Source organism: Boleophthalmus pectinirostris, unplaced genomic scaffold (genome assembly GCF_026225935.1).
Source record: "Boleophthalmus pectinirostris isolate CB_2022bp ecotype Guang Dong unplaced genomic scaffold, ASM2622593v1 HiC_scaffold_17, whole genome shotgun sequence".
NCBI classification, from domain to species: Eukaryota; Metazoa; Chordata; class Actinopteri; order Gobiiformes; family Gobiidae; genus Boleophthalmus; species Boleophthalmus pectinirostris.
The window spans coordinates 35,775,371-35,847,459 of NW_026571115.1; the positions used below are offsets into that span (position 1 = coordinate 35,775,371).

Below are 72,089 nucleotides of genomic sequence, written 5' to 3' on the forward strand. Positions count from 1 at the left end.
AAAACACTCACTGAAACAGTAACTGTAACTGAATACAGTTACTCATAATTTGTACTCTGATTACGTAACTCCGGTACATGTAATCTGTTACTCCCCAACACTGTTAATTAACTAAAATTGTAATAATTCCCATTGTAAATGTATAATTATGTATACTACTGTATTTTCCGCGCTCTTAAGCCTCCAACCCCATCAAAAAACAACAGCGCCGACGTCAGATTTTCAGTATTGCACTGGAGATTTAAAGTAAGTCTTAAGTAAGCACCTTTTCACAGATAACAAAATCAAAAAGTGCTTTTACAGAGCAATAAACAACATAAACGAGAAGAGAGGAATTAGACACAGTCAACCCAAAGCCTGTTTAAAGAGCAGAGTCTTGAGCTGCTTTTTAAAAGAGTATAGAACCTGTCACATAGGGTTAGGGGCAGGGGCATTCTATAATTTGGGAGCCACAGCCTGAAAACACATGTGACCCAGAGTTTTAAATCGGGTCTTTGGGATCATCAAGAGGCCCTGACCTGAAAACCGAGCCGTTTTCCGGGCTATTAGACGCGCTCTTAAGCCCCCAATTCCATCAAAAAACACCCCACAATCCAGAGCCCTATACACGAATCCACTCAGGTGTCCCAGCACGACTTCAGTAAACTACAAAGCCGCACCACCCGCAGAACACACAAACACACACGGAGCAGTGTCAGAATAATTTTATTATCCCATATTTGCTAAATACTTGTGTGATATTCTAGGCCTATGAGTTAACCATTTATGTACTACAATTCTTTGATTTATAATGTACCAATCACTTGTATGAAAATGAATAACCTCTGTGTGTTTGACAACTGTGTGCAGTGTCCTGTCGCTCTAGTGAACCTCGAGATGATTCCTCACATGAAGCCAACTCCCACTGTCACACATGCAAGAGTTATGATGGTGTCTGACCTAAGGCACCTCCTGATTGTTAATCATGTTTTATGTGTTTGTACTATGCATAGCTGCACCAGTTTCTTATTATGTCTTGGCTGTTTCCCCTTCCCCCTTGAGAATTCTCATATACTCATTCTGTAACTAGTTCCTCCTAATGAAATAAAAAGAGGAGAACGGCCTTGAGTCATCAGAACGTGTGGAGACTGTTGGTTTTGATGCCCACTCTCTGCCCGTTCTCCTCGCGAGTAAAACTGAATTAATCTCTTGTCTTTCTTCTTGTTTACAATGTTTAGATAAACCTAACAATCAGAAACACTCATCACTCCACGCCGACGAGGAACGGAACGGAGGAACGAACCGAAAAAGCGAGCGCAACGTGCCGCTTCTAGACACGACTGAACAACTGAGTCACCGCCAACACGCCGACAATCCGTTGGTCCCAGACACACCCTCCCTACACACCACAAGTGAACAAAGCCCAGAGTCACCGTGAACGAACAAACAAACAAAACCACTCACCCATCACACTGTTGTTTCCTTTAAAGTCCCACGCGGTTTATTTGTGGGAAAAAGTTCGAAAATAGACCATTTAATGACAGTGTGTTTTATAATCCAGAGCGACTAATAGCCCAGAAAATACGGTAATAAATAATGGTTTAGAGGCGTCTAACTGTATCCCATGTAAAGCTTGCCCTAAATTTCTTGCAAACACTGAATTTAGTAGCTCTCTGGTATTTTTGTTTGGTAAAAGTTGCTCACTGGAGGAAAAAGGCTGGAGACCCCTGGTATAGACACAACTATGCAATTTTATATTTCATGGTTTCTTGAAGTACATCGTGAGCCCTTGAACTGCTTGGATAATTTAATTACTCTTTACATATCTGAAATTTTGTCAAGTGTGTAGGTTTGAATGTTTTATGAAGTTTATCTATGTTATAAACAGGACATTGAATTATCCAAATTGAGATCTAATATATACGGTTTTATTTAGTGGTTTACTTTTATTCTAGTTAACCTTCCAGTCCCTGTTCCAATTTTAAGACCCGTTTTTGTGTTGAGTGAAGTTTCTCTAACTATAAGCTGCCAAATATAATCTGCGTATCATTTGTTTTTCAATATAAAACCAATCATAAGAAAATGAAAACACTTTTCTTCATTATTTGTCTGTATTTTAAGTTTCCAAATGATAATGAAAGCTGTAACCAAATGCAATCTGCAATCAAATAATTTTTCAATATAAAAAAAAACAACAATGAATAAGAAAATGAAAACACACTTTTCTTCATTATTTGTCTCCAAAACCAAAATGACAAAACTGATAATGATTCGTTTTTTTCAGTTTTCGATTTTGTGTCTAAATGAAAAATGGAAAAAAACAGATACTGACCGTTTCCCATTTACGTGACTTCTGTGACTGTGATGCTGAACTTTTGCGCCGCATACAGACTGAACCAGGACCGGACTGGGACTGGGATCAGAACTGAGACCGAGACCAGACCGGAGGCTCAGAGCCCACAGCAGAGCTCGAAGCTGAGGCTCGAACCCTGCGGAGGCTCGGAGTTAAAGCTCGGAGTCTGCCCTGGTCTCGGTCTGGTCCCGGCCTGGTCCTGGTCTGGTCTCAGTCTCAGTCCCGCTCTGGTCCCGGTCTCAGTCCTGATCTGATCCCGGTCCTGGATCAGTCCTGGTTCAGTCTGTATGCGGTGCAAAAGTCCAGCATCACAGTCACGGACGTCACGTAAACGGGAAACGTCTTATCTGTTTTTTCCATTTTTCATTTAAACACAAAATCGAAAACTGAAAAAAACGAATCGTTATCCGTTTTTTTTTCCATTTTGGTTTTGGAGACAAATAATGAAGAAAATAGTTTTTTCATTTTCTTATTTTTGGTTTTATATTGAAAAACAAATAAATGAATGACACACGGATTAAATATGAACGGTAACTGTTGATCTTGAATTCTCTGTGCACAATGAGGTTCTACAAAGTGATGTCACCTTCAGTTCATTACGGAGTCCGTCAGCTGCAGCGTGTTGGTGTTTTTTGATGTTCTGCGTGACGTCATGGTCTCAGATGGAACAGGAGCTGATGTTTCTATTAATTATATGACGCTGAAAGAAATATTATTAGGTAAATTATTAAGTAACCTACAGTTCTACGAAAACTGATCTTTCTTGCATTTCACAAACGTGTTTTTGTTTAGTTTTTTCACATTGAGATCTGATGTGTTTTCAAAGTGTTTTTTTTTTGTTTAGCAGTGTATTTCCAAAGTAGTGATGGAAGAAATTAAGAGTAAAAAAGAGCTTTTTTTAACGTCGGATTTATCATATGAAGAAGAATACTATAAATAAAGCACAACGGTATTTTGGTCTTTTCAAACGAAGCTGAATCGGATCAGAAGGATTTGCAAGAAACGCAAATGTTCAAATCATTTCGTCTTGTCACGTACAATTTTTGTCACTCGCAGACGTCCGCACCGTGTGAAGAGGAAGCACGACTTTTACTCAAGAGTTACGGCAATAAAAATAAAAGAAGTAAGTAGAAGTAAATGTTTGCTTGTAGAAAAGTAGAACTACTGTGGGAAGAACAGAAGTTGCTGAGTGTCGTATAACCACATCTGTTCATATTAGTGCACTTTAATGACACACTGTAAACTGTAAGCAAACGAACTACAATTTACTTTAATTTATTAAAATGTATTGAAATATATACAATATTTTAAATACAATTAATAAACTGTAAATAAATAAACAGATACTTTATTGATCCTGAGGGAAATTCGCGTTTTGCTGCAACGTTTCCACAGCGCGTCTCGGTGTGTTTTGTGTCTCGGTGTGTTTTGTGTCTCGGTGTGTTTTGTGCCTCGGCGGAAGGTCTCGGGTGAGTTTAACAGGACTGGTCAGGTGGGGGCAGCAGATTCTGTGTCGGGGCAGTTTGAGGAGAGGAAGAGTCAAAAGTGTCCCTCCTCTGTGTCCTGCAGCGACACAGCAGCCTCCAGGGGGCGCCAGGTGAACACGACAGGAAAAGGCCTCGCTCTCACTCCGCTCCGGTGTTTCAGTTGGAGATGAAATGGTTCGTTCCCTCAAAGTGTTTCTTCTGGAAGATGATCTGCCACATTTGTTTCCACATATGGTGTAGCATCTCAAATCCTTAAAGGTTGTATGGAGGATTTTTTTTTGTTTCAAATTGTCAATGAAAGTTGAAAATACCGTTACAGAGACACAGCAGCCTTGTAATTATGATGACCAAAAAAAAAAAAAAAAAAAGAATGAAAATCGATCAACTGTGGACGTAGTGAGGCCAGATAAACATCAGCCAATAGAAAACGAGGCTACCTCATTTTCTATTGGCTGTTAGGTCGTCAATCAAACTCCCTACGTTTCTAGTGTAACTGACTCGGGGATTACGTGGTTTATGCAGCGGTCTTAGAGGCTTTTCAAAACTGTCGCTTCCTCGAATTCGCACAAAGTTTTTTGAGATGATGGAGGAGAATCCACGACCGGTTCGCCGCAAAAGAAAATCAGTTTTTTGAGGTCGCTGAAAGAAGAAGAGAAGGGGAAAAGGAGCGAAGCCAAACTGAGGTGATTCTTGGAGATTCCTTCCAGCGATGGCGCGACTGAAGCAGACGAAGGGTCTAAAAACACCGGTCACTAAATTATTTCTAGACAGGTCACTTCAACAGTAATTCTGAACGCGCACTGGATGTAAACAAGCGTGATTCTGGAGTAAGGAGGCGGGAGGAGATGTTTCTACTACGGTGTCGCGCATGCACAACATTTGAAAAAGGACTGTCACTGTATTTCACTTCCCTAAAAATCCTCTGTACAACCTTTAATACTTATCTAGCCTCTTGCACGCCTGCCTCCATGGATACGAGAAAAACAAACAGATAATTTCACGCAAAAACACGATGACGTCACGATCGGGGTTGGCAGCCATTTTGGTAGGCAAAAAGCTTCCGTATCTACAGTCAACATCAACATCGTCAACAGTTATCGGCGAGTTTTAACTTTTCAAAGTAACGTTCTTGATCCTCGACATTCAGTGACTTGGTGTAAGATGATGAAGTCACGTCAAAACGATTAAAAGCAAAACCTACTTCAAAATAAGATGAGTTTTCTCATGACAAACAAACGCAACACAACTGTCGACACAAACGAGCGGCCCCACTGGCTTTTTGCCGACCAGCCACTGAGCACGTGCGGGAAGGACGGACGTAAACAAAAACGTTTTCTTGTAACAGTCGCTTGTGTTCATTCCTTTATAATTTTCATGCTGAAGATCTTCTGCCACATTTGCTGCCACATGGGTAAAAAAAAAAAAAAAAACCTGTAGCATCGCAAAAGCATGGATCTTTTATAGTTCTATGCTCCTTATCTAGCCTCTTGCACATTGTCTCCATGGATACGGGAAAAACAAACTGCTCTTTTCATAAAATGCAACGGTCCTTTATTTGTTTTTGAACTGCAGATGCTGCACTTTTTTTAAATTTATTTCAGATATACAGTGTAATATACAATGGTATAAACAAAAACATGGCTGGAGGTTTAAAGGTTCATATGTTCACAGGGCTCAACATGCATTACAATGAAAATAGACAAATACACATGTACAGATGTAGAAAAATAAATAAATACATGCATATTTAAAATTCCATACGACGTGCTTTTGTCTTCAAGGTTTTGGGATTTGTGCAATAATTTAGAGAATTTATATAAGAGAGGGACTGAAATACAACAAATTTGGGTTTCTGACTATAAAATTTACAGCAGTGGATATGAAACTTTGATAGGATTAGAATTAAGTTCAACACATATATTTTTTTGATGGGAATATCTTTCTCAAACACACCAAAAAGAACATGTTTCATATTAAATTGTAGGATGAGCATTTCCAAAACACATGGGTGATGCTGCACTTCTTAGTCCAGGATCCGGCCCTCCAAGATTTTTAATCTGGCCCTCGGTTGATTTTCTACTAAAATGTTTTAATTATATTTTCTATTAAAATCTTGTTAATTTTCTGTGGTGTTTATCACAGCAGCGTCTCCATCTTTCCTAACGCTCTTAAAGGACGATCGTTTTGACTGTTGACCGTGACACCCTCATCAGAAAAATGTCCAACATGAGAAAAGTGGAGCCAAGTGCAGGATTTTACAACAAAAATTTGACTTATTCCTGTTTACAAACAAGTTCATGTTAAAACTTTGTGTTGAAATTGTATTTTTCTTAAAGTTTCAGGTTGTTCATAATATAATATTTTGTTAAAGAAAGAGTTCATCAATTAAAAAAAAATCTGTAATAGATTTGTGTTTCTCTGCACAAATATTTGAACTTATTGTTATTTTTGGGGTTTATATGACATGAGTTTTCTGATCCGGACACTTTGGGATCGAAGTTGGTTGGATACGGCCCCCGAACCAAAATTAGTTTGACACCCCAAACACTATAAGGCTTATAGTGTTTATGCTGAAGATCTTTTGCCACATTTACTGCCACGTGTAAAAAAAAAAAAAAAAACCTTTAGCAACTCAAAGCTAGCCTCTTGCACGGTCTCCATGGACACGGGAAAAACAAACAGCTTATTTCATCAAATGCAATTGTCCTTTATTTGTTTTTGAACTGCAGATGCTGCACTTCTTAGTTGGTTAAATCCCATGATATGATGTTAAAAACTGAGCTCAAAAACTAAAAGTTTCAAAATGTGCTCAGTGTGTGAGCCAGACAGGCACAAGAGCAGCCAACCGCTCTGTTGCCATGACACACGGGGACAAAAACAAACAATTTATTTCATTCTGTCCTGTTGTTGTTGTTTTTTTTTTTAGAGACGTGTTTTATTTTGAAATCTTTCCCTGGACTCTCTGTGTGTTTTATTGTGAAGGTCTCTCCGGAAGCCCGTGTTTGTTGTTTCGTGTGCGGCTCTTGATCGCTGAAGCTCGGGCTGAAGTTGCGTTGTGTTGTCGCTCTGTCTCACGTCTGATCCGGGAGTAAAACCGTGACAGCTCCTGCCCCGCGCCCCGGGACCCCGACCGAACCCTCCCCCCGCCGGGACATGCCCGTTTCCCCGCCGCCGCGCTACTTTCCGAGGCCCGGGCCACACTGTTGAGCTAAAACCGCAAACGGCTGCCATGTCGCGGGGAGAAATTCCGTGTTGCGCGGCCTCGCCTGAGCTCCTCGCGTCTACGCACTGAATTTTTGGGGACGAGAACCGAGACGAGGCGCCTCTTTCCCGGCTGTCCATGCGCTAACCGCCCCCCGGGGGAACCGCAGCGTACACCGAGCCCTGCCTGCCGCTAGCCCCGACTCATGGCGGACAGCTTCGGAGAAGAGTCCAGCGGCGGTGCCCTTGGCTTAGGCGTCACCGGGCAAGGCAACGGGGCCCCTGCGCTGCCCGCTCTCACCAGCTCCGGACACCTCCTCTCCCCCGGCGGCGGCGGCGGTGCTCCCTCCGGCTCCGGGCCCGTGTCCCCCGCTCACAGTGGCCTGACCGCGGTGGTGACTCCCCTGGCGCCCGTCACCGGCTCCCTGAGCCCCGGGTCGACGCCGCCGGTGGTGGCCGTGTCTCCCGTGGTGCACACCCCGTCGCCGCTGGCCGGGGTCGGACTCGGGGTCGGCGGGGTGGCGGGGGTCGCGGGGGCCGGGCTCCTGTCCCAGATCCACGCCACGTCCTGGGACCCGACCATGAGCACGGACTGGGACAACGAGAAGGCGTCCCAGCAGTGCATACTCAGGATAAAGAGGTGGGTCACACTAACAACGACACAAACATACTACTACTACTACTACTAATAATAATAATAATAATAATAAATAATAATATTACTAATTTAGGGTGACCAGACATTCTTATTTCCTCAGGACAGTTCCCAGTTTTGAGCCTGTGTCCCCTGTCCCTTCAGATTTATCAAAAACCATTAATTTGGCCAAGAAATTTGTACACGAAATGACAGTATTTTTGACCAATCTGATCCCTGCCAACAGTAGTAATACTAACTAATAATACCAAATAATATTACTAATTTAGGGTGACCAGACTTGCCTGTTTACCCGGGACAGGTCCAGTTTTGAGCCCGTGTCCCCTGTCCCAGGAGATTTATCCAAAACCACTGATTTGTACAAGAAATTTGTACAAGAAGTCTCCCTATTTTTGACTAATCTGATCCCTGCCAACAGTAGGAATAATAACTAATAATAATATTACTAATTTAGGGTGACCAGACATTCTTATTTCCCTAGGACAGTCCCAGTTTTGAGCCTGTGTCTCCTGTCCCAGCAGATTTGTACAAGAAGTGTCCTTATTTTTGACTAATCTGATCCCTGGCAACAGTAGGAATAATAATAATACAAAATAATATTAATATAGAGTGACCAGATGTCCCTATTTCCCCGGGACAGTTCCAGTTTTGAGTCTGTGTCCCCTGTCTCAGCAGATTTATACAAAACCACTGATTTGTCCAAGAAATTTATACAAGAAGTGTCCCTAATTTGACTAATCTGATCCCTGACAACAGTAGTAATAGTAAATAATAAGAATACAAAATAATATTACTAATTTAGTGTGACCGGACGTCTCTATTTTTCCGGGACAGTCCCAGTTTTGAGCCCTGTATCTCCTGTTCCGGCATATTTATACAAAACCAGTGAAATGTCCCTATTTTTGACTAATCTGATCCCTGGCAACGGTAGTAATAATAACTAATAATAATAATACTAATTTAGGATGACGAGATGTCCCCATTTTCCCGGGACAGTCCCAGTTCTGAGCCTGTGTCCCCTGTCCTGGCAGATTTATCCAAAACCAGTGACTAGTCCAAGAAATTTATACAAGAAATTCAATTCAGTCAGTTCAATCTTAATTAAGAACACGTAATATCTGGTTCGTAGTATTAAAAAGGAAATAGTAAGAAGAAAAAAAGTAAAATCCAGTGCACGTTATAACGTTTACAGAGAAGAGCGCCAGTGTCTCCACAGCCCAGAGGTGAATCCGACAGAGCTCCTCACAGGACGCACTAGAGCTTCAATGACCCGACTGCTCAGATTCACGGCTCTACGCGTAAATGAAAAAATTACAACATCTGATCGTGACGACACAGGGTCTCGCACCACAATTTACAAATGTTTCACTGGCGCGACAGAACCCCGGCACTTTCAGTCATATTCTCAGAGAGTCGTCATAGGCCACTGTCAAACTCCGCAAACTCTTTTTCTTGTAGTTGCGCCAAAGATGAGCAGAAACATTTAAAAAGTGCGATTTTGACATGACTGGAGCACATGGAGAACTTACGGACGAGCATACATGTCTCTGTCGTCTGAGAGGTCACTGGTGACATAATGCCCGAGATATTTTTAATGTCCCAAGTCTCCCTATTTTTGACTAATCTGATCCCCGCCAACAGTAGTAATAATAACTAATAATACAAAATAAAATGACTAATTTAAGGTGACTGGATGTCCCTATTTTTCCAGGACAGTCCTCATTTTGAGCCTGTGTCTCCTGTCCCAGCAGATTTATCCAAAACCATTGATTTGTCCAAGAAATTTATACAAGAAATGTCCTTATTTTTGACTAATCTGATCCCTGACAACAGTAAAGAGTATCTATCGAAAATATGAATATTATATATTGTATTGTTTAATGTGATGATACAGTATCAATATCGTGGGCTGCTGTATCGATATATCGACAAGAGGAGTTTTTGGTTTATTTTACTAAATTATTTTGTTACAGAGCTACAGTTTTGTTGCTTGTTCAGACGAAGGAAACTCGTTTACGTGACACATTTGACTTTTTCACTGTTTTGATGATTAAAATGTTTGTGTTTCGTAAGAACTTTGCACAAGAAGTGGTTTAGCAAAGATTTTTAGTGTCACAGCCACGATTTAGCCTTTTTTATTGAACTGTGTCGAATCAAATTGAAATATATCGTATCAAATCGTATTGAATCGAAAGCTCACTGTACCGAGGTCTGTATCATATCGGCAACTTCTTAATGATACCAGCCCTACTAATAATAATACAAAATAATATTACTAATTTAGTGTGACCAGACGACCGTATTGACCCGGGACAGTCCCAGTTTTGAGTCTGTGTCCCCTGTCCCAGCAGATTTGTACAAAACCACTGATTTGTCCCAGTTTTATGCAAGAAATGTGCCGGGTGTCCCTTTTTTTGACTAATCTGATCCCTGACAACAGTAAAAAGAGGCATAAATTGTCGTTTGTTTAGGTAAAATACAAAAAAATCCTGCTTAAAGACGACCAAAACACAAAGAAAATGTGGCTAGACCGACTCGCTTGTTTGTCATAAATGATCTCTGCATAACAATTTTCCTTAATTACGCACTTGTTTAACAATTTTAGAGCTGCTCAATTACGGAAAAAAAATTAACATTGGTCAATAATTGAAATCAATTAAAAGTATTAAATAAAAAATTACACGATGCATTATTCAGCGTTTCTCTCTTTAAAAAAGGACGAGAAAAGTCTATAAAAATAGCAGGAGAGTCAAACTCAAATTCACAGCGGCCAAAATTAAAAACTGGGACTAAGTCGTGGGTCAAACTAAATATTTATTGAAAAATTTCAACAACATCTGCATTTTTTTCTCTTCTTTTGAGATATGTAATGTTTAAAGCTTTTCTTATTAAAATAAATGTTTAATAATAGTTTTGCTTAAAGGTTGTATGGAGGATTTTTTTTTTTTTTGTTTCAAACTGTCAGTGAAAGATTAAAATACCATTACAGAGACGCAGCAGCTTTGTAATTATGATGACCAAAAAAAAAAGAACGAAAATCTATCAACTGTGGACGTGTTGAGGCCAGATAAACATCAGCCAATAGAAAACGAGGCTCCCTCATTTTCTATTGGCTGTTGGGTTGTCAATCAAACTCCCTAGTGTAACTGACTCGTCGGAGCGTGGGGATTACGTGGTTTACGCAGCGGTTCTTAGAGGCTTTTTCGAACTGTCGCTTCCTCGTAGTTCTCACAAAGTTTGTCGCGACGGCGGACGAGAATCCACGACCGGAAAAGAAAGTCGGTTTTTGAGGTCGCTGAAAGAAGAAAAGAAGGGGAAAAGGAGCAAAGCCAAACTGAGGTGATTCTTGTAGATCTCGTCCAGCGATGGTGCGACCGAAGCAGACGAAGGGTCTAAAAACTGACGCGTCGGTCGCTGAATTACTTCTAAACAGGAAACTTCAACAGTAATTCTGAACACGCACAAGGACTGTCGCTGTGTTTCTCTTCCCTTAAAAAAATCCTCTATACAACCTTTAAACATTGAATCCAGAACAAACAGAATATAAAATAATAACAACATTTTAAATAAATCATGTCTCTCTAGTCGATCTGTGTGCGGTGGCAGCTCTAATACAGATTTGATTTGATCTCACGGACCAAATATAATTATATCGCGGGCCAAATTAGTTTGACATGTCTGAGTTATAGTGAAGTTTACAAATTTTCACTATGGATACAATGATATCCAAATCTCACAGTACGATATTTATTGTGATATTTTGTGGAGGCAAACAAAACTGTGAATATGCAACTTTTTCCTCATAAAATGTCTTAAATCGAAGAACTAAGACATAAAGTGCTTAAAACTGTTATTTCTTCATGTAGTTTGCACCAACACGGAGCAAAGGATCATGGTCTATGTAGTTCCCTCTGTTTTTTAGCTCTTGCTGCACCATAACAATAGCCTGATTCATCAGCTGGGTTCACTTTGTGGAAACCGTGTGACCTCGCAGCATTAGGATTCATTCGCTTGACGGTAGGCGGTCACTTTTTTTATTTAACCAATCGCTGCTGTTTGGTCGTGACGTATGTAATGCACCAAATCCCGCAGGAAGAAGGACAATAACGTCTTTCCCCTTAATAAAATTCACCAAACATTCTCTTTGTTCCGGCTTTAAATCCTCGACCTCGGGAATCGTCGCCAACACAGAATGCCTGGCTCTTTGCTGATTGGCCGGTGCCCGAACTCGCACTTATATTGTGATGGTCCACGATATTATTTCGAAACTTTTGACGATTCAGTATCACGATATTTCAGTTACTGTTACACCCCTACTTTTCACTGTGTCTTAAATAATAACAAAATATATTTATCTGGAAAATCAATTACAATTTTCACTCAACAGAAAAACATTGCAACAATATCGGACAGATACGAGATCTGTGGAAATCCTCCGATATATCCAGTGTCGGGGAGTAACAGATTACATGTACCAGAGTTATGTAATCAGAGTACAAATGATGAGTAACTGTATTCAGTTACAGTTACTGTTTCAGTGAGTGGTAATTGAAATAAATGGATTACATGGTGGTAATTTCCTGTTTTCACAATTTTGGGCTAAACCAGGACTAAAACCAGGACTATATCAGGACTAAAAGTAAGACTAAAACTAGGACTAAACTAGGACCAAACCAGGACTAAAACCAGGACTAAAAGTAAGACTAAAACTAGGACCAAAACTAGGACCAAACCAGGACTAAAACTAGGACTAAAACCAGGACTAAAACCAGGACTAAAACCAGGACTAAAACCAGGACTAAAACCAGGACTAAATCAGGACTAAAAAGACTAAAGACTAAAACTAGGACTAAAACCAGGACTAAAACCAGGACTAAAAGTAAGACTAAAACTAGGACCAAACTAGGACTAAACTAGGACCAAACCAGGACTAAAACCAGACTAAAAGGACTAAGACTAAAAGTAGGACTAAAACTAGGACCAAACTAGGACCAAACCAGGACTAAAACAGGACTAAAACCAGGACTAAAACCAGGACTAAAACCAGGACTAAATCAGGACTAAAAGTAAGACTAAAACTAGGACTAAACCAGGACTAAAACCAGGACTAAATCAGGACTAAAAGTAAGACTAAAACTAGGACTAAACTAGGACCAAACCAGGACTAAAACCAGGACTAAAAGTAAGACTAAAACTAGGACTAAACTAGGACCAAACCAGGACTAAAACTAGGACTAAAACTAGGACTAAAACAGGACTAGGACTAAAAACCAGGACTAAACAGGACTAAAACCAGGACTAAAACCAGGACTAAAACCAGGACTAAAACCAGGACTAAAACCAGGACTAAAACCAGGACTAAAACCAGGACTAAAACCAGGACTAAAACCAGGACTAAACAATATGACACTGTCAGTAGGTGGACATCATTTAAGGCAGCAGTGATCTCATACAGAAAACATTTCCCTGTCAATAATAGTTTTAATTTGGTTAAGTAAAGTCTGGGCTTTTTTATTTTCTTTTATCAAAACAAAACAAAACTTCTTATGTTCAGATCCTCGTCTTTGTTTCTCTACAGTAAAACAAAAGTCTGTTCGTGGAGACTCGGGCTCAACAGACAATTTGAAGAAAAAAAACAAGAATTTTCAGGATGTGGTTGTTACATTCATGCAGTTTTAAAAAGCACGACAATATCAAGTAATCCAAAAGTATTCAGATTACATTACTCACTTTTAGTAATTTATTGGATTACGTTACAAACTACATTTTGGGGTATGTAATCTGTAATCTGTAGGGGATTACATTTTAAAAGTCACCTTCCCAACACCGGATATAACTGATAACCATCCCCACTTGGAGCCTTCAGTCATTATTTTACTTTAGTTGGTTAAAATTATACTTTAAATTTGACTAATCGACTAATAAGAGGAAGTATTAACTAAAATAATCGTTAGTCGCAGACATTTTAAGAGAGCGTTGTGTATCTTTTCCGTCAAACGCTTTGTTATCTCTCGGTCTGGAATGTTCCGCAGTATGGCTTTAAACCTTTCTGTCTTTACGGAGACGAAACCGGGCCAAGTTAGAGGTCAGATCTGCGGAGAGGCGACCCCGCTCGCAGCCAGAACGCCTCATTTTCTAGGCATTTCTGCGCCGTAAAAAGCAGCCGTGACTGGCAGAGCTGTTAAAACGTCACACTGCGGAACATTCCAGACGGAGCGGCGACGTAACGAGGAGTCCAAAAAGTTACGCACTACTTTAAAGTTCTCGTGTAACGCTCGTATGACACGTTTTGGGTTTTGCATCGTTTGCGCGGGGAGTGAAAGTGAAGGCCTCCGGAGCAGAACAGAAACTCAACATTCCACACAAACACTGCTCTTTGTTCGAAGCTCTGGCTCGGCTCGGCTCGGCGCAGGCCTGATCAGAGCCGGAGAGAGTAGCAAAAATACGTTTTGCTTCAAAATAATATCACTAAAGTAAGCAGAAGTGCAGTAGAAGGGTAAAAAGTATTTGGGAAAAGTAACACACAAGTAGGAGTAACTTTAAACACCACTAACACCAAAATCTAAATCTTTTTTCTTCTGATTATCTGTGTAAATTGGTCAAAAATAGAAATGTACACCTGTCTCTAAGGGTGCATCATTTGCCCAGCTTTATCTGCGTTAAATCTGAGCTGTGTTTTTCATTAATAACATCACAAATAATTAATTTAACCCAATAGTATCAATGGAAGTTTAATATAAATATGAACATTGCGGATCTTTTGTTATCAGTTTTATGTCTCCATCGTTATTAGTTTCTGAGATATGGCAAAACTGTCATTTCTTTGGGACTTCGAGGACCTTAAATAACGGCAGCCGTGGGGTCTTAAATGTCTCAAAAAGATCTTCAATTTCATGTTCCTAAATTAATCCCTTAAAAAGTCTTAAATTATGTTGCCCAAGTCTTTTTTTTTTTTTTTCCACAAAGGTCTTAAGTTTCATTAGCCTATTATTTTTGTTCACTCGAGCGGGGCTGCAGTGCTTTAAAAACAATTACTGACCATTCTTACAAATCGAATGAAGGCATAAACATAAACATGAACTGTTCAAAGCAACGTTCACGGACTCAGAAATCGCCCCAGCGTTCACCTGTGGGAAAAACAAGGCCTTGTACGTAAATAAATTCGGCCTGGCTCCATAAATAAATTATTTTTTGGCCATTTTACAAGCAATGAATTCGACTATAAATGAGTTCTGAGTGCGATTTTTTTAATAAAAGGATGTTTTGTTATGGTCATTATTGGAATTGGAGCTCTATAGGTGCGATGTTGGTCTTAATTTTCATTTAAGTGGTCACAAAAAGGTCTTAAATGTAAAAATCTTATGGACACTGTTAGGATGAAACTTGAGAGGCTTGTTGGACCCAGTAGATTTTATTCAATTGAGCAAATATTCCACAGATTTTCTATTAGTTGGTTTTGTCACATTTTAAAATTGGGTACAGGTTCAATTTATAACATTGGGGCAAATGATGCACCCTACTATTAGGGCTGGGTATCATTAAGAATTTGCCGATACGATGCATACCTCAATACACAGGCCACGCTACGATACATATCACGATACAGTGCACTTTCGATTCGATATGATATATTTCAAATCGATTCTATACAGTTCAATAAAAAATAAAGGCTAAATCGTGGCTGTGACACTAAAAGTCTTTGTTAAACCACTTCTTATGCAAAGTTCATATGAAAAACAAACATTTTTATCATCAAAACAGTAAAAATATCAAATGTGTTGAATAAATGAGTTTCCTTTCACTCCACAAGCAACAAAACTGTAGCACTGTAACAAAATAATTTAGTAAAACACACCTAAAAATACTCTTGGTGATATATCGATACAGTAGCCCACGATATCAATACTGTATCATCACATTAAACGATACGATATATCGATATTCCGATATTTTTGCACACCCCTACCTACTATCTCTGGCTTTATTTTGGCATTTTAGTGCATATTTGTTAAAAGTCGTGTCTGTATCGGCGTCTTTAGGATCAGCAACAGCCAGTACTTTTAGATTTTCGGGTTGGACTAACAGCGCCAACGACTCGGATTCAGGTTATTACGTGACGAGCGCGGACACTGGCGTCTACGGGCGAGACGCGAGGAGCCCCTCTCAGCCCCGACCTGGCACTGTCATCTCCCGCCGCGTCTAGAGAAAATGGAAACTGCGTGATCCGAGCGCAAATGTCCGCTCCGTTTCAAAGTCCGGGCGCACCGATCCGCGTCGTGTTGGATTGTTGTGGCTGTCGGTCGGCTGTCGTCCATCGCTCCAGAGCCCACACCCAGCCCCTCAGGCACTGCCCACTCTTGGGGATTTTTCAGATTTTTCAGATTTTGCTTAGAGGTGGAGAAAAGCTTCGGGAGGCTGTTTAATGGCTTTTTAAAGAGGAACTGTCGGGACAAAACGTAAATAGCAAAATAAAAAAAAAAACAGATCATTTAGAGCGGGTTAATATAAGAACATTTTAAGACTAAAATGCCGAGGCTCACAGCAGCAAATAGAGAGACGGGCAACTGTTTCTAAGGCTGCGTTCAGACTGCAGCCTGAAGTGACCCAAATCCGATTTTTTGGCCTCTATGTTCCTGTATCTGATCTTTTAATGACAGTCTGAATGACACAGATCCGATTTTTTCAAATGTGACCCAGGACACTTGGATATGTGCTCCTGAAACTGATACATATCTGATCTTTTGACATGCGACTTCAGTCTGAACGGCCAAAGCTCATTCATTCGACCTACACGTTATCAACAAGACACAAACGTCACTATTCTGCGCTGAAGTAGGCGAAAATTGTTAATGATCTCCATGTCACTGAAGTGAAGCACATCACCACTCTTGGCTCCGTCTCCACATCCACACGTTCCTTTCAACAAACGTCGCCGCCGCTGTCCCACAAAACACCACGGCCAAAAAACCTCGTCCTTCTCCTTCTCAATCTCCTCCTTAAAACAAGTAAGTTGTTCATGTTCTGGCTCTGGTACGAGAGGAACTTTAAAATCTCCAGGTGCTCGATGCTGTGTCCATGTTTGGACAACTTCCGTAAACACAGAGACGCTCGCTGCGGTTGACGTCGTCGTGTCTCCAGTGTCACATGCGGGACACTTTCAGGGCGTTTAATGTTCACACTGGAGTCACACACAAGACGCATTTAATTGGAAATGTGAACGACCTCGCAAAAACATCGGATTTCACAAAAAATCGGAATTGAGCGTTAAGCCCTTCAGTCTGAACGGAGCCTAAATGTAACGTGAACTGGAGCCAGAGTTGATGGAGCCAGAAGCGTCCCCATACTCCATCTGGCTGCGCTCCAGACAAAGACGTATCATCTCCTTATCAAACCTTACCAGAAAAGTTCCACAGTGCAGCTTTAATACGCTCGCCTAGTTTGTCGCGGTGCTGTGTGTTTGAATATTAACCTGTGTGTTCCGTGTGTTCTTTGTGTGCAGGGATATCATGTCCATCTACAAGGAGCCGCCTCCGGGCATGTTCGTGGTCCCTGATCCTCAAGATATGACCAAGGTAAATGCAGCCGACCTCACCTTTCAACACGAAACACCGAGTCAGAGTTCACACGGTCATGGTCGACATTTAGGTGTTGTAAAGTCATGGAAAATTCACTTTAGGTCATGAAAAAGTCATGGAAAAGTTTTGAAATTCAGGCAGCAAAAAAGGTCTGGGACACTGTGAACGTACGCAATGTCAATCTGGTATAAACATTTACACTGCACTAAACCAACGATGTTCATTTTGTCTTCTTACGTACTTTAACTTCTTGGGTTCTTTTCGTGTATTTACCTTGCAGCGAGCAGCCGAAACATGTCAACAAGGTAAATACACTTGTACTTTACTGTATTGTCTTTACAAAAGTGTGACCTCGCAGCGTTAGGATTCGTTCACTCGACAGTAGGCAGGTACTTTTTTTTATTTAACTAATCGCCGCTGTTTGGTTGTGTCGTATGTAATGCCCCAAAGCCTGTAGGAAGAAGGACAATAACGTCTTTCCCCTTGATAAAATTCACCAAACATTCTCTTTGTTCCGGCTTTAAATCCTCGATCTCGGGAATCGTTGGCAACACTGAATGTTTGTCTCTTCTCTGATTGGCTGGTGACCGAACTCGCACTTCTGGGGTTTTTGCGAACCGTCGAGTGGATTCTGATTCCTGACCATGGATCTATTAAAATAACTGGAGGTGTTGCTGCTTGTATCTGCCTCCAGTTGTTGTAGTGTCACTGGTACTTCAGCGGCAAAAGTCCCATGGGCCGAGAGAAGAATTTTCTCATAGAAGCAATATAATCACAAACTGGTCGTGTTCAGCTGACAGGGACCTATAACTTTCAAAAATGTTGCATTTGTGGGCAATTTTTACTTATTTTTAGATCATAAACTTTTTCTCAGCTCAAAATCCTTCAGTTGTCTTAAAACACGCGTTATAATCGTTCGCTCCGGGTCTGCTCTAGCTCCTCTCGCTCTGATTGGTCAAAGTGATCACATGATACACGAGCCCACGTGTCTTGTGTGCGCTCGTGTGCATTTGTGTGTTCCCGCTGGAGAAAAGACTCTACTGCACATGCTCGGTCGGCCCACACACACCAGAAGAACCTCGCCGGGCTAAAGACGAATCTGGAATCACGAGACATTGAGCTCGGCCCATTGACTTGAATGGGCAGCCATTTTGAAACCCCGGGGCTTGTTCCTGACTAGGGATGGGTATTCGATTAAATTTTCTTAACCAATCGTCGGGAGAATTAAAGATCGATTACCGATTAATCATGAACGTTTTTATATTAAAATGATCATCATTATTATTACTATCTGCACTAATCTGCATAAATAAATTCAACTTTATGACATATAAACCGTAACGACTCTAGAGCCACATCAGCCCGTTTGACATTATAATGTGTTTAATGCAGATTTGTGCAACTCTCACAGAAATAAAACTTAAAACCACATGACTCATTTGCATAAACGGTTCAACTTCTGTCGGATTAAAGGACATGACTCAGGTGAATACAGGTTAGTGTGAACATATTTGCGTTTGTTAAAACCAGGACACCGTACGGGGGGAGGGAGGTGGGGCCTCGTCGTCGACATTGAGCGACTCTCACCTGGTAAAACTTTTTAATGTTTTCTGTCTCCTGGTGAGCTTTTTCCCTCTGGACACCGAAACTCATGTGCTGCTTTGTGCACTGTGCACATGGACTCACACTTGTCCCGACCAGAACAGAAAGCGTGGAATTTCTTGTACAAGTCATCGTCAAATGTGCATTTGTTCTTCGGCATGTTGCAGACTGACTGACTGTTCCTTCTGAGTGCAGAGACACATGTACAGACCCCAGTTTGTCCCCGGACCTGGACGTTTGGTCTCTCTACGCTACGCACAGCAACCTACATTCGGTTTGTCGATTAAAAATGAACGTAATCGATGAAATTCTTAATGATCAATTATCGATAAATCAACTAATCATGCCCATCCCTATTCCTGACCTTGTCGCTGGAGAGAAATGACATCGAGTGGAAGCCCTAGGTGGTGCCAGCCTGGCTAAAATGTCAGTACTGTGTAAAAATGTAGGCCTCGTAGAGCTCAACAGTGACTGCTCGCCGTGCCGTTTGGAAACAGGACTGACTGTTACCTGCTCTCAAATCTGAAGCTCTGTTTGACTGACACGGTAATAAAAGTGTGAAGTGTTCAGGTGTTTAGATGAAGCGAGTCCAGCCTGTTTCACTCAGGGCCACAGGTGCAAACGTTTATGTTGAGTCTCAATCACTGCAATGTTTTAGTTCACCTCACTGATGTTTTTCTCCACCTTTCAACATTCTGTGGTCCTGTGCAGCTCACTCCTGCGGGCACGGCTCCGTCTGCAGCTCTCTTACTCAAGTTAGACTTTACTCTGAGCTTTGTTCTATCACAATCCGACCATAAAGACGTGACTAAAGCCGTATTCGCACTGGATTAGTCTGACCTGTGGACCTCTGCTGATTTGTAATAATTGCGGAGGACGACGCCTGAGATCTTAATCCCCTGTTTGTAATTTGTAAAGTAAAAATTCCGCCGCTAAATCACCTTCTATATTTTGCCAAAAAACGACGACCTCTTTCTTTTCTTTCCGCGTTCTTTTCTCTTTCCATCTCTGTGTCAACAAAATAGTCATTTACGGACTTTGTTTATCCCGTGCAAATGGGCCGCAAGAAACACAGAAGTGAATTTGCAAATGACCAGACGTTCCCAGGTTGTTCTCGTCCCGTGCGAATAGGCCTTTAGCTGGAACTACAACAGGTGAACTGATTTGCTTACGTATGCATTGTGTCAACATTCCACCATAGACATACATGCAGAACACCCCCAGCGCGATGTCACTGCCAAGTTTGATAGCAGAACGTTTTAAAGATTTGGAGTTAAGAAGTGCTGCTTTTGGTCATTTGGGCCGTTTCAGCAGGAAGTAAAACCGGGTCAGAGGGTTTTGTTTGGACACGGTTTACAGGGAAATGGAAATTGAAAATGTCATGGGGAAGAGTTTATGTTCTGACTAAGCAATAAGTCTGTGCAATTAATTGAATTTTGATCATGATTTCAATTTGCGTGATTTGTGACGATCTCCAAACTCATAGAATCGAGTTGAAACGATTAAATAAACAAAGTTTATTTTGGAATATTTTTAATATAAACAAGTATATTTTATTGTTTAAAAATAGAGATTGTAGAACAGTTAGATATATAGTTTATTTTGGCCTTATATGTGTTTTATACATCACAAAACTGCTCTGAGGTTCATATTCGTAGAAGTTATTTATTGTCAGTTTGAAAGTTTTGCGTAAATTATCAGTAACAAAGTGTTTTGTTTTGGGTTTTTTGAGAGAGAGAGAAATGCTGAATAAATCCATTGTGTAACTAAAAAATAATCGTTTGAATAATCGTGATTTCAATATTGACCAAAATAATTGTGATTTTTCCATAATCGAGAAGCTCTACTAAGCAACGAAAAAGTGAGGCTGCCAAACAAAAACTGTCATTAAAAAAAAAAAAAAAAACACACACCTCTAATATAAAATCAATGCATCTTTAGTCCAGGCATGAGGTAAAATGATAAAATATGTTCATTTTGTAATTCTAAATTATCTTAAACGGGCCGGTCAGAGTCAATGAAAGCTGGAGCTGAATAACGCCCAGGTCTGATTTTATATTTTATTTTTACTGTACATTTACTTTTTTTGCTACTTGTTTAGAATTTATTATTACCATTTATATTTTTTACTTTTGTTATTGGGTCCAGCGGTAACGGAGGGAAACGGGCAGATTTTTTTACATTGAAATAGTTCTTATTCAGAAACTAGAGGGAAATATTGAAATAAGTAAAGTATCAGAATGTAGGAAAGAGTTACACTCCAACAGGGTCAAGTTAAACCTGTGAGATTCTTTCAAGTTGTTGACAAAAAATAAAACTCATGTTGGTAACGGAGGGAATGAAATATGCAGCACTTTTTGGTCAATAAATCCAAACAGTGATAACTCTTGGTTCTCACTTACATATCCTTAACAAACTGGTTTGAATATTTGCTTCATATAGTTTTCTACCATATGGTACAAGATTAGGTTGAAAAACCTCTTACTTTTTGACTCATGAGATTTTTTATTAAGAAAGGTCATGGTAACGGAGGGAAAAGTAACGGAGGGAAAATTGTACAAACAAGTAGAAGGTGCAGGATTTTACATCATTTGTCGCTTTTTTCATCTGAATACTTTAATATTACTTCAAAATGAAAGGAAACTATTTCTATAAAATATGTCAGTCCTTCCAAGCTAATTTTTATCATTTTAAATAAATTTTTTTTTTTTAAATCATGTATCTTCATCAACAGTTCAAAGATGGAATAACACAAGATATGATGAAATACATCCATTTATTGACATGATTTGCAGGTCTTTGAAATTTGGGAAATAATTTTTGTTCCATGTTTCATACATGGTCTGTTTAAAACGTATGGAACTTTAGAACCAAAAATGGTACAGAAAAAAGGTCAACAGTTTCATAAACTAGAGTACATATGTATCTGTTCAATACATTTTTATATCAGATGCATTAACTTGAATTTTTGGCCTTGTTGTTTACTTCTGCTACTATTATATTATCTTGTGGTGTTTGAGCTCTTGTGTTCAAATAATTTCCCTTGTGGATCAATAAAGTTTGTCTAAGTCTAGAGAATAGAACATCTGAAAGTGTTAGGTTTTATTTGGACTAAAATAATGGTGGATTTTTAGTGTCGTGCCTTTAAACTCTTCATATTAGAATTGCTCAGAAAGTCTTTTGGAAAATGAACATCAAATGTTCATGTGGAAAAAGGGAGTGACTCTACGACTTCATTATCCTGGAATAAAACACAAAACTCATGATGCACTTTAACTCTTTTTAGCCACTTATTCACACGAAGCAAACGTCTGTTTCGATTCCTGGTCTGTCTCATGTGGTGCTGCCAGAACTTTATTTAGTCAGAAATAAAAGTGAAAACTGTGTTGAGTTCATGTGCTGTTGTGTTGTGACGTGGGAGTGTTCGATTGTGTCGTTCAGGGAGTGTTTGTGTGCAGGTGACTCAGCACGTCTGTGTGCGGAAAGTACCTCTGAACACGCAGCCGCAGTGTGAGCAGGAGAGTACAAACACACAAGATTACTCAAGTAAAAGTAAAAATATCACATGAAAAAATCTACTCAAGGAAAACTATTGAAGTACCTGTTTAAAAATATACTTTAAGAGTAAAAACTAAAAGTATTTTGCAGAGATTTTTGGTTGGGCTCGACTGATATATTGGCCTAAATTTTGCCGATTTGGGCCGATATTTCACGTGGGCATGTTACACCTCGTTATAAAGCTTAGACTCTCTACATTATGTTCATTTAATCCAATTTACAGACAGATAAATGTCCAAATATGTGGCTCCGCATCAGTATTTATCTGCGAAGTCATTTGTCTGTGTGTGTGACGTCGTACTGTCCCTGAACACACCCCCAGAGTCACTCACGTTTTCTTGTTTACACCTGCAGACACAGATCCAAACACTGAGATGATATTCTTTTTACGGACAATCGGTTTGAGTCTGGATTAAAAGTACATTTATTAGTGCAGACTTGTGATGTGAGGAGGAGCCTGTGTGGGCGCTGAGTGTTGGAAACGTGTCGGTTTTGAAGCTGGTTTCGGTTCTTTCTCATCGGTCAGCGCAAACGTTTTGACCCGTGGGCCACAAAGGGGTCTGAAATTTGTTGGAAGGGCCGGACCAGGAGCGGATGGACGGAGTGTTTTGATAATCCACCTCAAAAGAGAAAAAGAAAACATTTCCTTGAATTTCAATTGAAAATCATTACAAAGCATTACAACTATTACTATTATAATTTATTCAAGTTGAGCGGGCCGGATTATAAACATTATAGGGCCGCATTTGTCCCCCGGGCCATAGTTTGTTTAGCGATTAGCTGCTGTAGCTCCCACACATAAACAGGCTGTTTTCTCTTCCATTGGTCTCTTGTAAAGTGACCTATATTGGCCGTATATTTGTTACTGGACCTGCATTGATATGTAAATGAGCTGTGAACAGAGGTGTGAATGATCGACATTTACACATATAATTTATTACCGCAATAGTTAACTTTCTTTACTAGCTGATAGAATGTGATGCAACAATGCCATTAGTCCGACCTACTGTCTGTAAATATGACGTGAAGAAGCAAAATAACAATAAATGTTGCCTAAATAAACCCAATTTAAAATCCACCAGAGCCAAACCTAAGTTTTTTAAACAATTTAAGATTTACGGTGAATTTTCTCCAGCTCCAACTCCCATTTTATCTGTGTCATATCGGCCGCAACAAAAACCATGTCGGTCGAGCCCTAATTTTTGGAACAATTAAAGCATCAAATGTCGTGATTTTTGATAAAGAATGATTTTGAGTGATTCAATTTGATTTCTTATTGTTTTCTAGCTGTGTATTTGCTCGAAGTTGTGGCGTTAACTCAAATTAAATGTGCTAAAAACACATGTAATTTTTAGCACATTTCAGCAGCTCTCAAAGCATAAAGGAAACAACTTCTTACTTTTCAGTCCAGATCTATAAATGGAGCGGAGTAGAAAGTGCAGATACACGCTCTCAGATGTAGTGAAATGAAAGTTAAAAGTTCTTACATAAAGCACAGAGCAGACACCTAAAAACTGTACTTGAGTATTGTAATTTAACTTTTGTAGGGGTTGTGTTTCGAGTAAACTCTGGTCCTTCTGGTCAGTGACCGTCAGTGTGTGTGGTGTTTCTAATGGACACGCCTCAAGTCAATCCTCCGTCGGGAAAAGACTGTGGTTTGGAGCAGACGGAAGAGAGACTTTGGAGGAAGTCATTTGGTGGTTTTGTGTCAAATGGTAATGATTAAAAGCCGGTCGTGTGTTTGTTGAAATAAACGTTTGAAGGGACAGATCACAGTGTGCAGCGGAAACTTAGAAACACTGGCTCGTTTTAAACTGTAAATTAAGATCTCGGTGCCCAAAGTAGTTTGAAAATCTCTAGATGACGGATGTGAAACCTGACAGCTCCCCTCGCCTGACCCCTCCCTTCAACTGGCCAATCCCCTCACCTGGCCCCTCCCCCTGCCCTCACCTGACTCCTCCTCTCACCTGACTCCTCCCTCAACCTCCCTCACCTGGCCCCTCCCCTGCCCTCACCTGACCTCCTCTCACCTGACTCCTCCTCTCACCTGACCCTCCCTCAACTCCTCCCCTCACCTGGCCCTCCCCCTCCCTCTCACCTGACCCTCCTCTCACCTGGCCTCCTCCCCTGCTCTCTCACCTGACTCCTCCTCTCACCTGACCCCTCCTCTCACCTGACCTCCTCCTCTCACCTGACTCCCTCCCTCCTCCTCTCACCTGACTCCTCCTCTCACCTGACTCCTCCTCTCACCTGACTCCTCCTCTCACCTGACTCCTCCTCTCACCTGACCTCCTCCTCTCACCTGACTCCTCCTCTCACCTGGCCCCTCCTCTCACCTGACCTCCTCCTCTCACCTGACCCGTCCCCTGCTCCTCACCTGACCCGTCCCCCTGTCCTCACCTGACCCCTCCCCCGTTCTCACCTGACTCCTCCTCTCACCTGGCCCTCCTCTCACCTGGCCCCTCCCTCACCTGATCCTCCTCTCACCTGACCTCTCCCCCTGTCCCTCACCTGAACCCTCCCCCTGTCCCTCACCTGACCCTCCCCGTCCTCACCTGACCCCTCCCCCATCCTCACCTGACCTGACTCCTCCTCTCACCTGGCTCCTCCTCTCACCTGACTCCTCCTCTCACCTGGCCCCTCCTCTCACCTGGCCCTCCTCTGTTCACCTGACCCTCTCCTCTCACCTGACCCTCCTCTCACCTGACCTCCTCCTCTCACCTGACCCCTTCCCCGTCCTCACCTGACTCCTCCTCTCACCTGACTCCTCCTCTCACCTGACTCCTCCTCTCACCTGGCCCCTCCTCTGTTCTGGCCCCTCACCTGGCCTCTCACCTGACCCCTCCCCTCTCTTGGCATTTAGACAAATGGAGCTCCAGTGTCCACTCGCTCCGGTTCCGGAAGTTCATTTTTCATCCATTTTTCCCGTAGACTTTTCGAAAATTTCAAATATTTGGAGTTTAAAGACATCGCAGGAGCTAATGTGCTAACTAGAGATGCGGTGATATTCAATATAATCTAAAATTGTTCGATACTAGTCACGATTCGATACACCTGCCTTGTCGATACGCACGTGTCCTTCCATGCTCATCATCTTGTCATTTATTTTGGTCAGAGAGGAAAACAGTTATCGCTGTGTCCTCCACAGATACTTAAAGCTGAAATATTGTAACAGGTGTGGATTTTATCTTTCACTCACATTTTATTTTATGTTTATAGCCCCAGGAATGACAAAGATATGAACTTTTAAATACTTTAGAATCACTTTTGGCTTCACATTGACTCATATTTTTTATAAAACATAAAACAGCCTGAGAAAACTGTTTTTATTTTCACTAAATAAAAATTCTGAGCCGTGAATCGTTGAACTAAATGAACCAAAACACTTCACATTTAAACTACAGCTGTACATTTGTTGTACTGTAATGTGTTTATGTGTGTATTGTTGCACTAAAATCATTGTGTTATTTATGTTATACTCATTAGCAGAAAAAAATTACATTCCATTTTTTTTCGGGGGGGGTCTTAAAACTTCCAGTCCAATCCATTTTATTTCTATAAGTGCTGCACAAATACATAATAACAACAACAATAATAAAATGATATAAAATAAACTACTAAAATAATCATATTGGTCTTAAAATAATAAAACCAGTCAAATAAAATAAGAGCAAAATCATAGAATAGCAATAAATGAATAAATCCAATAAAAATACATTCAAAATAAATAAAATGATAGTAAAAAAATAGAATAAAGATAGAATAGAATAAAAGTGGGTCTTAAGAAAACGTATCAAAATAAACCAATATCTAATATCCATGTTGCAGTTGTTTTAAGCCCAAAAAGCTCATTTAAGACACAAGATTTGATGTAATGTTTTAATCACCTTTTCACGGATTTATGAAACTTTAGAAACAGAAAATAAAGTGCAAGTCTTGGGGTTTTTCTTTTCCACAGAGCTGATGAGCACTGAGCTTTCAAACTTTTAATATGAATAATTTCTGGAGGGTTTATGGAAAAAGTGAATGAGAAATGAACTTCTGTAACCTGGGCCGGTCTCTGCTGAGCTCCTCGCGGATCATTCAGCGGCGATACATGAGGATATGGTTCTATTATCCAAATAATTACAGCCTTTGATTCGATAATAGCTTCAACGCAAATGGTTATTTTGATTTGATTACGACGTGCAGCCCGACGTCCCGGTGTCTGCTGTTGACGGGTTTATTTACGTCTCCGTGACTGAGACTGAAACCAAACACTCCCACAGTTTCCTTTATGATAAAACATCTTTTAAAGGTGCTGCCTGGGTTCATCGACAGTTTAACTCCGTGGAAATGTCCGAGCTGTGCCTGGAGAGTTCCACTGTATGGCATTAGTGATAAACATTTCACAGCATCTGGCCACGTTACAGGTCAGATCAGTGGAGCTGCCGCCTGCTCACAAACACAATCTATGTTTTCATGGTGTTTTTAACTATAGAGTACTATAGAGTCATTGAGGAAATATCTTTAATGGGCCCATATTACCGTATTTCCCGCACTATAGGTCACTCTGGATTATAAGGCGCTCTGTCATTGAATGGTCTATTTTCAAACTTTCTTCACATATAAACCGTTTAAAATAAAGCACCTTAAACGAAACACAACAGTTCAATAAGTCAGTCAAACTTTATTTAACGCGTTCACAAGAACTCTCAACTTTGTTCAATTGTAACGTGTAAAAAAAAATACTGTGTGAAATGCTAAATTGTTTGAGTTTTCACAATAAGTCATAACAGTTCAAACAGTTGGGTGATTCCGGCGTCCAGCACGTCCACATCCCTCTCGTCATTATCTGAGTCATTGTGGTTACTGTTCCCTGGAAGTTCAGTTCAGTGATGATTCTGGTCTTGGTGAAAGCTCGGACCACAGTTGATCCTGATCCTTAGCCCGGGCGTCCACGATCCGTTGGCAGATCAGCGCTGTCTCCCTGTCTTGGTGAATGTGTCATGCCACGCCATTTCATCAAAATTCCAGAAAATCTCACGCATCATGTTTTTTTTTAATTTTGAAAAAATTACCAGCTGCTCCCTTACTATCAAGTACCAACCCTGTGAAATTTTAGTAATTTTCGATCAATAGTTTTCAAGTTAAAACTCATTTTATGAGGAGGGTATGTGTCAATTTACAGGCCCAAAATGCGTGTAATTTTTTCTCGGCCGTTTTCACAGGTCGATATCTCCGTAAATATCGCACATACAGGGCTGAAATTTTGTTAACTGTTAAAAATAAAACATAGCTGGAATAAAACACAGTACATGGTCACTGTTCACTTGTGTCATTGTGTCAAATGTGAATGTTCAAGATGCAATAAAAAATTGAAGGAGCTTCATAAAATATGTATGTTTGGTATGATATGAAAGGTCTTTTTCTGCTCTTTCAGGAAAAAAATATGCCACATTTTTTATCACTACCCACATGCCATAAATTACATGTGAAAATCGGACCTTGTTATGTTTTCTTGTTTTTAACAGGACCCTCACACATAACCTATTTCAAATTTTCAACATTTGGTGTTTTTTTTTTACAGTTCATATATTGATTCTCAAAAAAATTTAAGGGTCTCTACACCTACAAGTAGGTTTAAAAAGGGGCTAAAAATGGTACGCCACGGAAATGAAGGAGTTTTTTTTTTTTTTTTTTTTTTTAAGTTCATATAAAATGACAGTGAGTTGAGATACCAAACTTTCGATCGATGTTATTTGAACACAGAGTAGAGGAGGACAGGCCTACAAAATTTCAGCCCTCTGTGTGTGATACTTACGGAGATATCGACCTGTGAAAACGTCCGAGAAAAAATGCCGTGCATTTTGGACCCGTAAATGGACACATACTCCCCTCACTAAACGAGCTGTAACTTAAAAAGTAAATCGAAAATCACTAAAACTTCACAGGGTTGGTACATGATAGTAAGGGACTATTTGGTAATTTTTTGAGATCGCAGTGCGTGGGCCATTTGTTGAAATGGCGTGGAATGACCCGAGTGTGTTCTCCTTCTCTCATCCACTGCTCCCACGCAGCTCGCACTTTCACTTTATAACAGCCTTGAGTTTAAAGTGGGGGTTGTGAGCGTGTCTCTTAACAGGTGAATTTTGATAATAAAAGGAATCACAGTATGTTTTACTCCTGATGCTCCTGACTACGGGAGCCGTGATGCTGCAATTGGAGCGGCTTTTTAGTTTACTAAAGTCGTACTAAGACACAACAATAAATTCATATATAAGTCACTCTGGATTATAAGGCGCGCACTCATTTTTTGATGAAATTAAAGGCTTTTAAGTGCGCTCTATAGTGCAGAAAATACAGTACACTATTTTCTGATCTGTTTCCTCATCAAAAACATACCTGGAGTTGAGTTGCTTTCATTCACACGTTCACAACACACTGTTCCACCTTGTGATGTCATGTGGCCAAACAGGAAGTTCTTTGCTGTGTTTTTAACAGAGTTCCCACTTTTTTGTAACTGACAAAATTTCAAAACTTTTGCATGACTTTTTCATGACCTAAAGTGAGTTTTCCATGACTTTCCACTCACCTTTGTATTGGTATTGTAGTTTTTTAACATTCAAAATACTGAGAGTGCGTGTGAGTTTATTGTCGTCTCTTTTAAACAAAAGGCGCAGACGTTTGGAAATAAGTTATCAATAGGCTATTATGATTAACAGAACGCTGTAGCTGCATGAAAGAGATACTAAAATTACATGACTTTTCCAGAACTTTCATTGAATTTACAAATTGCCTCGACTTTTCCAGGATTTCCATGACCCTGGGAACATACACCTTCACTAGAACCATTTAGATAATTTCAGCCCAAGAATTACAAATCGCTACACTGCAACAAAGCTTGGCCAAAACTTAAGATATAAACACTTAAATCTATCAGAAAATGACTTAAAAGTAGTGAAATTATCTGTCCATGCAGCAAGATCTTCAAATAAACGACCTCTAGACTAGAATGAAGCAGTCTCATAACTAGTGAGTAGATAATAAATCTGAAAACAGACGAACCGTATTGAACCATATGGAAATGATCTGAAATATCCAATCCAACTTAATTTGTACAGCACATTTTATAACCAAAACAGTTTGCAAAGTGCTTCACACAGCAATGAACATAAAACATTTTACTTTAAAAAAAAAAAAAAAAAAATCAGCAGAATTATGTTTCAACCATAAGGACACTAATAGAATAAATAAATAAAATAATAATAATAAAGTCAATGAACAAAAATAAGAAAAATCAATACATAAAAGCGGTACTGAAAAAATAAAATGGATAAAAAAACAATAAATAATTAAATAAATAAAATGAAAGACACAGTGGAGCACACAACTCACGCGGTGTTAAAAGCCAGAGAATAAAAGTGGGTCTTAAGACGAGACTTGGGGGTCCTGTAAGTCGTCTTTGCGAGTCCTGAAAAGCGCTACATAAATGAAATGTATTATTTAAATTTCCACTTCGTGACATCACAAGTTGGAACAGAGCATTTTGAGCTTTGGAAATGTAGACGGACTAATAATAAAGAGTTACTCAAACATGTGTGAATGAAACAAAACACAGCTCCAGCTCTGTTCTTGAGGAGGAAACGACATTATAACACTAAAACCTTAAAGCTCACAAGAGTCCATTTAACGTAATATAGGATCTTTTAATGCCATACTGTGGAACTTTACAGGCAATGAAATAACACGATAACATCTTCATGGAGATTTTCAGGTGGCCGACTCACGACCAGATAAGTGATGTGCCTTTTTAACGTAGAACAAAGAATCTGTACATGCTTTATCCGTCACCGCGTGTTCCTGTGTTCCCTCAGATCCACGCTCTGATCACGGGTCCGTTCGACACCCCGTACGAGGGCGGCTTCTTCCTCTTCCTGTTCCGCTGCCCGCCGGACTACCCCATCCACCCGCCCCGCGTCAAGCTCATCACCACGGGACACAACACGGTGCGCTTCAACCCCAACTTCTACAGGAACGGGAAAGTCTGCCTCAGCATCCTGGGGTAAGAGACACACACAGAGTGCGTATACAGGCACATCAGTAACCCGGTTATTAGCCATACCCCGGTTATGTCAGTATTCGTGTTACTGCGTTTACATGCGCACTGAGAAACCGGGATACTCATATCCACGTGTACATGATCAAATGGAGTATCCCGGTTTCTTGACATAATCTTACAAATGCGCAGGCACAAAAATTAACTTAAATCAATTTCATAAACCAGGAAAAATACAAACCGTGAGCTCCTTTAGCATAAGAAGCTAAGGAGCTACGAGATTTCCACAATCCACTGTGCAGATTCTTCATTAAAATCTTCTGCATAAATAAACTCAACTTTACAACATATAAACCATAAACACTATAGACACATCAGCCCGTTTGATCAGATCATTCAGCTCTGATCACATTTGTTTGTTTTACAGAAATTAAACTTAAGACCGTTTAGCTAATTAGCATAAACTGTTAGCGGCGATAAGAACAACTCGCTCCTTGCGCCGCTGATGCGATCAGTTTCTTTTGGACTAAATGACACGACTCTGTGGATATTATGTGTGTTATTTCTGTGACAGAAGAGGCGCTAATGATGGTAAGTGTGTTCCGTGCGTATAGTGTACAGGAGATAGTTCGTTTTAGCTTTTCAGTGATCACACGAGTGCAGGTCGTACGTGCAGGTCGTACGAGTGCAGGTCGTACGAGTGCAGGTCGTACGAGTGCAGGTCGTACGAGTGAGGTGTACGAGTGCGTCGTACGAGTGCAGGTCGTACGAGTGCAGGTCGTACGAGTGCAGGTCGTACGTACGTGTGTGCAGGTCGTAACGTGTGCAGGTTTAGCGCAGCTCTTTATTTTACAGTCATTTCACTCGTTTGGTCACTTTTATTTATGTTGGTCAATTTTATTTATGTCACTACTGTTGTGGTGAAAGGCTGGAAAGTGTCTTTTGGACACATGCGACTCAACTTTATGATGCAGTAACCGGGATACTGCGTTTACATGCCACAAGTATCCCGGTTATTATCGGAATAACCCAGCTACAGTAACCCAGTTTCTAATAACCGGGATACTGAAACCGGGTTACTGCGTTTACATGCACCATCAAGAAACCGGGATACTCAAAAAACCCGATCATAACCGGGTTATTGATGTGCATGTAAACGCACTCACAGACACACACACACCGCAAGAGGGCGCAAGAGCTGTTCTGTTGGGGTTTTTATGATAAATATTACAGTTAAGGTGTGCACACTAGAGCTGTCAAAAGTATCGGAGGAAAAAAATAGGCAGGTACTGATACTAAAAAAAAAGTCATATTTACAGGACAGAAATAAATCTCTCCTGAATAAAGCTTTTTCACAACAGCTGGAAGTGTCCCGCTGTAGGTTTGTGGAACTTCCGGTTAATGTTTTTCTGTGTGAATGTGTGTCGTAAATCCATGTGTCGTTCGTTCATTCGTTTTTGAATATAAAACCAAAAATAAGAAAATGAAAAAAACAACAGTTTTCTTTATTATTTGTCTCCAAAACCAAAATGAAAAAACAGATAACGATTAGTTTTTTCAGTTTTTGATTTTGTGTTTAAATGAAAAATGGAAAAAACGGATAACGACCGTTTCTCCTTTACGTGACATCCATGACTGCGAAGCCGGACTTTTACACCACATACGGACTGAACCAGGACTAATCCAGCTCTGGGACCACACCGGGACCAGACCAGGACCAGAGACCTGAGACCAGAGCGGGACTGAGACCGAGACCAGAGACGGGACTGAGACCGGGACTGAGACCGGGACTGAGACCGGGACTGAGACCGGGACTGAGACCGGGACTGAGACCGGGACTGAGACCGGGACTGAGACCGGGACTGAGACCGGGACCAGACCAGAGGCTCCGAGCCCACTGCAGGGCCGGAGCTCAAAGCTGAGGCTCGGAGTCAAAACTTTGCTAAAAAAAACAACAACATTTAACCGGAAGTTCCACAAACCTGCAGCGCGACACTTCCGGCCGTTGTGAAAAAAGGTCTAAAGCTTTAGAAAGATTCTCAGCTCAAGATCAATCAGCAGGTTCACTTGTGATTCCAGTAACTTTTTTAAAACCGTAAAAGCTCATAGTGTAACGATATCTAAGTCTCATGATACGATATCATCACGGTATGAACCTCGCGCGTATGATATTTATTACAATATCGTGGGAAAGCTCAAGATTAGAGATGTAACAATATCCAAATCTCTCAGTACGATATTTTCACGATCTACATCTCACGGTACGATATTTATTGTGATATTTTGCTTCTTTTTCTTCTTAAAATTCCTTGACAAGACTTAATCCAAAGAACTAAGACTTAAAAGTGTTAAAACTGTTATTTCTTCTTGTCGTCTGCACTGAAATGGAGCAAAGGATCATGGTCTATGTAGTTCCCTCTGTCTTTTTTAACTGTTGCTGGACCATGACTCTTCATTTAAGCGAAGAGACTTGTAATTCTGTATATTATAATGGTCCGTGATATTATTGTGAGAACTTTTGACGATACGATATCACGATATTTTGGTTATTGTTACGTCCCTAGTAAGAACACAAGATGCACCTTTAAGAAGGTCTGTGAAAATACCTTTAGTGGATCCCTGGTTGTGACTGTGGAGCTCCGTGCCAACTCCAACCCGTCCTAATGTCATTTTAAGAGAAAACAGTAGACCTAACCTGTCTCCTGTGTGTGCGTTTGTGTTGCAGCACGTGGACGGGTCCGGCCTGGAGTCCAGCTCAGAGCATCTCCTCCGTGCTCATCTCCATCCAGTCCCTGATGACGGAGAACCCCTACCACAACGAGCCCGGCTTTGAGCAGGTAAAAAAAAAATGGCGTAAAGTGATCTGTTGCCTCCGGGCCTCAGGGTTTTTCGGCTCCCAGAATTGGACCCTCTTCTTATTACTTTATTTTAGACGGGGGCCCGTGTGAGACTTCTTGCCCCGGGCCCCCGAATCTCTGTCGACGGGCCTGTGTGAGGAACAGACCGTCACTTAGAGATGATCATTTATAACGAATTAAAGCAAGTTTCAAAGATATGATACAGGATACGGTTATTACGTTTGTGAAAGTAGATGTTTTTATTTAAACTCTCCTTAAGGTTAAACTGCAAATTTCTCTGATCTGGCCAAGGTTTAAAAACTTATGTCAGGTTATTCATCTTGTTTTCAGATTTATTATCCACTTACTAGTTCTAAATTGGATTAATTCTTGTCTAGAGGTCGTTTATTTTAAGAGAACTTGTCAAGTAAAATGATCTCACTGCATGGACAGATAATTTCTCTACTTTTAAGTCATTTTCTGAGAGATTTAAGTGTTTATATCTTAAATTTTGGCCAAGCTTTTTTGCAGTGTAGTTTTAAGATTCTGTACAAGACTCCGCCCAAAGGTTCACGTCAGCCGTGTTTAGGGTGACCAGTAGGGTGAATCATTTTCCCCAGTGTCAGAAATTCAACTTGTCCCCAATTTTAAAATGTGACAAAACCAATGAAAAGAAAATCTGTGGAATATTTGCTCAGATGAATAAAACCTACTGGGTCCAACAAAACTCTTAAGTTCCATCCTAACAGTGTCCAAAATCTGTTTTTCTCAAATAACTTTAAAAATAATCCATTTAGGGCCACGGTGTCAAAGAATGTTGAATAGAAATGTTGCTGTTGCGCATCTTTTGGTACCGATTTTATATCTCTATCTCCATAAATTTCCAAGATATGATAATTTTGTCAAGATTTTGAGTGTTTTTTTTTTTTATAATTAGCCAAAATCCACAAAGTCCAAAGATGAAATGAGAGACATAAAGTTTGTTCTTTCTGTAGTGTCATAAACTGTATAAAAAAGTGGAGTGAGTGAGTGTGACGTCACCAGAGCGTCTCAATGACACGTATGACTCAGGGTTTGGTAAACCCAAGTTTCCAGAAAGGATAAGGATGTTATTTTTTTTAAAAACCAACAGATTTAAGGCTTCTGCAGACACTAAATTTCTGTGGCTTTGGCAGGTATAGAAAACTGATAGTAGGTACAGATTGATTTTCAAAACTTTTTTTCAAAAAGTTGGGCAAATGATGCTCCTTAGTGACCAGGCGTCCCAGTTTACCCGGGACAGTCCCAACAGATTTATACAAAACCAGTGATTTGTCTCAGTTTTATACAAGAAATGTCCCAGGTGTCCCTATTTTTGACCAATTTGATCTAAACCAGGACTAAACTAAGACTAAACCTGGACTACATCAACTCTAAACCAGGACTAAAACAGGATCATGACCATTTTTGACTAATCTGATCCCTGCCAACAGTAAAGAGGAGCATAAATTGTCAATTGTTTCACCAAATTACAGAAATCCATGTTTGCGAATGACCATAAAGCAAAAAAAAATTCAACGACAGAAGCTCCTCAGATCATGACTGACACGCTCTTTTACGATTTTATTTATACCAAACATCCCAACCCGGGTGTGTCCCAGTTTAGAAATTTGCAAATCTGGTCAACTTATTCATCCTTCCACGTGACAATTCTCCATAAATGTACAAAAAACAACTTGACAAACCTGGTGCGATGTGCAGGAGTTTGCGTAGAATTCGGTGAACGGTGGATTTTCAGAACAATAAAAGGTAACGTGGTGATCTAAATCCGTGTGTGTTGTGTGTTGTGTGTTGTGTGCTGTGTGTTGTGTGTTGTGTGTTGTGTGTTGTGTGTTTTGTGTTGTGTGTTGTGTGCAGGAGCGCCACCCGGGGGACAGCAAGAACTACAACGAATGTATCCGGCACGAGACCATGAGAGTGGCCGTGTGCGACATGCTGGAGGGGAAAGTGCCCTGTCCCGACGCCCTCTGGTAAACGCCGCCTGTGCTCCTGTTAGACAATGTAGTAGTGTTGTTGTAGTTGTTTTGTAGTAGTATAGTAGTAGTTGTAGTAGTGGTATTTGTTTTTGTAGTAGTTTGTTGTAGTAGTTGTAGTTGTAGTAGTAGTAGTAGTAGTAGTATTTGTAGTAGTAGTAGTAGTGTAGTAGTAGTTGTAGTAGTTGTGTAGTAGTAGTTGTAGTAGTAGTTGTAGTAGTTGTAGTAGTTTTGTAGTAGTAGTTAGTAGTTGTAGTAGTAGTAGTAGTAGTGTAGTAGTTGTAGTAGTTGTATTAGTAGTAGTTTTTGTAGTAGTTGTATTAGTAGTAGTTTTTGTAGTAGTAGTAGTAATAGTTGTTGTTTTAGTTGTTGTAGTAGTAGTTGTTCTTGTTGTTGTTGTAGTAGTACTTGTTGTAGTTGATGTAGTAGTAGTACTTGTTGTAGTAGTTGATGTAGTCGTAGTAGTTGATGTAGTCGTAGTAGTTGTTGTAGTCGTAGTAGTTGTTGTAGTCGTAGTAGTTGTTGTAGTAGTAGTAGTTGTTGTAGTAGTTGCTATTGCAGTAGTAGTAGTAGTAGTAGTTGTTGTTGTTGTTGTTGTTGTTGTTGTTGTTGTTGTTGTTGTTGTTGTTGTTGTTGTTGTTGTTGTTGTTGTTGTTGTTGTAGTACTTGTCGTAGTAGTTGTTGTAGTCGTAGTAGTTGTTGTAGTCGTAGTAGTTGTTGTAGTCGTAGTAGTTGTTGTAGTAGTTGCTATTGCAGTAGCAGTAGTAGTAGTAGTAGTTGTACTTGTTGTACTTGTTGTACTTGTTGTACTTGTTGTACTTGTTGTAGTTGTGTAGTAGTAGTACTTGTTGTAGTAGTTGTTGTAGTAGTAGTAGTTGTTGTAGTCGTAGTAGTTGTTGTAGTAGTTGCTATTGCAGTAGCAGTAGCAGTAGTAGTAGTAGTTAGTAGTAGTAGTAGTAGTAGTAGTAGTAGTAGTAGTAGTAGTAGTAGTAGTAGTAGTTGTTGTAGTAGTAGTTGTTGTTGTATTGTCGTAGTAGTTGTAGTAGTGTAGTAGTTGTTGTTGTACTTGCGTAGTAGTAGTAGTAGTTGCTATTGCAGTAGCAGTAGTAGTAGTACTTGTACTTGTTGTACTTGTGTACTTGTTGTAGTTTTGTAGTAGTAGTAGTTGTTGTAGTAGTAGTTGTTGTAGTAGTTGCTATTAGTAGCAGTAGTAGTAGTTAGTAGTAGTAGTGTGTAGTAGTAGTATGTAGTAGTAGTTGATGTAGTAGTAGTAGTTGTTGTTGTTGTAGTAGTAGTAGTTGTTGTTGTAGTAGTAGTTGTTGTTGTTGTAGTAGTACTTGTTGTAGTTGATGTAGTAGTAGTACTTGTTGTAGTAGTTGATGTAGTCGTAGTAGTACTTGTTGTAGTAGTTGCTATTGCAGTAGTAGTAGTAGTAGTAGTAGTTGTTGTAGTTGTTGTAGTTGTTGTAGTTGTTTGTAGTTGTTGTTGTAGTTGTTGTGTAGTTGTTGATGTAGTTGATGTAGTAGTAGTAGTTGTAGTAGTTGCTGTAGTAGTAGTAGTTGTTGTAGTAGATGTAGTTGTTGTAGTTGATGTAGTGGTTGTAGTTGATGTAGTTGATGTAGTTATGCAGTTGTAGTAGTTGTAGTAGTGTAGTAGTTGTTGCAGTAGTAGTAAGTAGTTAGCAGTAGTAGTGTAGTAGCAGTTAGTAGTAGTAGTAGTTGTATAGTAGTGTAGTGTAGTTGTTGTAGTAGTTAGTTGCAGTAGTAGTAGTAGCAGTAGTAGTAGTAGTAGTAGTAGTAGTAGTAGTAGTAGTAGTAGTAGTAGTAGTAGTAGTAGTAGTAGTAGTAGCAGTAGTAGTAGTAGTAGTAGTAGCAGTAGTAGTAGTAGTAGCAGTAGTAGTAGTAGCAGTAGTAGTAGCAGTAGTAGTAGTAGTAGTAGTAGTAGTAGTAGTAGTAGTAGCAGTAGTAGTAGTAGTAGCAGTAGTAGTAGTAGTAGCAGTAGTAGCAGTAGTAGCAGTAGCAGTAGCAGTAGTAGTAGCAGTAGTAGTAGTAGTAGTAGTAGTATGTGTACCATCATGTACTGTGTCGTGTGCAGGAGCGTGATGGAGAAGTCCTTCCTGGAGTACTACGACTTCTACGAGAGCGTGTGCAAAGAGCGGCTGCACCTACAGGGACAGAACATGCAGGTGACTCCGCCCCCTCCGCACCACAAACACAAACACAACTCTGATCATTTAGTAAGAGTCCGATTCTTGATCTGAAAAATTCCAGTTATGCTTTTTTTTTTTTTTACATCGACTGTATAAAGAAGTGGAACTAACCCCCAATGCACACGAAAGCACAGCAGCACAGCACACGAGCAGCAGACGCGCAGCTTTACACTTTCATTTTAACCGGTCTGACAATGTAACACCGGCAGTGTCATACGCGCGTCCAACGAGCGTCTGACACTGACGCGCTGCTCCAGAGGTTGGAGTTCTAATTTTGCAGCGTCGACGGTGCGTCTCCAAGGTTTTTAGCAGGGGAAAGACAGGAAATAAACACGCGGTGTCAAAATAAACTTCCGATGCCCTTTCAAAATAACTTAACCAAAGTCAAGACAACGACGTAAACAACGCACACTGTGTCCAAGGAAAGGTTAATGATGGACGACGAAAAGTTAATCCTCAGACTGGAGAAATATAACGTGATTTACGATGTCAGACACCAATTCTGGACATGGCACTCGAGACCGGCACATCACAAACTCACACTCTCCCAGCGCGCGGCTTGTACGAAATAGTTCCTCACCTTTTCACACTCGTAGAAGGACAAGACGAAACGTGAAGCAAAAACTACTTTATTTTTCGGACTATAAAGGTGCACCGGATTATAAGGTACAATATCAATAATGTTGAATTCTCTCGTCTATTTTCAAACATAAGTTGCACCGGATTATAAGACACATTAAGCGAAACAGACGACACTTGAGATTGATCCTTAACCCAGGCGTCCACGATCCATCGGCAGATCGTGGTGCAGTTCGCCCGGCGTTTTCTCCCTGTCTTGGTGAATGTGTTTTATGAACACATTCACCAAGACAGGGACAACTCAAATATACACTGAGTAATAATGTGTTTAATGCAGCTTTGACACATTTGTTTATATTTTACAGAAACAAACCTTAAAACCACATGGCTCATTTGCATAAACTATAAGCGCTGAAAAAAAAATCCAGCTTGCTCCTTGTGTCGCTGATGCGGTTCAGCTTCTGTTGGACTCCGTGAGGCTCTTGACTTGCTGTAATACTCCAACAATCTGTCAAGCACTGCAGCTTCGTAGCTTACCAGTCGTACTAAAACATTTTGACTGATATTTGAGCGCTGTGTACCACATAAAATCGATTTGAGGCCAGTTAGCACAACCAGAATTAATACACAAGGCTACAGCAGGACTACAGCACAGAGCAGGTCCACTGCGACATGTAGATGAAGTTTGCCTAATAAAATGTCAAATAAATCTGTGTTTGTCACGATGTGCAACTGGTTTAGTAAATGTGCAGAGGCGCCGCAATATCACTGTAAAACCAATAAGAGAATGTAACTCCAGTTAGGAATCTGAAAAAACTAGTTTTCTTCACTTTTTTCAGTTTTGTGTAAAGTGCCAGAGGAAACTGTGGGTGAGGGTCCAAAAAAAGATGCACAGAGTTTAAGTGCAGCAGTTTGCTTGGCTTATTTTATGCCTAAATTAACATTTATCAGATCAGATGGGGATAGATTTATATAAACACTGACATATATGTGCTAAAATAACTGTAAAATACAAATAGACGCCCCATGTGCGCCCAGTTTGCCAAAAAAAAACAACAACAAAACAAAAAACACAACACTCCCCTCTCACCTTTTTGACCCCTGAACCATTTTCATGCCTGAATGAAGCTCGTTAAAGCTCACAGTTTTAGTGGAATGGATTTGGAGCCGAGTTCCGTATTTGGAATTCTGACCGAGAGTATCATAGCAACCGAAGAGCCAATCAGGAGCGAGGCTGTTGAACGTAAATACTCTTCCCACCAGTCCCGCTGGTTTGACAGGGGGAGGGCGCTTAACTCAACCTTGGGGAAAGAAGGCGCCTGATTGGTCTGTTGATGATTTTGGGACAAAATATCCAAATAAAAAACCCTGGATCATGTAGAGCGAGTTAATACGAACATTGTAAACCAAAAATCTTGCTCTACGTGCTCTTCAGGTTTTTCGTTCAACAAGAGCGTGAAACATTGTGCGTTCTCGTCGTTCTTCTGTCGCTGAATTTTTTTGCTTTATGGTCTTTTGTATGCATGTTTTTTTTTTTGGATTTTGGCTCAACAAATGTCACTTTATTGCTTCTCTTTACTGTCGGTAGGGATCAGAATAGTCAAAAATGGAGATAGTCTTGTTTTAGTCTTAGTTTAGTCCTGGTTTAGATCAAATTGGTCCAAAATAGCGACACCTGGGACATTTTTTTGTATGAAACTGTGACAAAAAATCATTGGTTTTGTATAAATCTGCTGGGACAGTGGACACAGGACTCAGAACTGGGACTGTCCCGGGTAAACAGGGACGTCCGGTCACCCTGATCTTTTGGTTGCACTCCGACATTCCGGCTGGGTACGGGTGCGTGTCGGGTCAGTCGTGGCTGAATAATGCATGAAACTGTAAAGTGTCTCTGAGCGCCTGGATTATAAACGTTCTCTAAATGTGTGGGACGGTCAGGACACTTTATTGCCTCCCGGAGGAACTTTGCCCTTTACTACAGAGCCATTTGCTGCATGACATAAAATCCCACACACAAACAAACACTGCAAACAACATTACATTAACATTAACATTACAGGGAGAAAAATGGTAATATTTTACTCGGTACAAATGTCAATATTGCGCGTTACAATGCTTTTTTAACCTGGATTGAAGTGGTGGGTTTTTCGTTTTTCTTCGTACCAATTCACTAAAAATCACCTCGATATCTCAGCGGTGAAACGCCGATCGTGCTCGTGAGTTCTCTCAGGGACGGTCCTAGATTCCAAGTTCGATTCCGAGTTCTAGCTCAAGATTGGTTTGGTCCTGGTTTAGTCCTGGTTTAGACATGGTTCAGTCCTGGTTCAACTCTGGTTTAGTTCTGATTTAGTCCTGGTTTAGTCCTGGTTCATTTCTCTTGGTTCAGTCCTGGTTTAGTCCTGATTTAGTCCTGGTATAGTCCTGGTTCAGCTCTGGTTTAGTCCTGGTTTAGTCCTGGTTTAGTCCTGGTTCAGTTCTCTTGGTTCAGTCCTGGTTTAGTCCTGGTTTAGTCCTGGTTCAGTCCTGGTTTAGTCCTGGTTCAGTCCTGGTTTAGTCCTGGTTTCAGTCCTGGTTTAGTCTGGTTCAGTCCTGGTTTAGTCCTGGTTTTAGTCCTGGTTTAGTCCTGTTTCAGTCCTGGTTCAGTCCTGGTTAGTCCTGGTTTAGTCCTGGTTCAGTCCTGGTTCAGTCCTGGTTCAGTCCTGGTTCAGTTCCTGGTTTAGTCCTGGTTCAGTCCTGTTTAGTCCTGGTTTAGTCCTGGTTTAGTCCTGGTTCAGTCTTGGTTCAGTCCTTGGTTCAGTCTGGTTCTGGTTAGTCCTGGTTTAGTCCTGGTTTTAGTCCTGGTTTAGTCCTGGTTCAGTTCCTGGTTCAGTCTTGTTAGTCCTGGTTAGTCCTGGTTTAGTCCTGGTTTAGTCCTGGTTCAGTCTCTGGTTCAGTCCTGGTTCAGTCCTGGTTTAGTCCTGGTTAGTCCTGGTTCAGTCCTTTCAGTCCTGGTTTAGTCCTGGTTTTGTCCTGGGTTTAGTCCTGGTTCAGTTTCTGGTTCAGTCCGGTTCAGTCCTGGTTCAGTCCTGGTTAGTCCTGGTTTAGTCCTGTTCAGTCTCTGGTTAGTCCTGGTTAGTCCTGGTTTAGTCCTGGTTTCAGTCCTGGTTCAGTCCTGGTTCAGTCCTGGTTCAGTCCTGTTCAGTTTTAGTCCTGGTTCAGTCCTGGTTCAGTCCTGGTCAGTCTGGTTTAGTCCTGGTTTCCTGGTTTTAGTCCTTCAGTTCAGTCCTGGTTCAGTCCTGGTTTAGTCCTGGTTCAGTCCTGGTTTAGTCCTGGTTCAGTCCTGGTTTAGTACTGGTTCAGTCCTGGTTTAGTCCTGGTTCAGTCCATATACATCGCAAAAGTTCAGCATCTTCGAAGTTCTTTTGGTGAGAGTGACTTAAAAATGCTGCAATAGTCGTGTAATATTTTACATTTTAAATACAGTAATACTGTAATGTAAGGAATTACTTTGAAATGACAGAAACAAGTCTTAAATAACACGTTTTAAAGTGACTTCCCCAACAGTGTCTGTTGTACTGCATAATGTTGTAGAGTTCTGATGGCTGTGACAAAGTTCAGTAAGAAACAGACATAAATATTAATAATCTTCATAAGTTAAAGTTGTACAGGCCGTTGAAGTTTGTTTTTAGGTTCTTTTTTCAGACCTGAGAGTTTGTTTTCATCCTGACAGTTTGTTCTGCGCCCTGTGCTCTTCTTCAGACTCTCGTGATGTTGGTGGTTTCAGATTTGCGTTTTTAAGACCCAAAAACGTCGTCTCCGTCTAAACCAGTGGTACCAAACTCCGATTCACAAAGGGCCAAAATAAAAAAAACTGGGACTAAGTCGGGGGCCAAACTAAATATTTAGTATTCTGCCTGTTTTCTCTTCTTTCGAGATCTGTAATGTTAAACCTTTTCTGATTAAAATAAATGCTTAATAATAGTTTTGCTTAAACATTGAATCCAGAACAAACAAAATATAAAATAAAACCAAAATTTGAAATAAATAATGTCTCTATAGCCCATCTGTAGGGGACAGGCCAGCTCTAATACATATATTTGATATGATATCACGGGCCAAATTTGGCCCCAGAGCCTGAGTTTGACATGTCTGGTCTAAACGAAAGGCACTTCTGATAAAATATTTTCTTGTTTTTACCCGCAAGTGTTCTTGTGTAAACAGGCCCTTGGTCTGAAAAAATAACCTAATAATGACAAAAATGACCAGAAGACCAATTGAACCTCCTTGGACTGGGCCCGGGGTCTCCGACCTGTAGCTCAGGAGCCATCGGTAACTCTCCAACCTCTTCCAAGTCGCTCACCATGTGATTTCTGAATATATGTATTGTACTGAATAAGTAAAATTGGATTAATAAAATGCCTTTTACATTGTGCATTGATGCCCTGACTTTGTGCACTAATAAATGGATAACGGTTTACATTTTATAGGAATCGATCGGTACCCCAAGGCTCGCCCTCTTTCTCATAGGCTGCGTTCAGACTGCACCCTTTTGGCCCCTATGTTCCTGTATCTGATCTTTTAATGTCAGTCTGAACCACACAGATCCAATTTTTTCAAATGTGACCCAGGACACTTGGATATGTGCTCCTGAAACTGATACATATCTGATCTTTTGACATACGACTTCAGTGTGAACGGCCAAAGTGCATTCATCCACCTACACGTTATCAACAAGACACAAACGTCACTATTCTGCACTGAAGTAGGCGAAAATTGTTAATGAACTCCATGTCACTGAAGTGAAGCACATCACCACTCACCACTCTTGGCTCCGTCTCCACATCCACACGTTCCTTTCAACGGACTGAACCACAAAACACCACGACCAAAAACCTCGTCCTTCTCCTTCTCAATCTCCTCCTTAAAACAAGTAAGTTGTTCATGTTCTGGCTCCGGTACGAGAGGAACTTTAAAATCTCCAGGTGCTCGATGCTGCGTCCATGTTTGGACAACTTCCGTAAACACAGAGACGCTCGCTTTGGTTGACGTCGTCGTGTCTCCAGTGTCACATGCGGGACACTTTTGGACCGTTTAATGTTCACACTGGAGTCACATACAGTCGGCTTAAATTGGAAATGTGAACGACCTCGCAAAAACATCGGATTTCACTAAAAAATCGGAATTGAGCGTTAAACCCTGCAGTCTGAACACAGCCATAATCGTCTCAATTTCTTGTGACTAAAACTCGTAGCTCTGTGGCATTTTCGTTTTGTAAAAGTGTCTCGCTGGAGAAAAAAGGTTGGAGACCCTGGACTAGACCATTGAAGCTATAAACATGTATTTCCTCAGTAAACGATGTGCTGTAAGTGTTTGTGTGTAACTATCGCTCCTCTGCTCAGGACCCGTTCGGGGAGAAGCGCGGCCGTTTCGACTACCAGGGCCTGCTGTCCCGCCTGGGCGCCACCCACCGCCGCGTCAGGGACAAGATGCTGTCGGAGGAGGTGCCCAACGACGACGACTCGGACTCTGACAGCACGTCCAGCGGCACGGACCCAGACAGCCAGGGCAGCACCCAGCCCTGAGCCTGTCCCCGAGCCCCCCGAGACAGGGGCCGCACCTGACACCCACACGCCCAGGGACTTGAACGCAGGGACCCGGGACCTGCCTGGGACCTGCCTGGGACGTGGCGCCGGGTGAACTTGTGTTTTTTTTGTGTGGCAAACCAGCTGTACTTCGGTGTTCAGACGAGACTGAGAAACCAGAGATTTCTACACGAATTAAAACGACTTGAATTCATAAAAGTTTCCTTAATTCGAGAAGTTTTAGCTTTTTTATTTCGTTACGATTTGTAGACTTTTTTGATTACTTTCAACTTACTGGTTCCAACGTTTTATTCCCTGTTTTTGTTTCAAGGTAAATAATCTGTTCATGGGTTAAGTTAACACTGATCGTTTTGTTTTTTTTCTTTGAAGCTTGAAAAAATCTGTTCAAATCAGTCAACTGAAAATAGTAAAAGGCGAGTAATAGTTTATTTGATTATTAAAGTTTTGACAAGAAAATGTCATTAGAATTTTATTGACCAAAGCGTTTAAAAAAAAAAAAAAAAGTGCTGTATTTTTCGGATTATAAAGCAGATTAAGTGAAACAAACGGACGACACTTGAGATTTTCTACGAGGACGACTCAAATATACACTGAGTAATAATGTGTTTAATGCATCTTTGACACATTTGTTTACGTTTTACAGAAAAAAAAAACTTAAAACCACATGACTCATTTGCATAAACTATAAGCTCTGAAAAAAACAACAACAGTTCTTTCCTTGTGTCGCTGATGTGGTTCAGCTTCTGTCGGACTAAAGGACATGACTCAGTGGAATTATATGTGTGCTTTCTGGTTTAGACCTGGTTTAGACCTGAAATAGACCTGATTATAGTCCTGGTTTAGTCCTGGTTTAGACCTGATACATTTCTATTTTATCCCAAGTTGAGTCCTGGTTTAGACATTAAATAGACCTAATTTAGTCCTGGTTCAGTCCTGGTTTAGACCTGGTTTAGTCCTGGTTTAGCCCAAATTTAGACTGAGGTTAGACTTGGGTTAGACCTGGTTTAGACCTGGTTTAGACCTGAAATAAACCTTATATCGTCCTGGTTTAGTCCTGGTTTAGACCTGGTTTAGTCCTGGTTTAGACCTGGGTTAGACCTGGGTTAGACCTGGTTTAGACTTGGTTTAGACCTGAAATAGACCTTTTAGACCTGCTTTAGACCTGATATAGTCCTGGTTCAGACCTGGGTTAGACCTTGTTTAGTCCTGCTTTAGACCTGCTTTAGACCTGATATAGTCCTGGTTCAGACCTGGGTTAGACCTTGTTTAGTCCTGGTTTAGACCTAGTTTAGAGGTGAAATAGACCTGAACTTGTCCTTGTTTAAACGTAATATAGTTCTGTTTTATCCCAAGTTTAGTCCTGGTTTAGCCCTAGTTTTGACCTGGTTTAGACCTGATATAGTCCTGGGTTAGAGCTGAAATAGACTTAGTTTGGTCCTGGTTTAGACCTGGTTTAACCCTGTCGGACAAAAGAACACGACTCAGTGGAACATGAGTGTTCTTTCTGCGACAAGGCAGCAGCCGTAATTCTCCGACATTCCATCAAGCAGAGCGGCTTCGTAGTTTACCAAAGTCGTACTAAAACATTTTGACAGATTTTTTTGAGCGCCGTGTTCCACAGAAAATCAGTTTGAGGTCAGTAACACAACCAGAATTAAAACATAAGAGTTGATTTTTGAGTGCCGTTATAGTCCGAAAAATATGGTAGTTTATTTGATCATTAAAGTTTGACGAGAAAAAAAAAGTATTAAAACTTGAGACATACTAAGTTTCGTTAAAATGACTCCGATTAAGAACAACATTTTGAATTCAAGTCTTTTAAACTGGTGTAGTGTTTTGTTTTTTTTTCTTTTTTACCGTGAGCGGTTTAACCATTAGCCAAGCGTCCGGTTCAGATCCGGCGGGACATCGGAGCGTTCCCGGGAAACATCCTGTTTACCGTGTCCTCCGCTCGGACGTCCTTATGCAGCAGACCTCATCGGCATCAGCAGCAGCAGCAGCAGCAGCACCCGGTCCTCCTCTGTCGCGCCCCGGGTCGTCCTCTCGCGCCTCGGGCCTCCGGTTCTTCCGTCGGAGGATTTCCCGCGGGCCTTTTCCACACGTTCCCGCTCGGCTCGTCACCCCGGAGCTCGCAGTTTTTTACCACAAACGTTTCGCGCCGCTTCGAAACGATCCGTGCCAATACTAAACTCTGATGTCGATGGTTTACTGGCTCAAACAAAAACACTCCAGGCTCAAGAACTTTTAGGATTAACGGCATTAGCATTATTAGCGTCATTAGCATTATTAGCGTCATTAGCATTAGCAGTCATTAGCTTCCCATCGTTTGTTTCGTTTATTCGTCACGTTACACAAAATTTCAAACTTTAAAACTGGGACTCACTTTGGTCGGGACGTTGGTATGAATAAAATTGTGGAAAAAGCGTGAAACTTTGTCCCGTCAAGTCACGTGTGGGTCAGAGTTTAATCAGAGACAAAATACTGAAGAGGACAAACAAATACAGTTTATGCTCCTCTGATTTAGTCCTGGTTTAGTCTTGGTTTAGCCCTACTTTAAACCTGGTTTAGACCTGGTTTAGAAATGAAATAGCCCTATTATGTCCCAAATTTAGTCCTGGTTTAGACCTGAAATAAACCTGGTTTAGTCCTGGTTTAGACTTGGTTTAAACCTGGTTTAGTCCTGGTTTAGCCTTAATTTTGTCCTGGTTTAGTCATGGTTTAGCCCTAATTTTGTCCTGATTTAGACCTGGTTTAGTCCTGGTTTAGCCCTAGGATTAGACCCGGTTTAGATCTGGTTTAGACCTGAAATAGACCTGAAATAGTTCTATTTTAGACCTAAAATAGTCCTGGTTTAGCCCTAGTTTAGACCTGGTTTAGTTTAGTCCTGGTTTAGTCCTGGTGTAGACTTGGTTTAGACCTAGGATTAGTCCTGGTTTAGCCCTGGTTTAGAAATGAAATGGCCCTATTTTATCCCAAGTTTAGTCCTGGTTTAGTCCTGGTTTAGTCCTGGTTTAGTCCTGGTTTAGTCCTGGTTTAGTTCAAATTGTTCAAAAGTAAGGACATCTTGAACATTTCTTGTATCAAAACTGAGACTGTCCCGAGTAAAACAGGGACGTCTGTTCATTTTGATCTTTTAGCATCGTTTATCTTCCCATTTTTATTCTTGTTTTCTTTTATTCACTAATTTTACTCAAACCTCACACTAAAACATCTAAAACTAAAAACTCTAAAGCTAAAAACATCACAGAGAACAGAAACAAACTGAAGCTAGCAACGCCATTAGCATCCTTTTGTTGTCGTTCGCGTTCATTAGCACTAGCGCTCGTTAGCTTAGCTTTTAGTGTCGCGTATTCCCGCAGTTTTGAGTTTTCAGTTTCGAGCTCAAACTGATTTATTTTTTCTAGCTTTACTTTCTTAATTAAAACACGTCAGAGTAAAACACAAACACGTTAGCGCCCCCTGCGGTTCTAAAGACGCCGTTCTTTTGTTCGTAGCCGTTCCGGGGTGAGCCGTGCCGAGTCGGGACTGTGGAAAAGAGCCGTTCTGACCTGCTGGACTTTTTCGTTTCATTCATGTGGGAGTGAAAAGTTTTGGGAGTTAAGTTATCGGGAAATGTTAGAAGGAAAGAAGAGATAAAGAACATATCGGTTTGGTTTGTTTTAACTCGTAAATATGTCGGAGGTTTCCCGGGTTTCAGACGATCACAGTGAGGCATTTTAAGTTTTTTTTTTTTTGTTTGTTTGGGGTTTTTTTTTGTCTAAAAGAATTGGTAACAAATCAGCTCTGTTCACACTTACGTCGCAAACCAGAAAGACGTTTAGAAAAATGTGATGACAACTTCCCGCGGGTTCTCTTTTTTATAGTAATTCTGACTAAATCTATGCAAGCTTCAAAAAAATCTGTAAAATTTCTTGCAAAGAGTCTGTTTGGTTGGGGAAAAAAGTAAAATTTTCAGTTTTTGTACAAAATTTAACAAAATTTTGACACGAACAGTTTTGAGAAAGAAAATGGGATATGGAGCAATTAATTGATTGTCACATAATAATCAAAGGAAATATTGTTTAAAAAAATAATAATAATAAAATATATAAAAATTTAGTAAACATTTGAAAAAAAAAAGGAAATTTTTTTCAAACCAGCTGTAGAAATTGTACTGAGCAAAAATGTCCACATCTTGATTCACAAAAAATCTGTAAAATTGATTTCAAAGAAGAAAATTTTTAAAAAAATATTTCATAGTTGTTTTTTTTTTGTTTTTTTCATTAAATATAAAAAAAAAAATTTGAGAATGAAAATGGCATATGGGGCAATTAATCATAATATTATAATAATAATCAAGAAAATATTGTTTAAAAATAATTATAATAAAATAATAATAAAGAAGGAAATACATTAAATAAATAAAGTTTTATGAATCGTTTTTCAGTTAAAAAAATATCTGATGTGTATTTTAGTTCATATATTGTTTATGCCAGGTTTCACTCTCAAAATTTTGTAAACATTTGAAAAAAAAAAAAATCATGAAAATATTACTTTTTTAACCAGCTGTTGAAATTTTCCCGCACAAAAATGTCCAAAGGCATTTTTTTAAAATTTGTCGATTTGACCCATTTTGTAAAACTGAACCCGGGAAACCTCCAAACTGAGTCTTTCTAGTCACACTTTTAGTTTTTTGTTTTTTTTACACATTGTTTTCCTTCGAGTCGGGCCGGTCACATTACCGCTTCTGCGAGTGGAATGTCACGAGTCGAAAACCTGCTTGGACGGTTTCTCGACTCCTGAGAAAAATATTAATTGTTCTGTTTGTTTGTGTCTAGTTGAAATTTCCGTGGGTAGAATTTGCGGTGGTGGATTTGAGCGCGGACACTTAAAGTTCCCGTGTTGCGCCGTTTTCTGATCTGATCTGAAGTCGTTTCCTCGTCATAAACAAACCTGGAGTTGTGTTTTGTTTTGTTTCAGTCACATGTTTAACACAAACACACCTGCAGATTTAGACTGAGCTCTTCACTCACACTAAAAATACTCTGTTCCACCTCGTGATGTCATGCGGAAATACAGGAAGTGCTGTGTTTTTTTTTTTGACTCTATACACTCCTTCATATTTAAGTTTGGGAATTTCCGATCTCCACTGAACGTCACGAGGTGGAACAGAGCGTTTTGAGCTTTGCTAATAATAAAGGGTTACGCAAAAGTCCGTGTGTCATTCGTTCATTTGTTTTTCAAAATAAAATCAAAAATAAGAAAAAGGAAAAAACTACTATTTTCTTCATTATTTGTCTCCAAAACCAAAATGAAAAAAACAGATAATGATTCATTTGTGTTTAAGTGAAAAATGGAAAAAAAAACGGATAACGGACTAAACCAGGACTAACCAGGACTAAACCAGGACTACACCAGGACTAAACCAGGACTGAACCAGGACTAAACCAGGACTGAACCAGGACTGAACCAGGACTACAACCAGGACTACACCAGGACTGAACCAGGACTACACCAGGACTAAACCAGGACTACACCAGGACTGAACCAGGACTGAACCAGGACTAAACCAGGACTGAACCAGGACTGAACCAGGATTACACAAGGACTAAACAGGACTGAACCAGGACTAAACCAGGACTGAACCAGGACTGAACCAGGACTGAACCAGGACTAAACCAGGACTAAACCAGGACTGAACCAGGACTGAACACAGGAACACAGGACTAAAACAGGACTGAACCAGGACTGAACCAGGACTGAACCAGGACTGAACCAGGACTGAACCAGGACTGAACCAGGACTGAACCAGGACTGAACCAGGACTAAACCAGGACTACACAAGGACTAAAACAGGACTGAGACCAAGACCTTTTTAAGATCTGGTTTAGTTCTGGTTTAAATCTGGTTTAGTCCATGTGTAGTAGTGTTTTAGTCCTGGGAACAGTCCTGGTTCAGTCTTGGTCTCAGTTCTGGTCTCACTTTCGATCTGGTCCTGGTCCTGGTCCCGATCTCAGTCCTAGTCTCAGTCCCTGTCGGGTCCGGGTCTCAGTCCTGATTTGGTTCTGGTCCTGGTCTGATCCTGGTCCTAGTTCCGGTCTCAGTCCCCGTCAAAGTCCTGGTCTCAGTCCTGATCTGGTCCTGGTCTGGTCCCAGTCTCAGTCCTGATCACCCAACAGTCTCGACACTCAGTACTGTTTTTAGTCCTGGTTCAGTCCGGCTTTGCTGTCACGGAAACGGGAAACGGTCGTTATCCGTCTTTTTCCATTTTTCGAAACAATTCCAAACTGAAAAAAAAAAACAAATCATTATGTGTTTTTTCATTTAGGTTTTGGAGACAAATAATGAAGAAAATAGTTCTGTTTTTCATTTTCTTATTTTTGATTTTATTTTGAAAAAAACAAATGAACGAACGACAGAGAGATTCTCAAACGTGCGTGAATGAAACAAAACTCAACTCCAGTTCTGTTTTTGAGGCGATCACGACTTTAGAACTCGTCTTAAATCTCCCTTTGAGTCCGTTTTGTGTCATATCGGACTTTTTAAAACCACGTGCGACTCTTGTGGCTCGTGGTTTGTACAGTTTTTTTCTAAAGGGCTCCTCTGAACTGTGCCGTGAATGTCGGGTCGGGTCGGGTCGTTGGTCTTCGTGGTCTTGCGTTTGTCCGGACTTTTCTCCGGACCGGTCCGAACCGTCGTGGCCGCTCAAACTCCAGGGCATTCCTTCTTTTCCGGTGGTGGACGTGTCGATGTGTGTGTGGCTCTGGACACGCGTCAGGTGTCCGGACGTGGTACTGTACAGAGATTCTGTCGCCGCAGAATAAAATGTTGTTCAGTCCAAAACTCCTGTGTTTGATTGTGTTTTTATTACAGCTGGGGATCGGTAAACAAGCAGCCGATACGATACACACCTCGATACAGTGAGCTGTCGATTCGATACGATACTCACCTCGATACAGTGCTCTTCCGATTCAATACGATACACATCTCGATACAGTGAGCTTTCGATTCGATACGATACACACCTTGATACAGTGAGCTTTCGATTCGATACAGTGTGCTTTTGATTTGATACGATACACACCTCGATACAGTGCTCATTCGATACGATACACATCTCGATACAGTGCTCTTTCTATTCAATACGATACACACCTCGATACAGTGAGCTTTCGATTCGATACGATACACACCTCGATACAGTGAGCTTTCGATTCGATACGATACACATCTCGATACAGTGCTCTTTCGATTCGATACGATACACATCTCGATACAGTGCTCTTTCGATTCGATACGATACACACCTCGATACAGTGAGCTTTCGATTCGATACGATACACACCTCGATACAGTGAGCTTTCGATTCGATACGATACACACCTCGATACAGTGAGCTTTCGATTCGATACGATACACACCTCGATACAGTGAGCTTTCGATTTGATATGATACAACCCTCGATACAGTGAGCTTTCGATTCGATACAGTGAGCTTTCGATTCGATACAGTGAGCTTTCGATTCGATACGATACACATCTCGATACAGTGCTCATTCGATACGATACACATCTCGATACAGTGCTCTTTCGATTCAATACAATACACACCGATACAGTGAGCTTTCGATTCGATACGATACACACCTCGATACAGTGAGCTTTCGATTCGATACGATACACACCTCGATACAGTGAGCTTTCGATTTGATATAATACACATCTTGATACAGTGCTCTTTCGATTCGATACAGCGAGATTTCGATTCGATATGATATACACACCTCGATACAGTGAGCTGTCGATTCGATACACACCTCGATACATTATGCTTTCGATACGCACCTCGATACTGTGAGCTTTCAATTCGATACGATACAACCCTTGAAACAGTGCACTTTCGATTCGATACAGTGAGCTTTCGATTCGATACAGTGAGCTTTTGATTCGATACGATACAAACCTCGATACAGTGAGCTTTCGATTCAATACAGTGAGCTTTCGATTTGATACGATACACACCTCGATACAGTGCTCTTTCGATTCGATACGATATATTTCAAATCAATTCGATACAGTTCAATAAAAATAAAGTCTAAATCACGTCTTGTGCAGATTTAATATGAAACACAAACATTTTTGTATTTCCATCCATCTTCTTCCTCTTATCCGGGTCGAGTCGTGGGGGCAACAGTCTGAGCAGAGACTCCCAGACTTCCTCCACCCCAGACACTTCCTCCAGCTCCTCCAGGTGTTCCCAGTCCAGAGACACAGTCCCTCCAGCGTGTCCCGAGTCTTCCCCAGGACCTCCTCCCGGTGGGACATGTCCAGAAGAGGTGTCAGAACAGACGTCCTCCCCTCAGCTGCTCCTCTCCTCGTGGAGGAGCAGTGGCTCTACTCTGAGCTGTCAGGAATCAGAATACACTAGACCAGGAGTGTCCACATCTCTAAACACAGACAAAGCAGAGGGTCGATCGAGGCCGTAGACTGATGCTCAATACAATGAATAATTGAAATATGTGCATGTTTAACATGTTAGAATGAGCCGTCAGTCTTTATTCATGCAAAGATCCTTAAAACCAAACACTAAATATTACATATGAGCTTTATCAAGGTAGATTTACAAAAAACTTGCAATAAAAAAATATTTTTTATTGATGTAAGGTAATTTGGGCCAATTCACCTGGAAGTCTGAGTGCTAAGAAAAATCTGTCTGAGGGCCACATTTGGCCCCCGGGCCATAGTTTGGACATGCCTGCACTACACTGACTGCAAGAACCCGGAAGTGCAAGTTCGGGCACCAGCCAATCAGTGAAGAGACAGACATTCAGTGTTGTCAACGATTCCCAAGATCGAGGATTTAAAACCAGAACAAAGAGAATGTTTGGTGAATTTTATCAAAGGGAAAGACGTTATTGTCCTTCTTCCTACGGGATTTGAGGCATTACATACGACACGACCAAACAGAACCCACCGACTGTCGAGCGAACGAATCCCGATGCTGCGAGGTCAAATGGTTTCCATGAAGTGAAACCGTCTGATGAATCAGACCCAAATAAATCTGTGTTTGTCACGATGTGCGTTTGGTTTGGTAAATGTGCAGAGGCTCAATATCACTGTGAAACCTGTGAGAGAATGTAACTCCAGTTTGGAATTTGAAAAAAAAAACTCCCCACTTTCTTCACTTTGAGGCAGTTTTCTGTAAAGTGTCAGAAGAAGTGGGATTAATGAAGAGCTTCTCAAACTGTGGGTGAGCGTCCAAAAAGGTGCACAGACTGTTTCAGAGCAGAACAGTTTATTTGTCTTAAGCTTAAATTAACATTTATCAGATCAAATGGAGATAGATTTATAAAAACATTGATATAAATGGACCCAAATAACTGTAAAATACAAATAAATGTAGAAAATGACAAAAATGGTCTTGATGGGCCGTGGTCCTCAGAGGCCTTGTTCTTGTCTTGGTCTCAGGACCCTGTGGTCTTGGACGGGTCTTGGTTTCACTCGTCCTGGTGAATCTAGACACGACCTGGTCTCATTAACCCTGAATAGAGACGCCCCAGTTTGCAAAAACACAAAACAAAACAAAAACTCTCACCTTTTTCACCCCCGACCCGTTTTCATTTCTGTAAAACACAGTTAAGATAATAATTTTTAAAATGGCAAAACTCATCTAATATACACAAATAAATGACAAATAAAAAATGAAGAAAACACATTTATTTAGTTGAAATAATCTTCAGAATATTAGGGAGGATATTCTTGTGTAAAATGCACCAAACTTGTACAATTCCTTTTCTCTTATTCCTGTTTTTCAACTTTTCTTCACAAACTGAGTCTTGATTGGTCATTTATCTTTAAAAGTATTACAGTTTTTATTCCACCACATTAAATAAACATTAAAAAAATCACCCAAACTTGTTGAAATCTTTACATGAATCTCTCACACGGCTGTTCACAAATGGAAAACATAAAACGTGTGGAGTTACCTCGAGTCGAGCTGAACCTTCATGAAATACAGTGCAGGTTTAAGGGAAATCCACTAGATGGCGCATTTGAACCGAGTAAAATGTTCAGTCTGTTTCCTCCTGATCCACAGTGATGCAGAAAATACATTTCACTGAGGGTTTTTTAAAAGAAAGAGTTACTACAATCAGTGTGAACACGTGTCTCCAGAGTCTTCACCTGCAGACAGAGACACGTCCAAGTTTGTCTCAGTCTCAGTTCATGTTCAGAACCTCCAGAATTCTGTCCCTGAGCTGCAGAGGCTGCACTAGCACTGGCTCAAGAGATCAGGAAAAGAGTTGGATCATATTTCATTACAGCTGGACAATGTGCAGAGGCAAAATATCACTGTAAAACCTGTAAGAGAAAGTGACTGTAAATGTTAAGAACTTGAAAAAAAAACAAAACACATTATTGACTCTGAAACAGCACAGAGCGGAACAGTTTGGTTTTAGTTATTTTAAGGTAAACACAAATGGAAATAGATCGATAAAAACATTGAGATATTTGTGACTGTAAAATACAAATACATGTGGAAAATGACAAAGATGGTCTCAGTTTGGGCTCGATGGGCCGTGGTTTTGGTCTTGTTTCAGTCTCGACCTTTAAAAGTCTCGGTCTTGTCTCTGTCTTTACTTTTAAAAGTCTCGGTCTTGTCTCTGTCTTTACCTTTAAAAGTCTCGGTCTTGTCTCTGTCTCGACCTTTAAAAGTCTCGGTCTTGTCTCTGTCTTTACTTTTAAAAGTCTCTGTCTTGTCTCTGTCTTTACTTTTAAAAGTCTCGGTCTTGTCTCAGTCTTGACTTTTAAAAGTCTCGGTCTTGTCTCTGTCTTTACTTTTAAAAGTCTCGGTCTTGTCTCAGTCTTGACTTTTAAAAGTCTCGGTCTTGTCTCGGTCTCGATTTTTAAAAGTCTCTGTCTTGTCTCTGTCTTTACTTTTAAAAGTCTCGGTCTTGTCTCAGTCTTGACTTTTAAAAGTCTCGGTCTTGTTTTGTCTCGTCCTTTTAAAAGTCTCGGTCTTGTCTCTGTCTTGACTTTTAAAAGTCTCGGTCTTGTCTCTGTCTTTACTTTTAAAAGTCTCGGTCTTGTCTCTGTCTTTACTTTTAAAAGTCTCGGTCTTGTCTCTGTCTTTACTTTTAAAAGTCTCGGTTTTGTCTCAGTCTCGACCCTCTGAGGTCTTGGTCTTGTCCTGGTCTCTGGACCCTGTGGTCTCAGTCTGGTCTTGGTCTCATTTAATCCGGTCTTGACAACAACACTAGTAAAATTTGCATTTGATCTGAACTTCTGGGGACAGAGTTTGGTCAAGTTTATGAAGAAATAAAAAATCTTACTCATAGATTCTTTCATTTTTAATTCAAGACTTTTCTAAAACCTTCCAAAAAAGGTCAGAATTTTCTGCCTTTTTTATGTACTTTTTTTTTTTTATTAATCAATTCTAGTTTTATACACATACATATGAATACACGTATATATATATATATATATATATATATATATATATATATATATATATATACACATACATACATTTTCCTCCTGTTTATGGTCGTACAAACTAACAGTAGTGTTAACAAAGGGACGAAATTTTATCGTTTATAATCATGCAAAACAAAACAACAATGTAAATGAAAAGATAATAATAATAAAAAAATATATATATATAATATATATATATATATATATATATATAATATATATAATATATATATATATATATATATATATATATATATATATATATATATACACACATAAATACATACATGCATATACACATATACACAAATACATACATACATACATACACACATATAAAGTTTATTTGTTTTTCGTTTATGGTCTTACAAACTAATAATAATGTTAACGAAGGCATAAAAGTTTATCGTTTATGATCGTACGAAAAAACTACAATGAGAACACATATACATACACACACATTATATATATATATATATATATCAGTTTATTTGTATATTCGGTAATCAAGTGCTTTACAGAATAAGAATCAAAACATAAATAATCATGGATTAAAATTAAAAAGAGAGGAGAGAAGAGGCGGAATGAAAACCTTTCAATTTGCACATAAACAGAAATGTTTTGAGTCTGGATTTAAACATATCACATCAGGAAGTGTTCCAGGTTTTAGCTGCATGAATGAAACGCTACCCCCTTGTTTAGTTCTACTCTGGGCACCACAGGAGGGTCCCTACATGCGAGATGGTTCATATGACACACATGTATACTTTGGTGCTCGGCCATATACAACATAAATATATATATATATATGGATGATATATATACATATACACATATATACATATATACATATACACATATAAAATAAAAAGTATAAGTATTATTTGTTTTTCGTTTATGGCCTTGCAAACTAATAATAATGTTAACGAAGGCGTAAAAGTTGATCATTTATGTACTTTTTATGTACTTTTTTAATCAATACCTTTTTGACTTATATATTTCCAGTCTTTGTTTTCATATTAATTTTTTTCTGGCTTTTATTACATTTTTTCCAGCTCTTGTTTAGACCTGAACACACGCTCAATGCACGAGTTTATTTTTACTTTTGATCTGTTTATTTTACAGACTGTAGATCACATCAGAGCACGTTTATGTTTACTGTCACTTCTATCAGTGATCATTTCAAATGCAAAACTTCCCGAAGCCAGAGTCATACTTGGATGTGCTGAGATTGTGCAGATTTGCAGTCACAAAACGATTAAAAACCTTCAGGACCAAACGACAGATAAAAGGTTGAAATGACTCCAGCTCGTTCATGATGTGTCGTTTTGTTTCTGAGCCGTCGTTGACTCAGTGCGACTGGAGATGACCTACATAAACACGTCCATGTGATTCACGATGGTGGAGAGGATTACACGGTGTTCTGGGTCATGAATCCAGCGTCGACGTTCTTACAGAAACAAAACAAAACAAAACAAAAGGTCCGCAGGTGCAGGACTGGTTCTGTCAGAGCAGGAATCAGGAAGTCACTTCAGAAAAACTGCACCTTAAAAGGAAAAGAAACTCTAACGATGACGATTATTAAAGCAGAACTTATGTAAATGTGTTTGTTTATGTTTTAAAACAAGTCAATTTGGATTAAATAAAGAAAAACATTTCTACAGTTTGATTTAAAGCCTCGAACCAGATCATAGTCCCGGTTTTAGACCTGGTTTTAGTTCTGGTTTAGTCGTGGGTTTAGACCTGATTTAGACGTGATTTTAGTCCTGCTTTAGTCCTGGTTTTAATTCTGATTTCGACCTGGTTTAGACCTGGTTTTAGTCCAGGTTTAGTCCTGGTTTAGTCCTGGTTTAGTCTTGGTATAGTCCTGGTTTTAGTCCAGGTTTAGTCCTGGTTTCAGTTCTGTTTAGACCTGGTTCAGACTTGGTTTTAGACCTGGTTTAGACCCTTTTTTAGTCCAGGTTAAGTCCTGAATTTAGTTCTGGTTTAGTCGTGGGTTTTAGTCCTGCTTTAGTCCTGGTTTCAGTTCTGTTTAGTTCTGGTTTTGACCTGGTTTTAGACCTGATTTAGACCTGGTTTTAGACCTGGTTTAGACCCTTTTTTAGTCCGGGTTTAGTCCTGGTTTAGTCTTGGTTTAGACCTGGTTTAAGTCCTGGTTTTAGTCCGGATTTAGTCCTGTTTCAGACCTGGTTTTAGACCTGGTTTAGACCCTTTTTTAGGTCTGGTTTAGTCCTCATTTTACTTCTGGTTTTAGACCTGAATTTGACCAGATTTTAGTCCTGGTTTTTCGGTTTGATTTAGACCTGGTACAAAAAAAAAAAAAAAGATCTTAAAAACAAAAACCCACACGGTCAGCAGCCGTTTTCTGATCAACCAAACATTTTATTCAAAACAAAACATGTATAAGAAAAGACAGCGCGTTCACTTTTACTTTTACAGTCTCTTTTCACTAAAATCCTTTGTTGAAACATCCATAAAAAATACTTCATCGCATCAACAAAAAAAAAAAAAAGAGTCCCGACCTTTTTCCGAGCTCACATGAAAAAATACAACGATACAAAGACGACGAGTACAAGTACATGATCCATATACACAATAAATAATCTGTACAGGAACGCCACTGGTCTCAGCCGTGGCCAGTGCAAATCCACCTCTACGCTTAAAGCCGCACCGTGGAACTTTTCTGTCATTGGGTAACGCCGCCTGCTCGTCTCCACGGCGACGGTAAAGGCTTCAGGAGCGTCTCAAAGTGTGAAAAACTGATTCAATTTATGGATTTTTATACGTACAAAAAGTGACTCCGCGAGGTTATAGGCGTGTTACTGCTCGGTCTGGAATGTCCCGCAGTACAGCATTAAACTTATTTCCAAGGAGACGTGCAAGAGACACCATAAAGCCGAGTTACAAGTCGGGTTTGTGGAGAGGAGAGCCCAGTAACCAAGTTTTTCAAGGTGTTTTTGAACGAGAGAAAACATCTAGAATTGAATAAAAAAATACGGTAAGATGGATATTTAATGCCGTACTGTGGAGCATTACGGACAAACTGCATCGCCATGGAGACAACCACCCAGAAAAAGATCCCAATTAGACACTATAAAGCCGTGTTACAAGTCACGTCTGTGCAGAGGAGACCCGCGTAGCCAAATTTTTCAAGGTGTTTGTGAACGAGAAAAACGTCTAGAATTGAATAAAAATACAGAATGTTGGATAAGTAATGCTGTACTGTGGAACATTACGGGCAAATGCATCGCCATGGAGACAACTGCACAGAAAACAATCCCAAAGAGACACTATAAAGCTGTGTTACAAGCCAGGTCTGTGGAGAGGCAGCCCCGGTAACCAAGTTTTTCAAGGTGTTTTTGAACGATAAAAAACCTCTCGTATTGAATAAAAAATACGGTAAGTTGGATATGTAATGCCGTACTGTGGAACATTCCAGGCAATTGCATCGTCATGGAGACAATCACACAGCGGTCGATTCCAAAAAGACACTATAAAGCCGAGTTACAAGTCGGGTTTGTGGAGAGGAGAGTCTAGTAACCAAGTTTTTCAAGGTGTTTTTGAATGAGAAAAACATCTAGAACTGATTAAAAATACAGCATGTTGGATATTTAAAGCCGTACTGTGGAACATTCTGGACAAAGAGACGGCTTTATGGTGTCTTTTGCACAGGTTATGAGTCAGGTCTGTGGAGAGCTGGCTGTTCTCACCAAGTTTTTAAAGGCGTTTTTGAACAAGAAAAACCTTTCGTATTGAATAAAAATACAGTATGTTGGATATTTAATGCCGTACTGTGGAACATTACGGGCAACTGCATCTCCATGGAGACAAGCGGGCAGCAGGTGATCCTCTAAAGAAAAGTTCCATAGTGCTTCTTTACCCAAAAAAAGAAGTACAATACAAAATCTCGACTTTGCGTCGGTTCTTTTAAACGCTCCGGAGAGTTTGTTTTTGGAGTTTCGGGAGGTTACGGCGGCGGAGACATCCAGTTTTCTTTCTTCTTCAGTCTTTCATGGTCTCCGCCCGAGCAGCACCTCTCTCCCCCTGAGGCGTAGGGGGCGCTCACGGGTGCCCGGCGTCCGCGGTCCCGGTCGGGGTCTAACACCACAGGTCCAGGTTCTCGGTGGCGGCGAAACCCGGGTTGTCGCGGATCGTCCAGTACGTGTTGTTGTAGAGCCAGACCTCGCGCCCGCTCTCGTCCACCGTTTTACTGAAGGAACAAACAAAAACAACAGATTGATTCAGAACCACAGATCGTTTGAGTTTAGAGATGACCACAAAGTAAAATCAAACTCATCAAACTCTACTCCGAGCTCCTCACTCTGTCTCTAAAGGAGCAGAGGAAACTCATTTGTGTCGCTCGTATCGTCGATCGTTACCCAGAGCTCATGACCAGAGGTGAGGGCAGGAACGGAGACTGACCAGTAAATCGAGAGCTTTGCCTTTCAACTCAGCTCCCTCTTCACCACGACGGTCCGATACAGCGACCGCAAAGTCAAAGTCCCTGGGTTCTGAGGAACTGTATGTACAATTCTGATTCCAAGTCTTGCAAATATGACCCAACTGTGCTTCTGAATATGAGGTGAACATGTCCGAGCTTTTACTGTTAACAACTGGAATACTTATTTTTAAACATTGGATAATCATCTGGAGAACTGAAACCTCACTGCCTAAATGAATAAACCCCCGACTTGTACGTGTCCCATCTGAAGGTGAAGGCTCCCAGGTCAGCGTCCTGCACGGGTCCATTTTTAGAGACCCGCATCTGCGCAGTGCAGCGTCGCACCCGCCGCCCGTTAACCCGAGATTATATCAAAGTTAAACATTCCACCCGTTACCCGCCCATGCACGAGATAAATCACACACAAATTAAAAGTGTCCTAACTGAAGCACTTTATTTCAACGAACGAAAATGCTGAATGAGGACTGAATAGGCCGTTTGAATAGTACGGACAAAAGCTTTCAGAAATATTCGTGTGCATAAGATAGAAATCCTTGCATATTTGTCTGTACTTAAGCATAAAATAAATATTTGTAAACTCTCGAATGAGTCCAGTCCTACGTAAAATGTGTTCTGTGTATTTTATCCATCAGAATATGAATTAAAAAGTTACAACATCGAGAATTACAATCGAGAAATGAAATGAAACAATTACACTTTCTTCAGTACGGATACGAATTCACAGACACGACTCGACTGTCAAGAATCTGTCATCGTTTCACAGACATTATTTATTGAGCAGACGACTAAACCACAACTAAACTAGGACTGCTCCCAGGACTAAACCAGAACTGAACCAGGACTGAGTGTTGGGGATGAGCCAGGAGGTGCGTGTAGACCGTTGGGTGACTCTGGGTTCTCTCTCAAGTCCAAGATTAGTCCTGGTTTAGTCCTGACCCAGCCGCCCGTAAAATTCCAGAACATTAAAACTCGCCCGTTTCAGCAGCTGCTTCGGTGTTTTAAAAGTCTGTGGTTCTGTGTTTTACTCACTAGAAGAATCGTGGCTGGTGCTCCTGGTTCCTCTTGGTCAGCTCCTTCCTGCGATCTCTCTGCTTCTGCTCCACCTCGTCCTTCTTCTTATCTGCTTCTGTCACTTTGCCCTCCTCCAGCAGCCTGCGACACAACACAAAAACACACATAACACTCAGTACAATAGACAAAACACAACACTCAGTACAACATCACACTCCAAAACATCCACACAACGATCTATTGTCATGACTCAAGATCCTAGATGACACAAAACTGACATGTGAGCTTTAAGTCAGGTTAGAATACTGTTCCTGTTTCTTCTTTTGTACAGATGTAACCACCAAAATATCCTGATATCGTCTCAAAAGTCTCACAATAATATCGTGGACTGTCACAATATATCGAATCACAAGTTCCTTCGCTTAAATTCATGGTTTTATAGCAGCAACATCTTATAAACATCGGGAACTACATCTCCCATGATTCATTTCAGCGCAGACAACAGGAAGAAATATGTTTTTTACTTGAATTCTTGGGATTATGACGGAAATAATTCACACCAAAATCTTGTGAAGTTATTTTAAAAGCAGAAATGTGTCCCATCTACAATTATATCAGCCTCTTCAAAATATCGCAGTAAATATCGTACAGTGAGATTTGGAGGTCGTTACATCTGTATTCTTCAGCCAAGGTTCTGTTTGAGAGAAGAACTCAGCCTAAATCTGCACGGTTTTAATTAAGTTGTGACTGCAGGACAATATTTTGTGTTTATATAATGCAAATATTCATAGTTTGGAATGAATTAAACCCCACATGATCTTATGAAGTACGCGCAAGTGGATACAAAGAAATACTGCTGTAAAATGTGTTCAAATGGTCATATACCATGGAATATCATTTGTAATATATTGATTATCATTTGTTCAAACTGTTTCTCTTCCCAACAGAATTGAAAAATAGTGAAAGGTGAAGGTGATGGGCAGGATTGATCCACAGGAAGAACCAAAAAGGAAACATTTGTCTGACTAAATCAACCTGAGTTTACAGAGAACATTTTGTATGTGGAGCGACGACAAAACAAAATCCCGTTTGTTAATGGAGAGGAGCAGAAGACAAACAGACTGAGCTGCACTTTCTTGTTCTTGTGGTTTTACAGAAACATCACGTCTTGGTCTCTTTGCAGTGGAAGGTGTTTCTTGGTGAACAGTTGGAGCCTTTCACTTTGGCGTTGACTTTTTAAATTCATAACTGAGGTTGAACGAAGGATCGGGATTTTGTTTTGTTGTAACGACAAACCGAGATGACGGAAAAGCCGGGAGCAGCTGAAGTGTGTGTTTTCTTGCGGTCGATGTAAATACGTTTGTGTCTCTGTCCAATCAGAACCCTTCCCCAACCCCAGACCATGAGCGGAATTAAATAAAGACGATTTAACGTAGAAACCGGGCGCTCTTACCTCTGGTCGGGGCGGTAGCGCGTGTCCGTAGGGGGCAGCACCTTCTGCAGCTGAGGTGTGAGTTCGTTGAGTTCTCGGGCGTATCTGGAGAAGCCGTAGAACTGGAAATAATCCTCCGGCTGCTCGTCTGCACACGACAAACACAAACTCACGTTAAAACTTTCAATCTTCATCAGAGGAAAGAGGGATTTTTACAAACACTCCGCTTCATACAGCGCATTTAACGTCTTGTATAAGCAACATTTTGTGGACGTCTCAGTTTAACAATCTTCATTTTTCATCCTTCTGAATCCCAGGAGCAGCACATGTTGTTCTGAGCACTGCCCCGGGGTGTGTAGAGGAGTTGTTGTACTCACTTGGCTTCCAGATGCACTTGGGCTCTGGCAGAGTGTCACAGAAGATGCCCTCGTGCCAGAAGCCTCCGAAGCGGTGCACCACCTCCCCCGAGCGGTTCAGCACCTCCCCGTGCACCTCGTTCTTCGCGCTGGTCGAGCTCCAGTAGCGCGCCTGGACAAACAACACTCAGAGTCAACACCGAGCCACACGAGCCGCTACAGGAAAAACTGGACGGTCAACATCATTACAGGATTATCTAACTCACTATAATAATCCAATTTAAGCTTTTTTTTCTTCCAGTATTTCCAAAATAAGAAAACTATTTGTGAAAAGCAGAACTGTGTAAGATTCCTGGTGATTCTGTAGAAAAAGTAAGTTAAAGTTAAACTTGGAGATAGAACAGTTTTACTCCATTATTTGGAGATGCAAAAAAAAAAAAAAAAAAAAATCTGAAATGAAATTAAATTAGTTACATTTGTGTTTATTTTTTGACTGAAATCTTACACAGTGGGGCTTTATCTGTTTATGCCACAAAGTACAAAAAAAAGACTATTAAGTGGGAAAAAATGTATATTGCAGTTTAAGTTTTGGAGATACACTCAGTAATATCTGTTATATAGCCGATAGTAGAAAAAAAAAGAAGAAATGTACTGAAAAGGCTCCACAAATCAAAATGATTTCAAAGATCACACTATTGTAAATAGTGTGATCTTTACAGTTGATTTTCGGGACCAATTAAACTAATGTGACCCCGGTCCCCCCCGTCCCCCCTCACTCACTTTGACAAAGGAGATCTTGCACGTGCACACGTCGCTGTTCTTGTTGATGATGAGCACGTCTCCGTAGTGCTCCAGAGTGCGGTTCTGAGTCAGCACGTTGTGGATGCACGTCACCACTTTGTTCCACTCGTAGTGATCGTTGTACCTGCACCAGAGCAGAGCTTTAAGACCGAACCGTCACACTGTAGAGTTTCACATGTTTCACATGTTTCACACTGTTCACACTGGTGCACGACTGTACTGGTGAACACTGGTGCTTTACCTGGGCAGAGTGACGTTGACTGGACCAGACGAGATGATCTCCAGAGACTTTCCCCAGAACTTGTTCTTCCATCTCTGATCTGCACAAACACAAAGTTCATGTTATTGAAACTACTGTGCTGTAAACATATGTGTTTATTTACTATATTTAACATGAAGATTTAATACTAATAAACCATGTTAGTCTGTATTAGTGACAGAATTCACACTGACCCTGCCAGAAGGTGAAGTTCTCAGACTCTGCGTGGCAGGCAGAGATGGGCGGGTGGTGGCTCACCTGGAAAAATACAGTAATATTATTAGTGTTAAGTGAAATGTCTCATGGTGTGTGTTAAAGTCTAATCCGAGTCACTTCAGAGAAACTGAAAGTATTCCAAAACATTTAAACAGTCTCAGGTTCACACAGTCCTCTGCGGGGTCTCTGCGGGGTCTCTGCGGGGTCTCTGCGGGGTCTCTGCGGGGTCTCTGCGGGGTCTCTGCGGGGTCTCTGCGGGGTCTCTGCGGGGTCTCACCTGCTCGCTGACGTAGCGGAATCCTCGGTCCTCCCTCACGCTCTCGTACGTCTCTCCCAGCACGGGGTTAAAGGGCTTGTACCGGTTCCTCCAGGAGGCCCAGGCGTAACCGGAGATGGAGAAGGCAGCCACATACACCTGCACACAGAGAAGGAAAGTACTCAGTCAAGAATCAGCACAGAAAGTAAAATTATAATAAAACAGATCATACACTGGATTTATTTACACATTTGGCTCATTCTGTCTGTTATTATCAAACTGATCGACAATCAAAGAGAGAGTGTCAGCCCTGGATTTTATGTGTATTGTACCATACTGTTGCAGGCTCGTCTGTGTGGTTGTGTACTTGTACTGCGTGGTTGTGTACTTGTACTGCGTGTCGTACCATCCTGATGTAGGGGTCGTCGGTGTGGTTGGCGGTGTCCAGGAGCTCGGAGTACTCCAGCTCCTCGCTGACTCTCTGCAGGAGGCACAGCGGCTCGTTCAGGGCCACGGGCATGGACACGCGGGACAGGTCTTTGCCGATGTTGTTGTAGAGGATGGACATGACGCCGATGTGGCTGTTGTCGGTGCAGTGGGCGGGCAGGGCGGTGCGGCGGCCTGACGGGGACAAGATTTAAGGCCACATAGAAGAGAAAAAGAAAGTACTACCGTTTAATGTTGAAAATCATCTATAGAAGAAAGCGTTTTATTATCATCGCAGTATCGGAAATGGTATCGAGTATCAAGTATATTCCTGTTCCTAGTATCTAAATTGAGTTTTAGTGCTGCGACACAACACTAACAGACGCATATATTGCTTATATTTTTGTGAACGCTGATCATATCTTATGTTACGATTTCAGAGCTGGACCAGAGTTAGATTTGCTCAACTGGATTTCGCACAATTGGAAAAAAAAAAAAAAAGAAATGACTTTATTTTGTCTCACTGAAAAACGTAAATGTCTTTGAAAAGTCACTGGTAACACTTTATAATAACTACAACTTATTTAGCCTTAATAAAGCATGAACAAAGGCTTAATTAATAATGAACAAAGACTTAATTCATAATGATTCACACTTAGTAACTACTTAATTACTACCTTAATTCGCACTTGCACTTAATTTGCCTGTGCTGTAAATATTTACTCATAATTATTTCATACTTAATTACTCATGAACTAACCATTTGAGCATTTATTAATCATTAGTAAACTATGAGAGAATGATTTACTAATAATACAATGCAATGATCATTCAGGCAGCTGTTATCTGTTAAGTCTTTTTGAGAGCTTTTCTAAAGTGAAGACTAATTATCCTTTATTAAGCATTTACTAAGCGTGAATCATTATTAATTAAATCTTTGTTCATTATTAATTAAGTCTTTATTCATGCTTTATTAAGGATAAGTAAGGTGTAGTTATTATAAAGTGTTACCAAGTCATTCCCTGAGCATAAACGATACACACTTAAAGGTGCATTGCGTAACTTTTCCGGCGGAGGTTCCACCATGTGCTCGTCTCCATGGTGATGTTGTCGCTTTGCTTGGGATGTTCCACAGTGCGACATTAAACAAATATATCTTGCATTTGTCCCGTTACAGGTGGTTTTAATTTCTCAAAACTACAAAAACATGCTTTTTTTTTTTTTTTTTTTCTGTGAGCGGGTCCACCTCTCCACAGATCTGAGCTGTAACTTGGCCTGGTGATGTGGGATAGTTGAATTAAATGAGCATTTGAGGAAAGAAAGAAACCACCTGGAGTGAAGCAAATTATGGACAAATGTGTGTAGAGTCCCTCAGTCGTTCAGGTAGATCCATGGCAAAGGTGAAATTCAGATTCTTCCTGTTGTTCTCTACTAGAAAAGTTACACGGTAAATCTTTAACTGTAGGCGTGGGACTCACCGGTGTCAGAGCGCACGAGCCGTTTGTCTGGAGCGTTGTGCAGACTGTCCCTGTAGTTGAGCGTGGCAGCAGCTGGAAAACAAACAGTAATGATCGTTTAAAATGTCATGTTCACACTTAATGAACGGAGGCTACATATACATATACATATATACATATACATATACATATTAATAATTTTAAGTCTTGGTCACAAAAATAAGCTATATCCAGGGTGTTTTCTATTACAAAATTGTATTTGAGCTTTACAAAAACTATAATTTGTGATTAAGTGCAACATACTGAGAAGAAAGAAGGTGATTTGTAGTGAGTTAGTTGTGGATTTGCGAGTGAATGTTTAGTTTAATCGACCTTTTTACATACAAATATATTTTTTCCCCAAACACTTTTCTGTATAAATAAACTTTTTTACATGAGCTCTCGTGCAGGTGTCGGGTTCTGCGTGCAGTTCGGGTCAGGTGCACAGAGATAAGGAATATTTTGAGTAGAGACATCTCGCTTGGCCAATATACTGGACTAATATTTACAGTTTTTTAGCGAGGGTGAAAGGTAACGAATTACATTTACTCACCTTACTGTAACTGAGTAGTTTTTATGAGGTAATTAATAGGTAATTTGACTCTTACTCAAGTACTTTTGACCCAAGTATTTTACTTCATTACACTGGAATCCACCCTTCTCACTGAGTAAAATCAGACTGACAGAAAAAACATGAAATGCGAAAAAAAAAAAAAAAAACCTAAATCTGCTGCAAACGGAAGGAAAGAAAGGTCATCGTACAGAACTGTCAGTCCGCCTTGGATCGACTTGGATGATGCTGGTGCCGAGTCATGGCACTTTTTCATTTCTTATATCAGAGTCGTTTTCGTTTTGCATACTTTGATTTTGGTTTAATTTTCTTTCTTTTTTTATTATAATGTTGTGTTTATTGTAATGTGATTTGGACCATATTATTCAGAATTTTTGTAACTGTTTTGTTTGTTTTTTTTGTTAAATTTCTTACGCAGTTAAAGTTCTACGTTCTACAAAGTTCAATAAACAGAAGGACGAGCTCAGTTGTCTTTAAAATGTACAAAGTTTGTCTGCATCACCTAAAACTTGATTAAAACGCTTGTGCTGGATTAGATTTATGACTAATCCTTTTTTTTTTTTTTTACATCAAATAACTGAAAGTAACTTTTACTCAAATTAGATTTTAAATGAAGTACTTTTTTAGGTTTTTAGATGGTTTCTTTTACTTTTGCTCAGTGGTGGAGTTAGTCATTTGGAGGCTCTAAGCGAGTTGAGTTTGGGGCTCTCACTATAATACACCATTTTTTTGTTTTGTTTTGTTCTTGAGACCTGCACATTTCTTATTTACTTGAATTATGGTGGATTGGAAACTTCTCTTATTAGTTCGGTCGCCTGCTGGAAAACCAGAGCTGAAAGTAGTTTTATTTTTTTGCCAGTACAATTATATTTTTGTTTAAATCCAATACATATTATTATTTTTTTTCTCTTCTACTCTCTTTTAATGTCACACAGAGAGAGAATCAAATTGCTCTGAGGTCTTAGCCGTTCGTGGCACTGAGGGCAGTTGGTTGGGGCCCCATCCAGGTTTGGGGGCCCCACGCGGTCGCTTACTTTTGCCTAATTGTAGCACCGCCTCTGTTTCTACTTGAGTAGGAATTAAGAAAAGTAAAGATATTTTTACTTAAAGGTTGTATGGAGGATTTTTTTATTTGTTTCAAATTGTCAATGAAAGTTTAAAATACCGTTACAGAGACGCAGCAGCTTTGTAATTATGATGACCAGAAAAAAAAAGAAAGAAAATCTATCAACTGTGGAATTGTGTTGAGGCCAGATAAACATCAGCCAATAGAAAACGAGGCTGCCTCATTTTCTATTGGCTGTTAGGTTGTCAATCAAACTCCCTACGTTTCTAAGGTAACTATGCAGCGGTTCTTAGAGGCTTTTTCTAATTGTGGCTCTCTCGCAGTTCGCATAAAGTTTGTTGCGATGTCGGACGAGAATCCACGACCAGTTCGCCGCAAAAGAAAGTCGGTTTTTGATGTCGCTGAAAGAAGAAGAGGAGGAGAAAAGGAGCGAAGACAAACTGAGGTGATTCTTGGAGATTCCTTTCAGTGACTGCGCGACTGAAGCAGACAAAGGGTCTAAAAACTGAGGTGTCGGTCTCTAAATTATTTCTAGAGGGACCTGAGGAGGAGGAAGGTGGTGCACTACATTTGAAAAAGGACTGTTGCTGGATTTTCTTCTTCCTTAAAAAAATCCTCTATACAACCTTTAATTATAATTTTTCAGTACTTTTTCTAGCTCTGCCTTTTAGCTGCGTTAAATCTCTAGTATAGGCCGAGTTTTTTTTTTTTGGGTTGACTTGCTGCTTTAAAAAAAACAAACTTTTGTGAGTATTTCAGGGTGTGTACGTACAGTGTCCCTCCTCGGGCTCGGACGTGCTGGTGGTGGTGATGTCGCTCAGTCCGCTCTCGTCCGACTGCTCGGCCTCGGACGAGCTCTCGCAGATGATCACCTCGCTGGCGTCGTAATATTCGGCCAGCGACTCGGCCACGGAGGGCGGGCGCTGGCTGTGCAGGGACGGCGTCTGGACAACAGGGGGCGTAACACAAAAACTGTGAGTGGAAAAGTATTCAGGCGTCTCCAGACTTCGTCCACAGACAGACACAGAGCTGCACACACCAGGTCAGTGGTTCCCAACCTCTTATATCATATACTGATTATTTACTTTAACTCAAATTTTTATTATTTTTTTGTGTAGTATTGAATTTCACCATAAATACTTTCACCGAGATATTGTGTGTAAATAAATACAGGCTGTAGTGATGGAGGTTATTAGTCATTAGTGAAATTTAAAGATGCACTGTGAAACTTTTCTGGTGGAGGGTCGGCTGTTTTTGTGGCTCAAAACTTGCTGCGCCCTTCCACAGATCTGACCTGCAGCTCGGCGGTCACCTGCTCGTCTCCGTGGAGATAAGGACCACGGGGCCTCGGGCCAAAGAAACAGAAAATATCGTGGAGGACAAAAGGCTTCACTCAATTCTGCAGAATATGAATTTTATTTCGTAAATAAAAAAGTAAACCACTAAACACATTTAGTCCATGTTTAGACCTGGTTTAGACCTGGTTTAGACCTGGTTTAGACCTGGTTTAGACCTGGTTTAGACCTGGTTTAGACCTGGTTTAGTCCTGGTTTAGACCTGGTTTAGACCTGGTTTAGTCCTGGTTTAGTCCTGGTTTAGACCTGGTTTAGACCTGGTTTAGACCTGGTTTAGTCCTGGTTTAGACCTGGTTTAGTCCTGGTTTAGACCTGGTTTAGTCCTGGTTTAGACCTGGTTTAGACCTGGTTTAGACCTGGTTTATGGTTTAGACCTGGTTTAGACCTGGTTTAGACCTGGTTTAGTCCTGGTTTAGTCCTGGTTTAGTTCAGTTGCCTTATAAAATATGTCATTTAAAAAAAAAAACACCTCTAAAATAAAATAATAAAAGTAATGCAGCTTTAGTCCAGGCAGGAGGTAAAATTATAAAATATATTTATGTTTGATGAGTTTAAAGGGGCCGGTCAGAGTCGACCAAAGGGCCCGATGTGTCCCAGACTCTGGACAATCCCAGGTCTGATGGAGACAGTCTGGAATATTCCAGACAATAATAATAATAATAATAAAATAAAAACATCTGAACTGAGACAAGCAGGTGACGAACCCTCCACCTGAAAAGTTACATAATGCATCTTTAAGGGAAAAAAAAAACACAAACAAAAGGGTCTGAACTCAATCCCAAATGAATCCCCAGTTAATCATTAAATGAAAGGGTCAGTGGTCCCTACACCCCCGGTTGGGAAACACCTCCACGTCCATCAGACCGTGAGTGGATCTGCTCGTGTGATGTGCAGCCCTGCGTCCGGCGAGGCCCTGCACCGCTTCACCCCTCGCCCTGCTCCTGTTAGTGCACAACCCCAGACTGACAGGTGAGTGACAGGTGAGTGACAGGCGCAGGCTCCTCCCCACAGTACACACCTGCTGGACGGTACAGAAGGATTCGTCCGAGGAGTCAGAGGACAGGGAGAACGAGTGGACTTTGGTCAGGCGCGACTGAATGTCAAACTAAACACACAGCAACACACACGGGTCAGCGCACGAAGCACATGCAGGGACAGGGACAGACAGGGACAGACAGGGACAGACAGGGACAGACAGGGACACTGGGACAATAAATACTCTCCAAAACATGCACAGGGGCAACAGCGGCCGTCCTCTAGTCCAAAACAAAAGCCCACTGAAGCCATGCACGGACACAAACCCACTTCCACGGTTAGTCCTCACACAGTGTTAAACGTGTTGCGCAACAAACTCTGTTCACGCTCACGTCACGAAACCGGGAAGACGTTTGGAAACACGCGACGACAACTTCCGACCGACTGCGATCAAAGCCACTGAAGTAAATGTGACCTTCTGTTTGGAATCATCTGGAATTTGTGGCCCTCATCTCTTTAAATCTCATGAACCCAGTGCGCTCGGAATTGAATGTAAGCAGGAAAATGATAAAAACTGAGCTATGGTTGGAATTGTTGATTATCCGAACATAACGGAACGCTGCAATGACATGGAGATGTAGAAAACTGGGATAATTTCTAAAGATTTTGTTAGACTTACTACCGTGAACAGAGCCCAAAGGAAGTTGTCATCGCATGCTCCCAAACGTCTTCCCGGTTTGTGACGTAAGCGTGAATAGAGCCGATTAAAGGGCCTGTATCCCGCTTATTTTCATGCAGTTAAACCAAATGCGTCTTGGCTCAGTACAGATGTGTTGTAAAAGAAGCTCTGTGCTGTCGGTATCGAATTATGATGATAAACGTAAACTCCGCTCTGGTCTTAGAGTGTTAAAAAAGTGCTTTTAAAAACTCATTGCGGTGAAGAATTAGGATGTTCAGGGACGGGGGCCTCCTGCTGGTGCCCAGAGTCAGAGTTTCAGATTCACGCAACTAAAACCTGAAACAGTCTGAACATGTGAGACAGACTCTGACTTTGTTTAAATCCAGACTCGAAATGGTTCTGTTCAGCTGCGTCTGACTGAAAGGTTTCCATTCTGCTCTCTTCTCTCTCATTTAATGTCTCGGTAACACTTTATAATAACTACACCTTACTTAGCCTTAATAAAGCATGAATAAAGACTTCATTAATAGTGAACAAAGACTTAATTAATAATGATTCACGCTTAGTAAATGTTTAATAAAGCATAATTTGTCTTCACTTTAGAAAAGCTCTCAGAAAGACTGAACTAACAGATAACAGCTGCCTGAATTATCATTGCATTATTAGTAAATCATTCTCTCATACTTTACTAATGATTAATAAACACTTAAATGGTTAGTTCATGAGTAATTAAGAATGAAATAATTATGAGTAAATATTTACAGCACAGGCAAATTAAGTGCAAGTGCTAATTAAGGTAGTAAGTAGTTACTAAGCGTGAATCATTATTAAGTCTTTGTTCATTATTAATTAAGCCTTTGTTCACGCTTTATTAAGGCTAAATAAGGTGTACTTATTATAAAGTGTTACCGATGTCTCTTTTGATTTGTTTGCATTGTTATTTTAATGTATTTCTTATTCTGTAAAGCATTTTGAATTACTTTGTGTACGAATTGTGCTTTACAAATAAACTTGCCTTCAAAACACATCAGGTAAGTGAGGAAAAACTATAAATATTTAAAATGAACTAGATCAGGGGTGGGCAAACTATGGCCCTTTAATCTCTAATCCGGCTGGCTGATCTTGAATAATAATAATAATTTTCAGTCTTTTAAAAGTCATTTCGATAAATAGTAAATACTGTAGAGGCCTTGAAATGCAGATATTTTGTTCTAATGCTTTGTAATTTGGGGATATTTTAATAACATGGGCTCTGTTTTCTACATATCCCATGTTATTTTTTCTCTTACAAGGTGGATTGGTCTGGCCCTTCTGTCAAATTTTAGAACCCTTTGTGGCCCACGAGTCAAAAAGTTTGGCAACTAGATTATTTTAAGGTGAAATAATCAATACATATCCACGTGAGTTCTGTACGATATGAGTAAAATAAATATTGTTTTAGTTGGTGCTGCCACAATCGTTTCTCATTTTAGATTTACTGTATCTTGAGCTCGACTCCTTTGTGTTTTAGTCACAAGACTTTGTATCAGCTGAGGAGCCTCAAACCAGTTTGAAACCTGCTCCGTCTGAATCTCTAATCTCTGCCTCAGGAGCTCAGACGGGTGCTGT

The 72,089-nt window shown here is 40.5% G+C and overlaps 2 protein-coding genes across 4 annotated transcripts in view; one reads left to right on the top strand and one right to left on the bottom strand.

The window, feature by feature from the left end:
• The first annotated feature begins 6,831 nt into the window (after positions 1 to 6,831).
• Positions 6,832 to 45,494, top strand: ube2z (ubiquitin-conjugating enzyme E2Z). Its single transcript, XM_020922573.2, has 7 exons — positions 6,832 to 7,660; positions 17,175 to 17,247; positions 30,267 to 30,454; positions 33,174 to 33,285; positions 35,182 to 35,294; positions 37,392 to 37,482; positions 43,464 to 45,494. The coding sequence occupies exons 1-7, from the start codon at positions 7,227 to 7,229 to the stop codon at positions 43,644 to 43,646; spliced, it is 1,194 nt and encodes a 397-aa protein (XP_020778232.2). The 5' UTR covers positions 6,832 to 7,226; the 3' UTR covers positions 43,647 to 45,494.
• An 11,964-nt stretch (positions 45,495 to 57,458) lies between these two features.
• The window catches only part of LOC110158160 (oxysterol-binding protein-related protein 7-like), a 57,500-nt gene continuing 42,869 nt past the window's right edge, over positions 57,459 to 72,089 (bottom strand). The window contains exons 14-25 of one of the 3 annotated variants that reach the window (XM_055152756.1): positions 69,846 to 69,932; positions 68,245 to 68,416; positions 65,818 to 65,889; positions 64,320 to 64,534; positions 63,935 to 64,072; positions 63,636 to 63,699; positions 63,424 to 63,502; positions 63,162 to 63,306; positions 62,403 to 62,553; positions 62,047 to 62,173; positions 60,612 to 60,734; positions 57,459 to 59,330 (exon numbers count right to left, since the gene is read on the bottom strand). In XM_055152756.1, the coding sequence (XP_055008731.1) occupies positions 59,219 to 59,330; positions 60,612 to 60,734; positions 62,047 to 62,173; positions 62,403 to 62,553; positions 63,162 to 63,306; positions 63,424 to 63,502; positions 63,636 to 63,699; positions 63,935 to 64,072; positions 64,320 to 64,534; positions 65,818 to 65,889; positions 68,245 to 68,416; positions 69,846 to 69,932 (1,485 nt within the window). In that variant the 3' untranslated portion in view covers positions 57,459 to 59,218. The remainder of the gene's footprint in view (positions 59,331 to 60,611; positions 60,735 to 62,046; positions 62,174 to 62,402; positions 62,554 to 63,161; positions 63,307 to 63,423; positions 63,503 to 63,635; positions 63,700 to 63,934; positions 64,073 to 64,319; positions 64,535 to 65,817; positions 65,890 to 68,244; positions 68,417 to 69,845; positions 69,933 to 72,089) is intronic. The other 2 variants (XM_055152755.1, XM_055152758.1) reach the window with 2 other exon arrangements.

Coding starts and splice junctions, on each gene's coding strand:
- ube2z (XM_020922573.2), top strand. CDS start 7,227: ATGGCGGACAGCTTCGGAGAAGAGTCCAGCGGCGGTGCCCTTGGCTTA. Junction 30,455..33,173: donor GTCTGCCTCAGCATCCTGGG/GTAAGAGACACA, acceptor TTTGTGTTGCAG/CACGTGGACGGGTCCGGCCT. Junction 35,295..37,391: donor CCCTGTCCCGACGCCCTCTG/GTAAACGCCGCC, acceptor TGTCGTGTGCAG/GAGCGTGATGGAGAAGTCCT.